Below are 72,089 nucleotides of genomic sequence, written 5' to 3' on the forward strand. Positions count from 1 at the left end.
GATAGGTAACATATGTATCACAATCGACCTTTTCACACGTAGGTGCCCCGATGTGTGCATTTATGTTCATATGTGGGGGGGCCTCAGTATTTTTTTTTTGGGGGGGGGATGTTATGTGCTTGGGTGTAACTTGATTTGCAAAAAAAAAAAAACATTTTTGTGTAACAACTTTTTTTCCTATCACATAGCGGATGATTTTTTGGTGACAGGTTCTCTTTGAGACGTGCAGGTCTCCTCTGGGCTCCATTAAATTTATGGCGATGCAAACCGCATTACAATACATCTTTCCCCGGCTATTCTAGCCAGGGAAGTGACAGCCGTGACTCGGAAGTGACATCATGGACGTCGCCTTCCAGGTCACACAAAGAAGGGGAGGAGAGCGGATGCCATGGCTCTCCTTGGGCCTGCAGATGGGCAAGTGCCGCCCGGTTACATGGCAGGAGCGCAGGATTCCCCTGCTTGAGAAAGGAGCGTGCTTCCGCCACTAGAAGCCAGCGCATACTTCGAAACGCATTGCATTGCATCTTGGTCACTGACGACATCACGCCTAAGGCGACGTTGCGGTTCGTGCATTCCAAGCGCCATCTTTAGGAGTATGTGCATGATGGCCGGCTCCACATCTGTCTCCCTCCTGAACCACGCTCCCTACCATTGAGACGCAGACGATACGGGCACCAGTGACAGCCATTCCACATGGTGTTTCTACACCACAATACCCTACATGCTTTTATTACTCTATAAACATGTGAGTGTTCCTAATTTATACTATATATTAAAGTGGTCTGCTGCACTTAGAGGCGCTTCTTGTTCTCTCCTTACATGGCGGGAGCTTGGCCACGGGAAAGGGGGCACCAGAACCGGGGGCTGTGGAAGCGATTGGCGGAAGTGGAGCCTCTTGACTGCTTCCACGAGTCTGTCAGTTTTAGACACAATCTTGGTGGCTGCAGCCACTGAATTGTGTATAAACACCCTGCTGTCAGGTCTGTACAGCATATGGACCTGGCAGCGAAAGGGTTAATGTGACCTATAAACTTTACTGTTAAAACAAAGTGAAATTTCTAACCATTTTCCACCCGTTATACAGCTAATGGGTGGCAGCTGCAGGCCAGCCGGTGCATTGGTATGTTGTGGCCTTTCTTCCGGGTTTGGGGCGCACATACGCACGCTCCCTGCTGACCTGTGCTGTGATTGGACACAGCACGCGTTTGGCAGCATATTTCAGCCAATGATTTTGGGAGAATAAACAGCCATACGGTAAAGTAAAAGCAGCACATATATCACACATTACACACTGTTAGGCACACAATTAAACTTTTGCTCCTAGATGTTAACCCCTTCCCAGCCAGTGTCATTAGTACAATGCCAGTGTACAGTATTAGCACTGACCTCTGTATTACACCCCGGTCACATCAGGTGCGACTTGGCATGCGATTTGCAAATCGTATGCCAAGTCGCACCCTATTGTCCACTTTTAGAGCGATCATATTAATGCGGTTTTGACTTGTTCGGAGCCGCACCAATTTTTAGAATAGTGGATGCACTACTTTTGTTGCGATTTGTATAAACATCTGTGTCAGATGTCTTGCAAATTGCAACTGAAATTGGCAGGTCACCCGATTTTGAAATCGTGCGACTTCACTGTAAGGCGCATGATTTAAAAATCGGCTTTGATGTGACCAGGAGCTTAGTGTCACCAAAGACACGTAGCATATATTATATAGCAGAAAATTTTTAGTCTTTTTCGTTTATGTAACAAAAAATAAAAAACCCCAGTTGTGATCAAATACCACCAAAAGAAAGCTCAATTTGTTTGAAAAAAAAAAAAAAGAACTTATTTGCGCACAGTGTTGCATGACTGCAGTTTATAGTTGTGCAATGCTGAATAGCAAAAATGCTCTGCTCATGAAGGGGGTAAAACCTTCCGGACCTCAAGTGGTTAAAGAGGGAAAAAGATAAAAATAACAAAGCTTACAAGAATGTGTTTGCACAAATATGCACACCCTTAGGCTCCGTTCACACCAGTGCGTTTGTTAGTGCTTTTTGCAGAAACGCACTACAGTCCATTTAATATGGTTTCCTATGAAACATAGCATCTATGCTATTTTGAGCTGCTGCGTTTTTGGAAAGGGTGAGGGACTTTTTTTAAAAGCAAAAAGCAGCGTTTTTGCTACAATAGAGTTCATGGAGAATCTGCTGAAATGCATGATAGTGTGTTTTTGCTGCATTTTGCATTTTTTTATTTTGTTCAGCAAAAAAAAAAATTCCACTTTAAAAAGAAAAAAAATGCTGTAAAAACGCATGTAGAAAAACACAAACCGAACTGTGAAAAGCACTGCAAATCGGACAAAAAGCAAACTGCATAGGTGTGAACAGAACCTTAAACTAATACTTTGTTGAAGTGCCTTTTGATTTTATGACAGCATTCAGTCTCTTGGGGTAGGAGTTTATCAGCATGGCACATCTTGCTTTGGGAATCTTTGTCTGCTCTTCCTAGCAAAAGTGCTCCAAATCTATCAGATTGTGAGGGCATCTCACTTCAGGTCACCCCCCAGATTTTCAGTTGGATTCAGGTCTGGGCCATTCCAAAAACTTTGATCTTCAAGTCGTTATCTTTTTTATTTGGAGGTATTCTTTGGGTAATTACCTTGCTGAAAGCTGAAATTCCTCTTCATCTTCAGCTTCTTAGCAGAGGCCTGAAGGTTTTGTGCCAAAATTGACTGATGTTTGGAACTGTTCGTAAGTTTTTCCACCTTGACTTAAACCCCAGATCCAACTGAAGAAAAATAGCCCCAAAACATAATGCTGCCACCACCATGCTTCACAAAGTGCATGGTGTTTTCTTGGTGATGTGCAGTGTTGGTTTTGTGCCAAACATTCTTTTTACAATAATTGCCAGATAATTCAACCTTGGTCTCATCAGGCCATAACACATTTTCTCACATGCTTTTGGCAGACTTGATGTAGGTTTTTGCAAAATGTATTAGACTTGGATATTTTTCTTAGTAAGAAAAGGCTTCGGTCTTACCTCACAGCCCAGACATTTGAAGAATATGGGAGATTGTCACACCCAGTACACAACCAGTATAAGCCAGAAATTCCTACAATTTTTTTTTTTTTGAGGAACATCCAGCTTTTGGTAACAGCTTCAGCACCAGAAGATTTTACCCCCTTCATGACCAGGACATTTTTTGCTATACCGCACTGCGCTACTTTAACTGGTAATTTCACGGTCATGCAATGCTGTACCCAAATTAAATTTATATCATTTTTATCACACAAACAGAGCTTTCTATTGGTGGTATTTGATCACCTCTGGGTTTGAAATTTTTTTGTGCGATATAAACCAAAAAAAGTGATATAGCAATATGCAGCGATAATAATCCAATAACAAGACATATAGTGAATGGATGCACGATAATATCCAAATATTGCACTCAAACTATATGATGAAAGAATATTGCACTATATATATATAATTATAAACATATGTGAATATAGCGCCCAAGAGTGCTCAACAAACTGTGATCCAGTAATTATGTGACTGGATGAGAATATGAATAAATAGTGAGCACAGATATTGCACAAAAAAGTAAATGTAAACATAGATGAATAAATAAATAAAGTTCATGAAGCGACAATAATTGCTCAATGATCCATAATCAAGTAAACTCGTGACTGGATGAAAATCGAAACGTTATCAAACTTCAAACACAATAGTGATTCTGGTGACAAGGATTAGGAATGAATCCAGTGCTCGTGACTTCAGGTGGTGAATAATTAGTATGTGCTTGCTCTTACCAGAAGCGCAAGTCATATGTGCATGTAGTAATGATATCCCAACAAAACCCTGGTCATCATGGATCTGGTCATGGGCAAAAAGGGGGGCTCCACTGGCACACTCATACAGCAGGGGAAAAACTCCACACGTCCAACGGACCAATCCAGCGCAAGGGTTGGGGAAGGGACTGCTCCTTATTACTTAATTCAGCCACGGCACTATTAGATGTCGATCTTCCTCCTTAAATGGCTCAGTAAAACAGGCCACCAGACAAGGATCATATAGTGTAGTAATTTATTTGAATAATGAGCCAAGTATTGCAAGTAGACAAATAAAAAAAAAATCCAGCTTACTTCATGAGATAAAGATGGCCGCCGGACCAACATGCGGCCTCGGCGGTGTGACGTCAGCATGGCAAGGCTCCTCCCTGACGCGTTTCATGTGACAGCACGTTCTCGAAGGGATCCCTAAATGTCAGAAAAAGCCTACTAGAAGAACTTAACTTTATATGGGCTTAATCAGTCACTTTCATCGATGGCAGGCGTGAACAGACTACTATTTAACATCATAATTTTGAACACAGCTCATCCCTGATTATTAGAGGTGTGTACACCTATGCAGCCACACTTTTTTTTTTTTACACTAAACAATTTCAGTTTGTTCTTAATTGAATTGCACAGATTATAGGTAACACTGAGGGCTGTTCACACCAGGAATTGGACAGAACACACTGCATTTGTGACCTGTATTTGGGGTTTCATTAACTTAACATTGATAACTGCTGCAGACCGCAACTGCGGTGCATTTTGATGCACAGAACACGGGTTTCGCGCACTGCATTGTGGTGTGAATAGGCAGAAAAGGTGGGTAAAAAAAAAAAAAAATTGAGGTTATCTTGGTGTGATATTATTATTTTTTTTTTTAAATGTCCCACAAGGGTGTGTAGACTTTTTTCTTTCCACTGTATGTTGTGACTGCATGTTCACTCTATGGTACCAGTTCTTTTGTATCCTGGCAGTGCTTTTTGCAGCATGTACTAGTAACTGTGTTGTCAGAATAACATCTCCATGGTTTTTAACCAGCAGGTATGAATTATTACGACTTTCATAGGTCTTACTTACGGCCCTGAATGCAAGTGTACAATCCAAATGCACACGTGTGTTGCAGCGACCGTTGGCTGAAACCGGACAGAATCAGACAGGGAGCAGCACACTGAGGATCACCAATATGGGTCCAAAAGTTTTAATAAATGATCACATAGTTACAGCAAGGCAACGTTTTCAAGTCTCGCAGGACCCCTTCATCAGGAACCATAGTGGTGATCCTCGGTGTGCGGGTGACATTCTCCCTTACTTACAGCCCTTTCACACTAGATTCTAGTGGCTAGAATATACTGCAGGAAAGCAGCCAGCGTTCCCATGCAACTTCCTGCATTACTGTCACAACCCTTGTGATCTTCTGCAGAGGACACTGCAAAACTCCGTGCATTTGCCTGCACTGGATCACATGGCATAAAGTTACCATGCAATCTGGTTGCTGTGCGTTTCCAAAAGTAGCGCATGCGCATGCATTTTGGTCCTAGCTGGGGCCTCTACCCACAACTCCCTCCCCAAATGAGGCAATTAGTTCTCTGCTTCAAGGAGACACCCTGCTGAGTTGCTAGAAAAGCTGTTATGCTTGGAGCAGAAAGCTAAGCTAGGCTGAGTTGATTTGAAGATTCTCCCTTGTAACATCAGAACCAACTCTGGGAGATGGCCCTTTTGCTCTGAAACATGAAAGCTGCTTAACCCAAGGCTTTTGGCAAGTACTTTATCTATCTACATTCCTTTCTGTTTTCTCTTTGCTGTGTTATTGCTCTCTCTCTCTCTATATATATATAGGCTACATCTTTTCTGTAAATATTTTTATTGCACCCTTTTGAACTTTTAGTAATAGATCTTACTTTCTGAAAGTGTTGAACTGTTTCTAAAGCTCTTTAATGCAAACTAAAAACCCCTGCCTCTGAAGAGCGCTACTGTGTGTTTAAAACTTCGTTATATCACTGCCTGCGGTGACAGTGGTATACTGAAGCTTATGCAAATATCATAGTGTTATTGCTGATATTGCTTAGTTTCCTCTTTCTCTGTACAAAAAGGAGGTGGTGGCAGTGTGAAGGGTTAATTGCGTAATTAACCTGACCCAGTAACAAATCACTCCCAGGCTGCAAGTACACAGATTGTGGTCCATTAGCTGGAAAATCTTTGTGCAGGGTACAGCCGGGCGTGGCATTGTTACGCACATGACAGCACGGTTTTAGATTGGCTAGTCCTTCGGTCACGAGTTTGGTGAGAAGGGCTGGTGTCTGACGCTGCGATCGTCACACCTATGCATACAGCCTCATAACTGCACAGCTGCCATGTGAGATCTTTGCTGCCCCAACTACTCGTTAGCTATATTCTATATAATCTGATTACAGATTTTGTTCAAAATCTCCAATGTACCAAAATAATGTAAGAGGAAGACAAATCTAAACAATCCCTTCAACTATCAAATCTCAGATTCTTGCACTACATTGTTCATGGAAGACTTAAAGGTGACTGTACACTCAGGATTATATTGTATATGGCAAGCCTTAAGAGAATAGGTGTAAGATTTGTTGATGTCACCAGTGTACTGCTCACTGTTCTCTTTGCTGGAGCCTTTGACATGAAGGCATAAAACTGCCTCTTCCAGAGGCAGATTACATACCAGGTGACAGTCATAGGGTGTGAAGGGTGGCCTGGCCAGAGACAAATGTACACAGGCATGTTCTGGCAGCAATGTGACTTTAAGGGTGCATTGACATGTGTGAATGCACCCACTCAGCAATTAGATGTGAAAACCCCAGTGGGTGGGGAACACACATCCTGCAATTAGCTGCAAGAGGCAGCCCCATCAAATGCAAAGGGAGGCTGCTGACTCCCAAAGACAATTGCACCTACTTATTTGTAATAACTGATGCAGCAATCTCACATGCAAGTGATTGGCCCTGGACACAGGCAGACTGCACCCTTTGATAGTCACAGGCATGATAAAATAGATTAGGCCAGGGCCTTGCTGGAAACAGGTGCTACCATGTTTACTCATAAGGGGGACACTGGACCCAGTTATTGAAGTAAGTGGTGGGCTGCTGGCTGAGGGCACCTATCTTGTGACTATAGATTAAGCTTTTTAATAAAGGTAAAGTTTGTTAAAGCAATAGGATAGTGCTTTACAGTTTGAGCAGCAAGCAGAGAGAAGACCTATTGGTAACCATTCAGGAGCTAGTGGTGAAGCCCTGGAAATAGGAAGGCACATTTGCCCTATTGCTTTCCACTATAAACCCACAAATTCAGCTGAGCGTCTTGTGCTGTGTATGCATGAAGTATTAATAGTATTTATTTTGCTTTGGAAAAGGCAAAATTGAAAGACATGATATAGTATTTAAAGTGACAAATATTAAGTAGAAGGTTCATTGAAAGCACCAATGGAGAATTGTTTTGAGGTTTTTTGTTTATAGTGGCATTAATTTTCTATTGGAACACTCCAAATAGCCAAGTAAGGATAATAACTTTGAGTAACAGGTATTGTGTATTTATTTTTGTACCCTCCAGTCACACTGCTGCAATTTAAACATCAGATTATCTGTGTGTAATGACTGAAGACTTTGTTACTTGTAGAGATTCAATGATATCTTGCAATGGATAGTGCAAGTTCCATTATATTCAAGGTGACATCATAACAAAACTGCAGAAAAAAGTAATACAAGAACTACTTTAGAAAACACTGCAGCAAAGCATACGTTACAACCCAGTCACCCCTGGATGACAATTGGTATGCCATGTTGCACACTATTGTCTGCAATTATAGCAGTAATATTGATGCAGCACTGATTTGGTCAGATCTGCACCAATTTCTAATAGTACAGGCACTACTTTTGGTGTGATTTGCATAGATCTGTGGTCAGCGGTCTTGTAAATCGCACCTGAAATTGGCATGTCATCCAACTTTGAAAATGTGGACTTCACTGTAAGTTGCATGATTTCAAAGCAGAGTTTGGTGTGACCAGGGTGTAAGACACTGACAACCACATTCAGTAGACAAGCCATACCTGAAGTTGCATCTAAATGTATTGCTATAGCATTATCAATCTGTGCAATTTCAAAGATGGTTGCTGCAGTACTTTTTTCCCACCCCTGATTTTAGCAGAACTTGAAGTTGCAAGCAGCAGTGAAACTGGGAGGTACAAACTGCACCGATTTGCACCTTTGAAGTTACATTCAGTGTGAACCAGGTCTTAATGTCAAAAATATGTTATTTGCTTTAGCCATGCAAGCCAAAGAATTCTAAAGGCCCAATGATGTCACACTATTGGTCTCTATAAAACTTACTGAAAAGGTTAAAAGGTGTTGGGTCTCTTCTGATGGAGGGGAAAAAACAAAACAAAAAACCCCAAACACAGTTGTACAGGGTTTAAACATGAACAGTAAAACTGAGGCAAGATTGAAAATGAAAGCAGTTCATGCTCAAGAGCCATCCTTACCCTGGTGTAAGCTCTAAATACAGCAGCTGAGCTCAGGCTTCTCACTCCTGGCAGTTAACATAGCTGTGGTAGCAAAAGAAAAGCAAGCATGCATTGCTGGGAAGGGTGGTACTAGATGAACCCATTTCAATCAGTCACAGCTCAATAAGTAAGCTGTAGAGGTGAGAAGCTTCAGATCAGAAGAGTCAATCCTCCATATGTAGTATGACCAGACTTTGTAGAACCATTTGTAGCTGAACCATTATAGTCTGGCAAGTAGAGCACCATTTCAACAGCCTATTAAGCAATCTGGCTAGAGTTATATTTCTATGGACAAGAAATAACACACATGTATCATCTTAGAGTTTATTACCGCTTCATAAAACTACATCTTGACTCTGCACATAAACCGTTAGCTAGCCTTCCAACAGGACTGCAAGACATTATGATAATGTACGAATGGACAAGGTTGAAGTGTTCAGGACCACACCACAATAGAAAAGAGGAACAAACATGCAGGCACACCAAGTGAGACAAGGAATCATCCTATTAAGCAGCAAAGCTTCTGGGACTGGAAAGTCAGAAACTGCAGGGTTGTGATTAGGCCTAGGACACCTTGATCACTGTTGGAGGGGCCTGCATTGCAAGTCAAGCCTCTACAGCAGCGAGACTTAGGCCATTGCCTGCAGACTAGGTTTATGGTGACTACATAAAGATGGATAAGTGCTCTGTGAGTAATTGCTTAGTTGCAGACTGGCTTCCTGAAGTTTCTACCAGCAAAACGTGCCTTGGCTCCAAGCTCCTCTTCAATCCTAAGAAGGAAGAGTAGAATTGCTCAGTCATTACCATATGAAAAACAGATTTCTTTTTAGGATTTACATTACATAATCTACAGTTGCAACACTGTAGACTTTCCACCTCACTGACAGCAATCTCACCCCATTTCTCAAGGTTAGGAAACTAAACTAAAATAGCCCCAACCATGGATTAACCTTACCATACTCTATCCAAGACAAAAAAAAAAAGCCACACATACACTGGTTATCAGAATTCATGTTACCTTTTTTGAACAAGTATGTAAGCAGGTTTAGCAGTTTTCCCTCTAGTTAATTAGCCATTTTACAGGGTGAGCAAGGCTCAACACAAGCCTGTTAATGCTTTTAAAGTGTTACTGAACCAGGACCCTGCATTCACTATATCCAGTCTTCCACAGTACACAACATGGAAATGAAATTTTAGTATAAACTGATAAATACTCTCAGCAGTGCATAGCACTCATGACTTAGTGTCCAGCCAAGCACTAGTAAAAAAACACAAACGTTTTTCATTCTCCCCTGACTGAATTATGAGGCTGTATGACCCCTGACCCTCTGGATAGGGCCAACTGGCCCTGTGGTGATCACATGCACCCTCCCAAAAACTATCAATACACAGCATATGCAGTGTCTCCTAGGACTACCAGCAGATGGGGAGGATCATCAGAAGACAGCATCAGCCTTTTTACACAAAGTAATAACCCATTAGGTTCCACAGCAAGTATAACAAGCATGATTTATTACATATAGGAGACTGATTTACTGTTGTGGGTTTAGTAACACTTTAAGAACATAGCCTAAAAATGGCTTGAGTCTGAAGGTAGCCCCTTAAGCAAATACATTAATTATAAAGACATGTGTAACAACTTGTACACAAGGGTCTCTGCTTAGATAAGAGGATTTTAAACGCATTACAAAACCCTGAACCAAAAACTTAGATTATGCTCTATGCTAGCCTAATCAGAAGACCCTGATGGACTTGCTCTGTTGTAGTGCCTTACAATTGACCCAAATTCCTTGTACTTAACTGTTGCAAAAACAAAGGCCATGCAATAAAAAAAACTTGCATTCTACTGGGTAGTACCATACCTGAGAATCTGGTTGTACTTTGCAAGTCTCTCAGATCTACAGGGGGCACCAGTCTTGATCTATAAGTGGGAAAAAAACCCCCATAAACAATGCATATATAAAAAGCACAAGATAATGTGAAGACAACCAAAATGATTTACCTGTCCGGTACAAAGCCCAACCACCAGGTCAGCAATGAAGGTATCTTCTGTCTCTCCTGATCGATGGCTGACCATCACTCCCCAGCCATTAGTCTGGGCCAGTTTGCATCTGTGTAAGAAAAATTGAAAATCAGAGCTTCAGAAGTAAAATTGTGTGAAAATAAATCAAAACTCCCAAATGAGCAAACTGGATGCATCCTTTTTCCATTGTAGATTCTCTTTGATATGACTTATTCTGGTTAGCACCAAAGAGCATCCCATCTACATCAATAGTTTAAAGAAAGGAGACCAACCCAAAATTCAGCCAACAAGACAAGATTTTATCCTTTTGCTACTGACCAAATTCATTTTACACATCCCTAATTGCACATTTGGCCTGACAAAAAAATAAGCCAAAAATGTAGTTTGTAAAATAAGATGTGTAAAAAAATTTAATAAATACCATAAAACCTTCAAGACTTAAGACATGGGATGAGCAGAGTAAACCAATATCAAAATGTCAGGACTTTTCACAATCTCCATTTTGTGTAAGGGTTAAAAAGGTTACATCTTTCCTAGAGAACACCTTCAGTAAAATACTTTGTCAATTCAAGTGTGCACTACTTACGCTTGTAGAGATTCTGTGACTGTGCCAATCTGGTTAACCTTCAGAAGAAGGCAGTTGCAGGCCTTCTTTGCCACAGCTTGCTCAATTCTCTTAGGGTTCGTCACAGTCAAGTCATCACCAACAACCTGGATTTTAACATCATTTGTGAACTTTGACCATGCCTCCCAGTCATCCTGATCAAATGGATCTTCAATTGACACAACTGGGGAAGAAAAGTTGATCCAGATAAAGTCACTTTTTAAATCCTGTCACAACAGAAATAGTCATCTACACCCATTTTTGAAACTCGCATTACCTGGATAATTTTTAATGAAGTCTTTGTATACATCAGCTAGCTTGTCAGGTGAGATGCATCTGGAAGGGTCATCTGGTGATTTGAAGTCCAGGTCATACTTTCCATCACGGTAGAACTCAGATGCAGCAACATCCATTCCAATCACAATCTTCTCTGGGTATCCAGCTTTGTTGATAGCGGTTTTCAAAAGCTCCAGAGCTGGAAGAAAAAAAAAAAAAAAAAAAAAAAAGGAGACAAGGTCATGTCTAACTAGGGAAGAGTACTTATTTTCTTAATGTCAAACATCTGCCAATCTGAACACTAAAGTACTATTCCTCTTAGAAGCAACCATCTTTTACCAACATCATTCTCTCCCATTTGCTGCCAAGTATATGCCTTTATAGAATGAACAGAACCTCCAGCATGGACAATTACAGGGCCTACCAGATTGGACAAAGCAGACACCAATCCTGTAAGCTGCAAAGTAAAACAAGAAGCGCACCAACCTTGTGCATTACCTCAGTAACAAAAATTTATTAAATGAAGGAAAGGTACTCACAAACAGCGAATAAAAATAGGCATGCAAGTCCACCAAGGGACTTCAAAGGTACGAGGCCAGCGCGAATCCCATCATGGGTATAGGTACTCAGTCCAGCTGACGCGTTTCGAAGGTCATTCCTTCTTCCTCAGGCATGACCTTCGAAACGCGTCAGCTGGACTGAGTACCTATACCCATGATGGGATTCGCGCTGGCCTCGTACCTTTGAAGTCCCTTGGTGGACTTACATGCCTATTTTTATTTGCTGTTTGTGAGTACCTTTCCTTCATTTAATACATTTTTGTTACGGAGGTAATGCACAAGGTTGGTGCGCTTCTTGTTGTTTTACTTTGCAGTTTGTTCGGGCTCCCCCAGCCTTGGTTTGGAGCTGCACGACCTTGGATACTCCGGTGGTTGCTTCTCTGGAGGTTTTAATTCCATCTACTCGCCACTGGCCTGGGTCCCGGAGCGCAGGAGTAATCTTTTTTGGTTTATTGTCTTGACCAATCCTGTAAGGCCATTGGGCTTGGGGGTACACAGGTGGTTCTACAAAGAATAGTGGCGTAACAACCATTAAATCTTGCATGTATGCTTTGTAACAAGCCTTATCTAGCCATTTGCAAACATATTACACATTCTTAAAAGAAGTACAGCCAAAGGTTGTTAGCAGGAGAGCTGTCAGTCTCTAGCTCTTTGCTCTCCAGCCCACTTGTACAGAACCAGGACTAAGTGATCAGCTGTGTCTGATAGCTCAGTTCTCATCTTTTGAGCTGGCAGGGGACAGATGCAACATCAGATCGATGCTGCATCCACCTAGGCAAGTAAATTTTAAAAATCCTAAACCTCTTAAGATTTAGAAAGACTAATGTAAAGGGCCCACCTATATAGCAGGTACCTGGTTGGCAGATACCCAATACCAGCTCTGAACAGAGCTGGAAGATCACCCCCCACACCACAGCCCTCTGGGACATCACAGGTCCCAGAGAACTACAGCCCATTCACAAAGTGCAGCATGCTTTGCACATGCACAGTAGGGAACTGGTGGTGAATCTGCAAGGCTTCTCTACTGTTTGCCTTAGTCAAGATGGTGGCGCCAGCAGCCAATTGAAGAATCAGCTTGGGGTGAGGACAATGCTGGATCTGTGGATAGGCAAGTGCCCTAATATTAAACATCAGCAGCTACAGTATTTGTATCGGTTGACTGCATTTTTTGGGTGGGTGGGGCAGAACTCCGCTTTAACGTTTTAAAGATTGCTAGGAATAACTTTTCCCTGCCATATGAGAAAAAGAGAAAAAAAAAAAAAAAAAAAATGTAAGAGGGTTCCTCAATACCCAGGCTATGGAGGTGTTGTGTAAAGCTACATGCAACCATACCCAAAATAGTAAAGAGCTGACAATTTGCACAGGCAGTGAGGTGTTAAGCATCTGCAAGGCTATATAATCCATTCAACTGTATGGTAAACTGCAGGCTAGTGTGGCCGCAATGCCAGTTTGATTAAACTTGCATCTCTAGTGCTTTTGATTTACTGAAATACCTTAAAATATTCCTACTAGAGGAAACTGTGGATGGTGTTAATGCCATTGAGATTTCAGACACCACTCTGGTGTTACTATCCAAGAGGCCATGAGACCTTAAAGCCTTCCTGTAGTCCAAGGATAGAGAGTTTTCAGCATGTACAGTCAATCTGTGCTATTCCAACAAGAGTGGCGCTGTTCATTCAATTAACATTCCATGACCTCCACTTTCCTGCCTAGTGGAGTAGCAGAGCTATGTTTAGACACTGGCACAGCAGATCATCCTGCCAATATACAGTTACAGTAACAGGCTGTTACATTGATTATTAAAGATTCCCTAGATGAACTCAGCAAGACATCTATGGAATAAAGAGTTTGTAAGCTCAAGCCAGTCTGAACTAAAAAAGGCATTTTAGATTAAAGTGGAAATTGAAATGCTACTGTATTCTACAAAAAAATAAAGTTTGTGGTGGGGGTTTTTTTATTTAACAGCAGTTCAGAGCTTGCAGCATGTTTGACAGCATAGAAAGTAATTTCTCACCACAGCAATAATGGTTAAAAAAGGGGTTGTAAAGTGTTTATACTTACCTGCTCTGTTCTATGGAATTGTAGAGCAGCCCCAAACCTCTTCTGGGGTACACCAGCACTCTGGGCTCCTCTTCTGTGTATGCCCCTATAGCAAGCTATGGTGGCAGAAGTGCAGGCCTGCTCCTGAGCTGGGCTGTGTGCATCTATAGACAATTGGGCTCAGGCCCCATCCCCGTTCACTGGGTGTGACTACAACAGGAGCCAATGGCTCTTGTTCCCAGTCAAGACTGAGACCAGGAAGAGGGAGAGAAGACCTGCAGCTGGGCACAGTGCTGGATTGATACAGGCGTCAAGTTAAGTGTTGAGAGAACAGATTTCTTTTTTTTACCTTAATGCAGAACAAATTAAAAAACCCTTTATACTTTACCCCTTCAACCCTAGCAGATTTCACTTCTGCAAATTCCTGTGATTAAATTAAGTTGTTCTAAAAAAGGGACCCTGGAGCATTTCATTCAGGTCTTTTGTCCAGTGTGCATAGACTAGTTTTAAATCAAGCCCATCTTGCAGGCCCTGATCCAGTATGTAGCCAGACTATGCTGAAACACGCAGGCAAAGTGTTAGCAATTATGTAAAAATGCCAGAACAGTGCAACAGCCCTAGAGCCTGACCATGAAAGACAATCGGGGGGGGTTTAGAAGGCAGAATATAAATGTTACCATTTATGTTTTGCACCACAGAAGAAAATATGCAAATGTAGTCCAAATCCCAATATGCAAGCTTACCTTTTTTTCTAAACAGTCTAAAGTTGAGATGCTTTATAGTAGGTTTGGTAGCACATTTACAATAAAGGACTGAAAAGCTGTTAAAGATTGTTGCAGGTTTTATACCCAAATTGATACATCTCATCATTGTATTCCTAGCCCAACTCATTCCAGTCTCATGGAACTTATGGTTGCCTTTTTTGCCCTCCAAGTGAGAATTGGTTTAGAATCACCTCCAGTCCATCTCTGGAGAGGTTCTTAGTCTCAGAGAGAGCACTAGTTTTGTTTTTCTTGTGTGATGTGATGGAGAGAAGTCCAACATTTTGGATGTGCCTTAATTTCCATGCAAGCCTGTATTTTTTCCTTGAGGGAAAAAAAAAAAAAAAAAAAAAAAAAAAACTCAAAGGGTGAAGATCATCGCAACCTCAGCCACCTGGATCCCTTGGTACAATTGAATTACACAAGCATGCAAAGACAACTGTACTTCCAGCAAGTCTTGCGTTCACAAGCTGCACAGCAACGCTGTTTTCAAAGCAGTTTATGGGAATCAGGCTTCACTTTCAAATGGCAAGTCTTTTGTTCAACCGCATCTCTGGTGTCCAAAATAGAACTTTATATCTGCATTCTGGGAGACCCATATCTACTCCTAGGACTAGAGTCATGTAGTCTACAGGAGTTAGATGTTGAGTGGTCCACAAATGCTGCATTGTCTGCACCCATACTGAAAAAAACAAACAAAAATATTGCACCCCTGTAAAGCAGCTGGGAGTTCTAGTCAGTCCCAGCATCTTTTTTTGTCTCTACTACACTATGCTGCAAGATCAAGAAGATGGAGCGAGACACTGTTGAGCTCTGAAGTTAAAGGGTTACCAAACCTAGGACCCTGCATTCACTATATCTGGTGTCCCACAGTACACAAATGCAATTTTAGTAAATAAACTGCTAAACACCTTTTCTCATCAGTCATTACAGCAGTGTTGTGACTTCTATCAGTGTCTAGCAAAGCACTGGTTAAAGCTTGGAGTTTGTATTCTCCCTCAATTGTCCTATGAGGCCACATAACCCCTGACCCTGTCTGGACAGCACTGATTGGCACAGGGCCAATCACATGCACTCCCAAGAAAAACCTCTAGCACACCAAAATGAGCATGTGCAGCTTGCCCCCAAGGATGTTCTATCAGCTGGATTGGGGACTGGAAGAAGGGAAGGATCAGAGAAGACAGGATTAAACATCTTTTACACAATGTGGAGGATGAACCCCTTAGGTTCCACAGTGATTATAACAATCAAGCTTTACTGCATATACAGACTGATTTTACAGTCGTGGGTTTAGCAACACTTTAAAGATTAAGTTGCCAAGTTCTCTTTACTATGGTCAGAGGGTATAGCATGTCAACTTTTTGGCTACCTGGAAATCTGAATCTTGGGGCCAAAAGCCAAGCAATCTTACCTTCCTTATTCTCAAGGATATTTGGTGCAAATCCACCTTCATCGCCCACATTTGTGGCATCCTTCCCATACTTCTCCTTGATCACGTTCTTCAGGTTGTGGTAAACTTCAGCACCAATGCGCATGGCCTCCTTGAAGCTTGATGCCCCCACTGGCAGGATCATGAATTCCTGCATAGCCAACTTGTTACCAGCATGAGATCCACCATTGATCACATTGAAGGCCTGAAATGACAATTAGAATTTCAGCACATATGTCCAGCAACAGTTTTAACATTTTGTACTGCATCCACCCCCCAGCTACAAACTTACTGTCAGCAAAATTATTAAAACCACTGATCAAACGGCAGTATCCACACATTCCTGTTTTGTGCAGTATTTCACAGCCTTATTTTTAACACGCAGTTTGACTAGGATTCGTATTTTGCAAACAGCCTGCTTAATCCTGCTGTTTGGTCTCCCCATTATGTCCATTTCTCCAGTGCAGTTGGTGAGTGCAGTAGCTGCCAACACTGCTCTGCAAAATCCCTGTTTTCAGCACGTTTCTATGCTGAGCATTTCCTCCCCATCACATCTGAACAGCCCACTCCCTCACTCCTCTATGCCCACTAACCAGCTAAACACAAGGGGGGGTAGAATATTACATGTTGACTGATTGAGGCTTCACCTCCCTGTTATTCTAAGGCACTGGCTAGAGGGGCATAACAGTTAGAAATGCACCCACACCATGTTACTGTAGAGAAAAAAAAAAAAACATTCTAAGTGTATGGAGATTTAAAGTTGTGGGTTTTTTACCACTGTATCCCAACAGTGTTTTTTATTTTGAACATGTGACCAGCAGCAGACTAGAAGCTCCTCCTGTCACATTTCCTCACAGACAGGCTGGGAAAGAGCTGGGTCATGTGAATATATAGAATATATTTTAGGAAAAAGCTACTTTTCCTATTATACATTGCCATCATCCACAGAGAAAGGAGAATGTAAATTAAATTGTTTAGAATTACATTAAAGTGTGTTTCCCCTTTAGATGCATAATTTCCCAAAATCTGATAATTGCAGCCTGCAGGTTATTCTAGTGCCTTGCCAAAATAGTCCTTACCCTCACTCACAGGTTTAAGACTTTCAAGCTTTGCTGCTTGCACCCTAGGCAGTTTAACCCTTTGAGCTCATTCACTACCCAAGCCAAGAAAAAAGCCAGTACTGGGTATGGGGCACTCCTTGGAATCAGGATGATCAAGACAGCATTGGGCTTTAGCACACTGAACCTAGCTCTTAAATTAGCACAAAGGACAGTTGATAGATTACACTGTTCAACAAATTTTTTGCCAGTTTTGGAAACAAAAGGATCCATTTCTTAATGAATTTCACATTCTGAGTTCAAATATAACAATGAAATTTGTCAATTGGCTCTAGTTTTTCTGTAAACGGAAAGTTTTCTACTATAGGCGTAATGACTACATAATGCACAATAATTATATAGATAGATGTCTTTCCACAAATATAAAGCAAGTGATATTGACTACATAACAAAGCCTAAATGGCATAATATATTGCATAGGATTACCAAGAAAAATTATAGCCATAAGCTAAGTTGAATCATTTTAATACTTAGGATTCTCACTAGTTTTGTCTTCAGTTTGTGTCGGTTTTGCTTCTCTTGGCTTTTCTCTTGTATTCGAGGAAAGGGCTCTCTCTTACAACTGCACATGACTACACGCTTCAGGTTCTTCCTCACTTGACTCAACCACTAAGGATTCTGGTGCTTTAGGAATTGGTAGCCCCTCTCCATGAGGAACTGGACGTATTGCCGATGGAATATTTGGATAGTGCACAGATAACTTTTTCTTCTTATTTAGCCCTTTTGTTGGAGGCACCATACAAAAGTAACAATTACTAACATGATCTGTTGGCTCTCTCCAAATCATTGGCACAGCGAAAGGCATAGATGCCTTTTTTCCATTCAACCATTGCTCCAGTGCCGTCCCACAAGAATTGCAGCATATATGTGGTGCCCAGCTCTTGTCCTGGTCTCCTATCTTGCAGCCAAAATACAAGTTGTAGGCTTTCTTAATCATTCCTGTTATCCTCCTTTTTTGTGAGATAAAAGTTATTTCACTGCAGATATAGCAGAAATTATCTGCTTTATTCACACAAGTTCGAGGCATTACTGAGTAGCCTATATAAGCATAAAACGAAATGTAAAGACACTGTCGAACTACAATCAGCTACAGATACTGCAGCTTTTATGCAGTGAAGTGATGCAATTAAAGGCTAATATTGCATCATCTCAGTATACATGCAATTTTCTATTGGTCACCAGTATCAATTGCGCAATATGCAGCTGAAGTTGCATCATAATTTTGAATGGCTTACGTCATTAGATGGGTGAATATAGTATGAAAACTAGAGCCAATCAACATTTTTTAGGGTCATTTTCGTTTTCAGCACCCCAAAATTATGTAAGATTAGCTAATTTTATGCCCAAAACTTTTTACCTGTTGAACAGTGTTATCAATGTTTGGCAAAACCCAGACAGACATTCTGCATTACTTTATTGAAACCTTGTAGTATAACCCCAGCTTTCATTCCTGGTTCTACGGTTTGTGCTTGAAAATAGTGCAGTTCATGCAGCACTCTGTGCCAAGTGGTGCCACCCTATGCAATGGTTTGCTTTTCTGCACTGTGGTGCATTAACATGCACTATTGATGGTCAATGCACTTCAAACCAGACCTTTAGCAATGCATGGCATGAGAAGTGTTGTATGCCATGTTGTAGTGTGTTGTCTTAGTGTGTGGGCATTTATTGGCATTGCAGTAATGCTTGTCTATGGTCACTTGTAGCACAAGTATTACTGCAATGCAAGGTTAAGCTAGTCCTAGTTTACTAAACCTACAACCACTGGTTCATTTAAGCAGCAACATGCCTGTTTCAAATACTAGAAAGCTATAATTTCCTGAGACACAATGTTTCACTATAAGGGAGAATTGTATTCACTCAACCAATATAACATGCATTGAAGGAAAAAAAAAAAAAAAAAAAAAAAAATTAAACTCACTGGAACAGGCAGGATGACCTCATTGTTCCCAGCTAGGTCAGCAATGTGGCGGTAAAGAGGAACTCCCTTCTCAGCAGCACCAGCCTTGCACACTGCTAGGGACACTCCCAGAATGGCATTGGCACCAAACTTGGCTAGAAGTCAGAAGTCAAAATGTTAGTTCATTGAATAGAATTAGAGTTTACATTAGAGCAAAACTGTTTCAATGATACTAGATTAAGGCCTCATTCACATGACATGTATTTCCTGCACAGAACACCAGTTCTTGCTGGCAGAGCTAGCAGAAGATCCTACATAACACATCTAAAGTCACAAAACAAAAGTGTTCATATGATGGTGAGGGTCTGAAACAGTGGTCAGAAAATTGTGCTGCACATGAATCTTATTGCACAGGTGGAATCAGATTATTCCATGCAACTTATCCATGCAGGGAATTGATAAAAATGCACTCTCCAGATGTGCATAGTAAAAGCGCAAGGTGTTGAATCATACTGACCAAGGATCTGCAGGAAGCCCCCTTTAAAATGGACCAAACAGCATGGGAAGAGACTCCCTCTGAATCTGAGACTGCTCTGCAATCAGCCATCTTAGTCACTTCCACTATTTTAAACTGTTTTTTGGCACCATTTCCACGTGGAAGGTGTACTACTTTAAATAATTCTGATAAATTACTACACTATGAGCACCTTTTTTGGCTCTATTGAGCTAAATGATTTCCAGGACTCCAGTTCGATAAGTTGCAGAGCAGTCTTAGATCCAGAGGAGGGAGTCTCTTCCCATGCGGTCTGTCTGGTCCATTTAAAGGGGGCTTCCTGCAGATCCTTGGTCAATATGATGCAAACACATTGTGCTTTTACTACGCACATCTGGTGAGTGCGTATTTTTTATAAATTCCTTGCATGGAAAACAGTCACATGGAATAATCTGATACCACCTGTACAATAAGATTTGTGTGCAGCACAATTTTCTGACTGTTTATCAAACCCTCACCATCATATGAACACTGTTTTGTTTTAGGATTTTCACAGCTGCACTTGTTTAATCGTACTCATTGTAGCGCTTCATTCACTTCTGTGTTATCACTTGTATTTAATAATATCTTCATATCAACAATATTTTGAGTATTGCACCTTTATATATTTTTTCAGTGCTGCACCAATTTGTTTTAGAATGTCTGAGGTCAGCAGCAAATGCACTAAAAGGAACCCTAGTCTTGAGCGCTCACTGTTCCTGTGTTCAATATTTAGTTTACACATCTAAAGTGCTCTAAGATGCATACAGTTTCATTGAAATGAATAGTTATGCAGGTACATTTGCAGATATGCATATACTCTGGATGCAAAGTTCTATTTCTTCAGTACAGCTAAATTCAGCACACATTTTCACATACAATTAGCCATTTGTATGGGCTCATTTATTACTATAGTGCTGCCTTGATGCATACAGAAAAACAAAAAAACACACAACTACTATCTGCTGCACACATCTAAACACTGCATTTTTCTGCCTGTGTGAAGGAGCCCTAACTATTCTCTCATTAAATTACACTTATTTGTTCATTTGGAGGGCTGGGTGATACAACCCCCTCCCATGGCCACCAGGGTTCTATATGAAAGCCAAACTTTTATTGTACTTTAAGTCAGTGACATCCATAGGAATCATCAGAATATAAAATATAGATCAGAATGTTGGCTCACAGCAGTGCTCCCAACTTTCAAATCAGGATTAGAGTTTGGATAGAGCCTAGCAGGGGAATTGGAGTAATGATCTAGCACATGATCAAATTAGACAACTTCTTTGCAGGCAGGAGAGTTATTTCAGAACTAGTAAATCCATTTATTGTCCTACAGTGCTACAGAAGCAGCCATCTGTTTGCAGGAGGAGAAAGCTTGCTAAATCAGTCAGGGCTAGCTCTAGTTTTAAACCAATATATGTAACAAAAAAAAAAACAAATTCCACTTACATTTATCTATTCCCCCATCTCCCTTTTACCCCCCCCCCCCACCAATTACCCCTTTATCCCATCATTTACTTCTTATTCTAATATTCTTTTAACTTCTCCATCCTCCTATCCTTTTCCTTCTCTTATCCTACTACACACTCCTTTACACTCCAACCACTTCTAAATCTTAGATTTTTTTAAAGTCATACCAACTTTAAAGAATTTAAATTTTTCTATTTTATCCTCATCCATATGTTATAGTTCTTCCTTCTTATGTATATACTCAACGCTAATTAACCGATCTTATTTTAAGGGATCCATTGCTTGCCAAAATTTAGGAATGAGACCTTCGGCCACATTTATTAAATGAAACTGTATTGTAATTTTATAATGCTTCACAGAAGTCTGATTTGTGAAAAACAAACCCACGGGTAACTGTATACTAATCCTCATCTCCTGTATATATTGAATTATCACCTGCCAGCACACCTGTATTTTAGGACAGTCCCAAACATGTGCCATTGTTCCCTTAATACCACACCCCCTCCAACACAAAAGGTAATACCTATGGTCTTTGCTTGTGTGCTACATTATGTCAGTAATAAAAGAAACAAAAAAGGGTTCAAAAATCAACTCGCCAGCCAGCTTGCCAACAACCAAATTTAACCTGTCTAACAGTATGCATTAACAGGGGTTTAGTTAGCACATATATGCAAATACATACGTAAGCCACATCATGGCACCCTGGTATTCTGTGGTCCTAACTACAAATCTGAGTCCCCATAGTAGAGGCACATGCATTTAAAGGTGCCATGTTTTACTTTGTGCTACATTATGTGTAATATACCATCTTACAAGACATTTCATCTCAACTATATTTATAATTTACCACCCCATGTGTTAATCTAAACATTGTTTTTTGTTGCTCATTCAATTTTATTCCAAGCTCCTTTTCCCACTTATCTAAGAATTGGAATCTTGTAAATCCTAGAGGTAGCATGTTTTTGTATTGTGTTTAAACTAAACATATGCTCTAAAGGATACATATATCTTACTTGTAATGGTTGTGGGAGCATTGCAACAAAATGTCTTAATTGATAGTACTGCCATTCATTTAATGTAGAATACATTTCCTTATTTTCTTTAAATCATGTAAAGAACATAATCCCCTTTATATACAATATCTTTTAAACGTGTGTTACGATCCCTAATCTATTTCCCTGAAATAATTCCAGGTGGGAAAAATTGTTCCCACCAACAGAATGGATAGTGAATTATATTTCCAATCCCATCTGCTGGTGTAGTACATCCCAAATCCTCAATACATTCCGTGTCAAAGTGCTAGTATCTTCGTCCAATGTACAAAACTTGTGGTATCCAAATAATCCTGTTATTGTGCACTTCATTTTTACCCAGCTTCTCCCCGGGGAATTATATATCCAATCCGCTATTTGTGACATTAGCGCTGAGGTATAGAATCTCTTATCTGGCATATTTAGCACCCCTTTGAATTATTACACAAAACTTTATATTTAACTCGTTTTTTTATTGGCCAATAGGTATTGGAGTCTTTTTTTGCAGTAAAGTCCAGCTGCTGGGGAAGCCATAATGAACTGTAGAGTTTGTGCTCTACATATAGTAAAGCTGTGCTCTTACTCCACTGCTACAGGACTTCCTTCTGCCAAACAATTCAGTCAACACTGATCTGAGCATGGCTTGTTGCAATCAGGTAATTTCTCATGGATGTTGGGATGACCAATACAATGCTACTGCAGTCACTGCAAGAGTCAGGTAACATTCTATAACATGTATGAACACTGTATTGCATTGTTCAGATTCTTACATTTGTTCTCTGTTCCATCCATATCCAGCATGAGTTTGTCAATCTTCTCTTGTTCCACAACACTTACATTCTGCAAGAAGAGAGATTAAAAAGCTTCTACCTTCATGCATGATTAAAGAGTCAGAGGATGCTGTTAAGCTCAAGGTGCAGTTAAAGCAATTCATTCAATGTGTTTTTACAATAAGGTGTATTATTCAGGATTTATATAGCGCCAACAGTTTGCTCAGCGCTTTACAATATAACGGGAGACAATACAGTTCAATACAAGAGGGAAAGGAGGGCCCTGCTCCTTGCAGCTTACAATCTAGGAGACATTAAAGCATTGCTGGTACTAAGCAGGTGCCAACACCCTGTAGCAGTGACATCTGATACTGTACTTAAGCATTTGTAGAATTGTAAGTGGAAGAAAGCTCATTTGGCTTGCCTTGGTTTAATTTAAACCAGTAGCAAAGTTATGAAAAACCCCACACCCAAATGAGTGGATGGAAGAAATAATGCAAATCAATGCAATCTGTATAAAGCTGCCTTACCATTTTCCTGTAGAATCATGACTTACGCCAGTCCCCCTCCCAGGAGCGATAAAAGCCAGGCACTTGACAATCTCAATTTTGCCCGCTTTGGTTCTCTAAAAGGATTAGTATGACCAAAATCTGGTCCTACATACAAATGTAGGTCATACAGCCACTCATGCTTAACCTACAGCCAGCCATTTACATGTCAACTGCAACAGAGTCAGACCACACAGGCTGACACAGCACCATCTATTCTAACTGGTAATGTCAAGGAAACACCTCTGCACATGTCCCAGGTATACAAAAAGTGTGCAAGAACCTTCAGGTTCTGTTCTGCATTGTAAGCTTGTTTTAGGCCCTCTGTGTGGCATGTTTTCCAGATAGCTGCCCAATGTAGTTAAAGCCAGCTATAAAACTGGCCACTTGTATAGCAAAAAGTCACCACAGCCCTTAATCCTTTAGTAAAGTTTTGATCAATCTTCAGATTAACCACTTGCCTACTGGGCAATTTTACCCCCTTCCTGCCCAGGCCAATTTTCAGCTTTCAGTGCTGTTGCACTTGCGACAATTGCATGGTCATGCAACACTATCCATATAAAAATTATTTCCCCCCACAGCTTTTTGGTGGCATTTAATCCCCACTGGGTGTTTTTTGCAAACAAGTAATTTTCCTCCTTCACTGATGTGAAGTTATGAGGCTGCACCGATGAGGTAGCACCGATCAGTGCCAATCTGTTCTATGACAATTGCCGGTTATAGTCAGTACTTTCCTCACGCTGTGACAGATAACCGGCAACTGTATTTACTCAGGGATCTGCTGTGTCATTGGACACAGCTGATCATGTGGTAAAAGACCACCGATTGGCCTTTTACCTAATCACATGATCAGCTGTGTCCGTAGGACAACGATCGGAGATCGCCAGGACCGCACTGCTGGGGGCATGTGTTCTGAAAGGACACCATACAACGCCCTCCCAGACCTAGACAACCACGCTGTAGCTGTCATTTGGCTATAGCATGGTTGGCTAGAGGTTACATTAAAATGTTAAATTTTGTATAGCATGCATGTTTGAGGGGAAAAAAAAAAAAAAAAAAAGTTGCTAGCATGATCACAAAGCTTACAGGCATATGCAGCTGAAGATGCATTGCCGAGTAGCTAGACACTGATGTCATCTGCAAGTTAAGCTGTGCACTCGTTAGATGAACCTGCAGATAGTCTATCAAGTGTCCATGAACACCTGTTACTGCATGTCTACATTGAAATTTGCCTTCCTTAGCATTCAGGGAGGTCTACCATTAATCAGAATGTATTTCCTTAGGCTAGGTTCATACAAGTCTGCATAGTAAAAAACATTTTACTGTGCAGGCTAGTAAAAAGTGTCAACTCCAGCAGGGAGCAGTGTGATGCATGTTTCAGCACATCACTGTTGGCTGCATAGGAATTTCATTCATGTCACTGTACAGCAGCGCTGCTTGTTTCTATGTCCTTATGACCTGCATTAACCAAGGCAGAGGAAAAACAGCATGAATGAACCCTGAAATCAAATATAGGCCAAGATCCTCTATGGTCTAGAACTTGAGAAAAAGCTATGAAGTGCTGTCCTAAAAAGCAGAGTTCAGTGTCATCTCTGATCTCTTTCAATGCCAAGACCATGGTAACAATTCTTACGTCACTTGGTGCAGTTATTGTGCAATACTAAAGAACAGTTCAGTCTGTTGCTATATACATTATACTCAACACTAATTGAGATTTGAAAGGGTGGTGTGACCCCTTACATTAAGACATACCTTGGAAATAATAAGATACCCTTCTACCATACAGCACTAACAGAAGTATTGCCATAAGTTGCCAGCAGCATCAGCCCCCTGTCACATCAAAGCAGATTTTGAAATAGTGCGACTTACAGTGCAGATGTCTATGCAAATTGCATGAATAGTACATGCACTACTTTAGAAATTTTCACAGCTCTGACCAAGTAAGAACCACACCGATATGACCGCTCTAATAGCAGACAATAAGGACTTGGCCTACGATTTGCAAGTCCCCCGGCATGCAAATCGCACCTGATGTGACTAGGGGCTTAAACCAGGAGAAGAATGTCATAGACCTGTCAGCTAACCATGCTCAGGTCGAGGGGGGGGGGTCTTTACTGCGAGTAAACATGAAATACATATGTAATAGTTCAAACTGTATATGTATAGTTTATAGTAGCCAGTAGGTGGTGCAAGTCCATTAAACAGTGAAAAGTCAAAACCAGACCAAGCTTAAATCTACTCCCACCCCTAAAGCCTATTCTCTCTAACCTGTGAAAGGAAAGATGCCTACACTTCCCTTTTCTGGTCACATGATCAGGTCCCAGCATCAGTTTGGTGTAGAAAGGACAGCCAGATGCCACATAAGCCTATGGGTAACATTGCACAGGTTCAGCAGCTGTTGTCAGCAATCTCCTGTACACTGAAGCTAGCACTGAAGAAATCATGTGGCCAGAGTGACTTCAGGAACAGGCAAGTAGACATTTCCTTTTAGAGGGCAGGTAGGACAGGCTTAGAATGGGGGGGGGGTGGGAAAGCATCACAGCAGCATTCAGACTGAATTCCCATTGTTTACCATGTTCCAATGGCCCTAGTACACTCCATTGTGGAAAGTTACAGTGCTGTCAAAATTACAACCTGCTGCTTTTTTGTTTAGTAGTGATAGCATGAGCATTATCCTGAATGACTAAGGATTTTTCTAGTGTAAAAAAAAAAACCCAAACAAAAAACTAGAATGTATTGAAGACACATCAAAAACTTACAAAAATGCATCCGGAAAGCAGAAATGTGGTGCAAAGAAGCCTTCAGGGTTTAATAATTTGATTTGCCATGTGACAGCTGGGACATCTCATCAGAAATCATTTCTGAGAAGTTTGAGAGCAAGGTGAGAAAATTATGGGCTTTGCTAGGATCCCAGTAAGCTCTGCAAACACATGTTAGCACCTGTATTAAAGCAAATCTAAACCAAAACCTGTACCGGTGACAGCTAAGAGATTACCCTCCATGTTGGCTCACCAGAGCAGAGGTGGGGAATTTCCCCTACAAAGATAGCAAAAAGGTCTGACAGGAGTGGATTCTATTCAAAACTTGTCTACAGAGGTTTAAAGCAGAATCCCAGACAAGTTTTTGTACCACACAGTGGGGCTGTGCCTGCACTGCTTGTTTTTGTCTAGGAGCGACAAGATGAAAGATACTATACTTGTGTAATACACCTATCCTCCAAGCACAAGACTGGTCCCTGCCACTTCTACCCACTGCACAATAGCAGTTTTGTGAATGGACACTGCCTGACATGAGGACAGCAAAAAGTCCACCGATTGAACCTCCTGATAATGGCTCTCCCCCACATCAAAAGATAAGGCAAGTACAGCCTTTCAAGGGCGCCATGGACAAAACAAGCAGTTAACTCATGTAGTGTGGGCACAGCCCCACTACAGGAGACACTTACCTGGAGTTCTGCTTTAAATATCTGAAAGATTAAGATTTTACAATGTTTAACCACTTCAAGTCCAGACACTTTTACCCCCTTCCTGTCTAGGCCAATTTTCAGCGCTGTCACACTGAGTGACCATTGCGTGGTCATGCAAGACCATACCCATCTGAATTTAGCATTTTTGAGACAGATAAAGCTTTTTTTGATGGTATTTATTCACCACTGGGATTTATTTTTTTGATATATAAATGAAAAGTCCAAAAAGTTTGAAAAGTGTTTTATAAAATTTTGCAAATAATGTCATCATAAATCTAGGCCAAAATTGATTGTTATCTTTAGTAAAAAAAAAAAATTAAATATTTGATTTTTTTTACATACTGTCACCCTGTCATGTATAAAGTCTGTAAAAGCAATCATTTCTCCTCTGGCTGCATTCTTGCAGCCATTAAGAAATACTGTGTGAGCTGTGATTGGTCACAGCTTGTCACATGGTACAAGGCTGTTGTGAATAGCCTTGTACCATGTGATCTGATCATTCAGAGATTTCACATGTAGTAAGCAATGTCAGAAGTAAAATCTTGCTTAATACTCTGCATGTGATCACTGATTGGTCAATCAGTGATCACATGATCAGGACCTCACACAGAGTTCCTGTACGACGATCAGTGTTCCACTATGTCCTGAGGACACACCGGGCACCGGATTGCAGTGCTGTGCGCTCCCAGGGAGCATGCACGCACAAGCAGGGGACAGGGAGGCAGTTTATAAATGGCCACCCGCCCCTGCACTGCCACCGTCCGGCCATTTATATACAACGGCTGAACGGGAGGTGGTTAAAACCTTGCAGAAAAAAAAACCCCCAGCAACAGACCAGACAGACAAAAGGTTAGCAAGGAGTTAGCAAGACAAGATCCCATACCTTTCCAACCAGTGCTGGTGCAATGCAATTATTGATGTGCTCAACGGCTTTTAAGACACCTAGAAAGGACAAGCACATTCAATCACTGCACATATCACACTTGCATGCTCCAGCAACATTACTAGACTCACAACGCCTGCTAAAAAGCCTTTATGCCATCACACCAGACTTGTTTTACACATGGTCACATCTGCAGTTCATTTGAGCCTTTGGTAGACCCAAAGAATTAAACTACAGATCAGTAGACCACAAAGCAGTAGACCAAGTCTCACTGGCACAAGTTTAGTGTGGACAGTCCATAGTCATTTTCCATGTAGTGAGTTCCTGTGCCAGAAGCACAGAAGACTTGGGTCTGTTGTACAGTTTTAGGTTATACAATTCATGCATTTCTAACTTGGCAAGCAGGAGAAGTGGGCTGTCTAGGAATGTCACTTTGGAGAAGTTAGTCAAACCCCATGCGCTGGGAGGAGTGCAGGGCACAAGCTCCCATTACCTGGGTGGTCAAAGCAGGTGCCAGAAATTCGTTTATATATTTCACAGCTCTGTTAACACCTGAGTGAAGGATAAAAAGACAGGTGAGGAAACACTGACTGACAATTTCCTTGAACCATTGTTCACCATTAGCAGCAGCTAAAGCTGCAAGGCCAAGTCACTCCCAAAAGGGCCCCGATAAAGAACCTACCATAGTGTCGGAAAAAAAAATAAAATGTATACATGTTTTGGGGCTTTAGTGCCCTCCCCCTTCTGTTTTGTAATACAAATTGAAGAAAACCCATGACAATGGTTTGGGGTCTGATGAAAAAGTACCTCTGGATATACAGGATATGGGACAACCAAACATTTGGGCTCTTCACGGGAAAATTTTAAAAAAAGCTCAGAAGAAAACCTAAAATCGGACACTCAGAAAACCTCCCAACACCAAAATAGTTTTTTTTTTTTTTTTTTTTTTTTAAACAAACAAGGTAAAGACTTTACCCTTTCCCAGGTAGCAGGTTTTATCATTGTCACGGAGCTCAAGTGCCTCATAGATACCAGTAGAGGCACCACTGGGTACAGCAGCACGGAACAACCCTGCAAAGAGAAAACAGTGGTCATCAGCGAGTATGACAATAGAGGCTTAAACATGGCCAAAAGTTTAATCTACCATGATGACCCTGCTGAGAGTTCACAGATTTCACAAGAGCCAGAATTCATCTAAATCTTTGTTTGCCCATCCTAACGTCTCAAGCCTCACTGGGCAGTCTCAATATACATCACATCAAATTAAAACATAAAAACAGTGTTGATATAGAGATCAAACACAAGTTTACCACTGACTGCCAAACATACCCTGCCTCATCTTCATCAGAATACTGTACTCTGAGCAGGAGATGTAGCCAACGGTGGCCAATAATGAGGCCATGACAGTTACCACTGTTACTTTAACTGCAATTCCCCAGATGTAGATTAGTATTTCCAATTGAGATGCTGTCAGCACATTTCCAGCTGGACTGCACAGCAGAACAAACCACTAGTACTTTGGAGAACTTTGTAATAAGGTATACTACACTTCTAGCCCCCTCTAGTAGGTGTCCATTCCTCAGAGGAAAAGCTTGTGACTAACAGGGATTCTGAATTACATTCTACATGCTGAATCAAAGCCCAACTATCTCCACCATATAGTGCACTCCATTGTCCAGTTGAGGATATTTTTCCCCTAACTTCATGTGGGTTACCACTAGTAAGCAGCCTCTTCCCACTGGACAGTATAAAAAGCACAATAGAAGATACGTCTGTATCCCACTACCCAAACTGGAACGTTTTGCATGTGTTCATGCTTTTAGAGTTCTGACTGTCATCTACAATACAGGCGTGTATTTGTTGTCTGTATCCAATAGCCAGCCATTCATAATCCTCACCCAACAGTTCATTTCCTCTGCTCTTTTTACATTTAAAGTGATTGTAAAAACATAACATGTTACGTTATACATACCTGCTCTGTGCAATAGTTTTGCACAGAGAAGCCCAGATCCCTCTTCTGGGGATCCCTTGCCAGCACTCCCATATTCTCCCCCCTGCCAAGTGTCCACATAGCAAGTCATTGGCTATGGGGGCACTTGTGTGGGCTCTGCCCTGCCCTCCACTGGCAGTGATTGACAGCAGGAGACAATAGCTACCGCTGCATTCTACAAATCCAGTGTAGAGAACGAAGAGCTGCTGCTTTTGGATAGTGCTGGATTGAGATCAAGCTCTTGTAAGGGGGCTGGGGAAGAAGAAGCTAAACTTTGTGAAGCTCAATGCAAAGAATGCATAAAAAAAAAAAAAAAAAAAAAAAAAGTGTAAAAACCTACTGTTACAATCACTAAGTTAATGGCACCCCTTGCATGAAGGCCCAACATCACTACTATAGTACAAAAACTGTACAATCTTTATTCAAAATTGAACCTAGATTTGGTTTAATGCAGAGAACTGCATGGCAGAGAGGTCTTAAGACACCCGTTTGCCATGCCTTCAGCTGTTGTACTGCTAATTTCTAGAGCAATAAAGTATAATAAATCAGGAGAATCAAGTACAGTGACTGGACACTTTGGTCAGAATAAGCAAGCCTTGACTGAATATCTGCATTCATTGTGCCTTCTTTCAGTGGCAAAACTTAGTGCCCTATTAATTTTCTATGTCCAGAAGAATAAAGATGCTACCTAAAACTAGCAAGCGGCCTTAGACTGCAAAGGTACTCTTTTTAGAACATGTCATACTTGCCTGCTGTGTGCAGTACTTTTGTACAGTGGCCCAAAACCTCTTCTGAAGTCCTCTGCTTGCGATATTGGCTCCTTCTCCACATGCCCCCCCTAGCAAGCCACTTGCTATGGGGACACTTGTGTGGGCTCAATACTGAGCTTGGCTGTGTGCCTTTAGACAGTGTGGCTTGGCCTGGCCCTCCCCTTCACCGATTTTGACAGTCAGGAGCCAGCGGCTCTGGCAAAGTCTCCTTTGACGAGAGGTTAGAAGAGCTACTGCAGGGCACGGTGCTGGATCAAGATCAGGCATAGGCATGTGTTTAAGGGGAGGCTTGGGGAGCAATCTAAATTTTTACCTTAAATGCAGAGAATGTATTAAGGTAAAAACACCCTTTTGCTTTTATAACCACTTTGAAAGCAGTGGTCCAAAAGCAGCTATTCCCTGACTTAGACAACTGCCCAATTTTGGTTTTGATCTGGACACCAAGCACATCTATATGAATGGCAAAACCTCTGCTGCACTCCATTTTAACCACTTGCCTACTGGGCACTTATACTGCCTTCCTGCTCAGACCAATTTTCAGCTTTCAGCACTGTTGCACTTTGAATGACAATTGCACAGTCATGCAATATTATACCCATATGAAATATAATTTTTTTCCACACAATAGAGCTTTTTGGTGGTATTTAATTGCCACTGGACATTTTAGCTTTTGCACTATAAACAAAATGCAAAAAGTTTGTTTCTATTATAAAATTTTGCAAACAGGTAATTTTTCTCCTTCACTGGTGTGTTGATTAGGCTGCACCAATGAAGTGGCACTGATAATCAGTGCCGATCTTTTTTCTGACAGTTGCCGGTTATCGGCAGTACTTTCCTCACACTGACAGCATGCAGAAGGTGCAGCCGATAGCCAGCAACTGTATTTACCCGGTGGTCTGCTGTGTCATTGGACACAGCTGATCACATGGTAAAAGACTGCTGTGATTGGCCTTTTACCACATCACGTGATCAGTTGTGTCCGTAGGACAGAGGGATCATGGAGATTGCAGGGTGCGCACCGCTGGGGGCGTTCTGGGAGGACGTCATGACGCCCTCCCAGAACTGGGCAATCGCACTGTAGCAGTCATTAAGCTATAGTGTGGTTGTCAAGGAGCCTGTCAAATGCTGGTCACTGACCACCTACATAAAAAGGTTAGCTGTATAGCTGCCTCTGGCTTCAGTACTCTTATGCCTGGTGCACATTGTGTGCTGCAATAACATGCATTTTGTTTTGCCATTGAACACCAATGTGCATTTTGATGAAAGTGCATTAAATATGCAGCATGTAGATTTTTTTCCCCCACAATGCACCTCAAAACAGGTGTTAACAGGGCACAACTTACCTGAGCAACTATACAACATCTGATTTGCCTGAGTGGTTCTGCACACCTCTAGATTGGTCTTTGCCAGAGACCAGCATTGCAGACAGCTACCAGAAGGCAACAAAGATGGCCGCCATACCTCAGTACTGGATCACTTTGAGACCATAGATGCAGTAATACAATTGATTAATGTTTGAAAATTGTTCATCACAAACAATCCATTTAGTGCATATTCAACAGCTGGTCCTGGCAGAAAAGCCAAGCTAATGGGAACATGTGTTTTCAAGGTCATTTTAGAGTGAAATTGCCTTAAATGTAAAAAAAGTTGAGCATTTGTTATGGCCATCTGCTGAACCTGACTGCCACCTGCCCCTTGGATTACCCAGATACCCTGTCAGCCACCACTCCAGTTCAAAAAAGGCACACTTACATTGGAGAGGGGAATATTTTGTTACAAACCTTTAGATGTAAAGAGGTCAACCTCCACAGTGGGGTTACCACGGGAGTCAAAAATTTGTCTTGCGTGAATCTTCTGGATGGACATGATGGCGTTTTACCTAAAAAACAGTAGAACAGTTAATTAATCCTTAGTTCACAAACAAGTCTATATACCCAAAAAAGCAAATTCTACAACCTATAAAGAACAAGTCTTCCCAATTTACTGGGGCCACTCAGCACCCTGACCTGACCTCTGAGCATGCCCAGATGTTGGAGATGCCACTACACTGTAAAAACAATAGGAATGATGGGATGGTTAGGTTATGGCTGCAGCAGAAGGGCATATCCAGGAAGCTGGTGGAGACAATATTCAGTCACTAATCTGTCAATTTGTTTATGTGTTCCTTAACACGTTAGATGCATGGCCATTTTAAATAATCTTTAGCTTTTAAGATGCTAGGTTCCTATAATGATTGAGAATTTAGCAGGATTGTAGGTTTAAAGTACATTTCTAGTAAAAGACCACATCCTGTGCTAGAGAAGGAGGGGTTAATCCACCATTCTTTAAAGGAGTGGCTTCACGGGGCCCAATGTTCCCTCAAGGTCAGAGCATAGTCAGGTCTTTCCCCTTCATGTGTGATGCTTTAACCCAACATACATGAACTAGCCCTTGATCAGAGTCATGACTTATGAAAGCCTATTCAGCAGTCTGTTCAATCCCCTGTTCACAACTGCTAGCATCGTCCTTGACTAGGAATCTTCCTGGGCCGCTGAGCCCTGCCTTCCCTACGTCAGAAATGCAGCATTTTGTTAACCCTTTAGGTTCAGAATGTAAATCTTCTCTTTTCACCCTACAAACTGTAGCTGCACAGGGACATTTGGAATTAAAACTGGTCTTTAAGTTAAACAATTGACACATTCCTCCTTTAAAAGGTGGCAGAGAAGCTGGGAGTCTGAACACAGCCTCCATTCATTAAGATGCCTGCTCTCACGTAGCATCTCCATAGCATCATCAGGGCATGCTCAGAGGGATCAGGTCACACCGGTTTCAAGGACACATAGGGCAAAGCATGAGCAGTGGACCATTCTACAAGGTTAGGCCAGGTAGTGCACTATATTAATGTAAAAGCATAAATACACCACTTCTGATATCTTTACAGAAGACATCTGTGCCACTATTGCTGGACAGACAGTTTCATTTACCCATTTCACAGCCCAATTAAACCATAAGTGTTACCAAACCTTCACATTATGCAGTATAACATTTAGGGCCACACAGTGGCTTAGCACTTCTACCTTGCAGCACTGGGGTCCTCAGGTCAATTCCCAGTCAGGACACCATGAACATGGAATTTCCATGTTCTGTTAGTAGGGTTCCCTCCTGATACTCTGGCTTCCTCCCACACCCCAAAACATGTTCGCTTAAGCTGGCCATAAATGGATCAAATCCGCCTGTTCAGCAGGGACCTGCCAAACTGCCAGGAACCAGCTGGCCATCCAGGAACATTGGAAAATGTGTTGATCGCTTCAGCTGCTTATCAGTATATTCTGATAAAGCATTCAAGTCGCAAAGGAACACCCCCCCCCCCCCCCAAAGCCCAAGCTTCAGAAAGAAATTGGACCAAGTCTTATAATTTTAGGTTCCTTGAAGTTTGTAGTAAGATTGCCTATAGGAATGCATTGCTAAAATCTAGTAATTAGCAGAGAAGTACCAACTGCCATTATTGTACTTCCATACACAGAATTCATTTCGCCACTTGGGAGTCACTGATGTATGGAGAACTACTATTGCATCAGGAAAGACTGGCATCATTGACACAGGGGATCATTATCTTACCTTCTTGTGTCCTGATAAAGCAGATATGAGCAGCAATAATCTGCACTTCAAATTATTGACTCATAGAAAGTTAACAGATTAGATACTATGTAGCAGATTTGCACACCTGGCAAATAGAAATGTATTATATTGTCCAACATGTGTAGCCTGACTTAGATTCCTCAGGCCAGTTACCTTTAATGACCGAGTAATGCCTCAAATTCTTTAGGCTACTTTGTTTGAGGTGACTGTAGCTGTATTAGTGCACTTGCGACAGAAACAATTGAGTACTGTCCGTGATACTTTTACTTTTTTTTTTATTTGCACAAACATACAATTTTGAAGACAAGCTTTCAGGGTATGTCCCTTTCTTCAAGGTCCAAGCAGTACTATTACAATGTTTTTGTTGTACAATGTTCTACATTGTAATAGTACTGCTCAGACCTTGAAGGGGACATACCCTGAAAGCTTGTCCTCAAAATTGTAGTTTTGTGCAAATAAAATAAAAAAAGTATCACAGACGACAGTACTCAATTGTTTCTTTAGGCTACTTTAACACTGATCTGTAGAAAACAGGCTTTTTTTTTCCCAACCAGGATATGCTACTCAAACTGCACCAAAACCCAACACGTGCGTTTTTACCATGTTTCCCATTGATTTCAATGGGGAGGTGCATTTTTTTTTTTTTTTTTTAACTACACCAAAAACACAGCAAGCAGGTTTTTTAAAAAATGCACTGGACCTGCAACAGATCAATGTTTCATAGGAATACATGGTCACATTTTTCTTCCACACAAAACCAGTAGAACAGCAGATCAGTGTGAAAGCAGCCTTGGGCAGTGGGTTTTTATTCATAGCCGCTTCCTTTGTGCATTAAAAGGCTTTTGAATCTGATGCTGAAAGGGTTAATCTCTATTGAAATGATTATTCATTCCTGTTAACACATCAAAAGGCATACGATGCACCGCCAGCGACTTCTGCAATAAATGCAGGAAAATATTTTTCAAAATGCACTGCACAACTGAGATTACTTTTTTTTTTTTTTTTTTTTTTTTTAACTATGGGAAAGCTGGACACGCGTTAGTTTTGCAATATGTGCATGAAAACCCCAATGGTGTAAATGGGCAATGTGTCAGTCTGCTGTCACTGTTCTCCCCTATGCTCTGCATAACACACCCACACCTTCCACCACACCAGAAAGCAATGTACAATGTCACAGGTTGTTATTCCCACAGACAGTACAAAGGTTAGAGGGAAAGGACAGATTGAGAACAATTCTCTGCAGTCAGATCCCAGTCTGCTCAGCAATGACCCACATCTAACGCTGCCTGGAGATCTGCAGCTCACATCCATCCTAATCCAGAATGGTGATAACATGGCTGCCTTTAACCCATTCATTACCAAGATGTGCTCAGTCAGGTGATTTCCCTTGAAAAGAAATATTTGCACCAGAACACTCAGCTATAGAGCAAGTCCTGAGAGCCTGTCCTCATTTCCGTAGGGGGGACAGGGGGGGGGGGGGGGGCGTGTTACTCATAAAATCACTTCCTTTCTTGCACAGACAGGCCCTGGCAACGGAGATGTGGAAAGCCCAATGAATCAAGCAGCAGCATTGCTCATTTAAAGGAAAAATGTCTGCTGTGTGGACGTGCAGTTTCACATGTGAAATATGAGGCCTTCGAACAAATGGAAAAAAGTCACCTGCAGCAACTTAATCCCCATAAGGAGCTACATGACCAGACTCCGAGAACAAAGTGAAGTAATTACATTTAGATTTCAATTTAAGACCAGATTAAAAAGCTGAATTCTGATTGGCTTCTGCCTTTTCCTTACAAGCGTGCCTTTCATGCCTCCCCTAGCAACCTCTGATGTCAGCGTATGCCTCCCCAGCAACCAAGCCATGTCAAAACATGCCTCCCCTAGCAACCTCTGATGTCATCATATACCTCCCCTAGCAACCAAGTCATTCTTATAAAGGGTAGTTTTATGCCAGATACAGTTTAGAGCCAGCTTCAAATCCTTGTTAGGAATCAGATTTTAATTTGGTGATATACAGTAGAATGTCAGACTCGGCGGCTGACTTATGCAGGCGTATTACGTGATTACTGATGGCTGCCAAGACATCTACTGTACTCCCCAGCCACTAATCTTTAAGCAGGCCAAAGCGTAACCGATGCCATTCATTTGGCTGCCTGCAACAAGTTATAAGAAATGAACATTGACACCGCTACTGTCAAAATGTCTTGTATCGCTGATATGTATTGATCCTTAATGGCTCATTTACACCAGGTTGCATGCTAGAACGCATGAATGCTGGTGTGCCTTGTCAATAAATTACACTTGGAGTCGATTCTGTACACCAGGTTGTGTGGTGTAAGGACGCATTCACAACAGGTATACAGTCACATGCAAAAAGCCTTCAGGTCCTTCACATTGCTGTGGCCAGTAGAATGTAACGAAAGGTCCATTCCCATAGAGTTCTACCAAAAAAGAAAAATGGTAAACCATGCAACACCTTGGGATCGGCACCATTTCTCCCATTGCACACCAAAGGCTCTGCATTCAGAATGGCTGCTGTGTGAACAAGCCCTTAAAACAAAGACGCATTTTTTTTTTTCAGCGCACCATCATGGTGTGATCAGGTTGCAGACAATGGTTTTCTAGGTGCCCTATGTGTTGATCTATGCAGATCATACATGGTGGGGATAAACCCGTAAAATTAAGACCTGTATTTTATTGCGGCGCACCATCATGGTGTGATCAGATTGCAGACAATGGTTTTCTAGGTGGCCTTTGTGTTGATCTATGCAGATCATACATTCTGGGGATAAACCCTTGAAATGAAGACCTGTATTTTATTGCAGCGCACCATCCTGGTGTGATCAGTTGGTTTTCTAGGTGGCCTTTGTGTTGATCTATGCAGCTCATCATACATGGTGGGAACAAACCCTTAAACCCACAGCAGCATCCTTAAAAAAAAAAAAAATCCCCATCCTACAGGGCAAACCTGCATTCCAGGCTATAAAACATGGCAGCCGCTAGTAGACTGTTCCACATACCACACCCACCTACCTAGTGCAGACACCCAATATCAACTAAACTGAGTGTTAGCAAAGTTAACCCTTTAAATCCCAGATTTTCTAGCATCTTCCAGTAAAGACTCAGCAACACACGCACCCAAGGGAAGGCAATGAGGCAGCGTGCAAATCCACCGAGACCACATCCATTTTCAGAGGATGACTCAGTTCCTTTACGGACACTCATCTAAGAGGCTTGTAACCTCTATTACATCTGAGGAAGCAGAAGCCATTCTAGGGTTTCATTTGAAGCAGAAAAGGGCAGCTCACGCCCCTCATTGATTTCAGTGGAGAAGAAATGAATGGGATGGTTTCTGTTGCACAATTCTGCTTGTAAAAACAGCAAGGGGTTAAAGGTAAGAAAGACGCAGTAAGGAATCAGAATCCCACCCTGTGCATGGAGACGTCTATTTCTGTCCACCAGCAGCTGAGACCTTCGCATCTGTTGAAGGCATGCTGTGCCGGCGCAGCTAGGCTCATCTTCCATCATATGGATGTACACCGTTACCAAGTAGATGGAAGGTGGGCATCCTAGTAACAGGTGGGCATCCTAGTAATAGGGGGTCATCCATCTCTTACCAGGACACCAAACTATTACCAAGCAACCATGTTTATTCTGCATGAGCAGGCCTGGATTCATCCCTGATCATACAGCAACATGGCAGAAGCCTAGCAGGACCCTTCCCCACTGAATATGCAGTTACAGAATGAATCAATAAACAAGGGTGTTGTGATCGTGTACAGACTGCACACCATCAGAAGCTGCCATCATCCTCCTCGGAGCAACAATAGAAATCTCGAGGAAACTGACAGATCCAGTACATGGCATACAAAATGCACACAATAGGGCATACGATGGGCTAGAAGAGGGCACCGCGTATTACTGCACCTGCTCTTACCTGCACCGCTTACCCTCTGCTTTGCGATTGGGAAAAGGAGAAGCGATGACCACAGCGATCGGTTTTTATACAGAACGAGCCCAGCGACGAGACACGCCCCCTCCCGGACCGTCACACCCTCCCGCAGGAGGCTCCATGGCTGAACGCTATTGGCTGGGAGGCGCTCGTGCCACTGTACTGAGACAGGCCGGAAGTGAAGTGTGCGGCGCTGTCAGTCACAGGTAGTCGGACGTGCAGAGAGCGGCGCTGAGCTGTAGGGTGTCAGTGAATGGTGACACACACATGGACAGCTCATGGATGCTGCTCTGTGTACTGCTGGAGGGAGTGTATACTGCTGTTTATACTGTTATGTGGGTGTAAAGCTGAAGGTTTATTGCCTTCTATGAATGAAAATAGAAGACATTTTGTGATCTGCTCACTACTAATACCTGAGCCCCCAATGGATCCTGCTATGTGCACGGGAAGCTTTGATGTCCAGGGTCACTTGCTCCTCATTGGCTGAGACACACTTGGCTGGCAATTACAGTAAGCTAATAAAAAGGACAAGGCCAAGCCGTAGCTCTATGTGTTTTATGGACATATAGAGCAGGGCTTAGGAGCGAGCACGCACCAGTGCCCCCATAGCAAGTGGCTTTCTATTAGCACTGGTCAAGGGGGATGAGCCAGGAGCATCAGCAGGGGACCTGAGAAGAGAATCGGGACTGCTCTGTGCAAAACTGTTGCACAGAGCAGTTAAGTATGACGTGTTTGTTATTTAACCAGTTGACCTTCATCCTATAACAGAAATACTGCTACAGGGCGGCAGGGCTGTGCAAAGTCACATGTACATATATATATATATGAGATTTGCATTTCCGGGTAGGGGGCGCCGTTGGTGGCTACAGATGTCAATCACTGGGTCCCGGCCGGAGATTCTCCGCCAACACCCGGCGACGGGAGAGACCTGTGTGTAAACAACACAGGTCTCTCTCCTGCCAGCAATAACATGCAGCTGTGTATTTCTGTGCACAGCAGAGAAATACACAGCAGCATGTTTCCCTTGTAAAACACACACAGCACACATAGTAAAACAGCGTACAGTTCACCCTTTGATCACCCCAGATGTTAACCCCTTCCTGCCCAGTGGCATTAGTACAGTGTCAGTGTTTTTTATTAGCACTGATCACTGTATTGGTGTCACTGGGGATGTCAGTGGCAGTTAAGTCAGTTCCTACCCAGTGTTAGAATGCCCGCCGCAGTCTGGCTATAAGTCACCAATCGTGTATTGAGATTTTTTTTAGCAAAGACATGTAGCAGAATACATTTTGGCCTAAATTTATGATGAAATTGGATTTTTTAATTTTTTTAACTGGATATGTTTTATAGCAAAAAGTCAAAAATTTTTTTTTTCAAAATTGTTGGTCTTTTTTTGTTTATAGAGCAAAAAAATAAAAACCGCAGAAGTGATCTGTAACAGAACTGACCCAGACTGCGCTTGAGTACTTTCGTTAGACTACTGCTTCCCCGTCTGAACACCGACAACAGACACCACAGCCAACCATGCAAGACTAGACGACACCAGTCTTAAAGTAAACCAGGACTACTACTTTATTTGAACACAGATACAAGATATATACACTCAGGGGACAATCCCCCCTCCCTGCATAATGACACAGGGCGGGGCAATCTACATTTAGTAACAAGAGACACATGGGTATTCAAACTTCACACCAGCAGACAGTCCCATCAGGATGAGGGCAGCTGGAGACACCAACCCCCACTAAGCTAATATGCATAACATTGAACAATCAACAACCCCCACCCCACCTATCTCCTAAACATGTCTACACAATCTGAAACAAAGCCTACACATTATTAGAACAGATCACCCTGTACCCATAACACAGGGTGATTTACACATAAGAGGGATGTGTGGAGCTGAGACGGGGGTCTCCCCACCTTTCCAAAGTGAGCTGGGTTCCATGGGCCCCCCACCCAAAGTGACTCCCGTCACATATCTCCCCTTTTGGCAGGGAACTAACACAGGAGGAGACCCCAGACAGGTTGACTCCAAAGGTAGTCTGTACTTCCATTTCCCCAATGCCAGCATCCACACAGTACCCCAAGCAAATTGTCCCACACAAAGCATTACTCACCCAGCCAACCTCTGCCTCTCTCGTAGAACATACCCTCTCGTAGGGAAGTACGGACTGGTCCTTCTTCCTGAAGTCCTCTCAGCCGCAGGAGAGAAGACAGGGTGGCTAGGTCACTCCATCATGCTGTTGGGGATTTGGGCCGACTGCCCAGCATCCCTGGGGTATCCAGGTGGTGACTGTAGTCTCATCCACTTTGACTTGATGGACATCCCCCAGTGTTCGCAAAGTAAGGCTGACATCCTCCTGTCCCAATGCCAGACCTTTTTCTGGGGTTGTGTCAGTGTACACCGAAGTCCTATCCACGGACATCTGCTCAAGCTGCAGTTGTGAGGTGCTGATTGCATCCTCTTCCTGTAGCTCCTGCGGTGCTGACTGTTATGGGCAGAGGTCAACAACGCCATGCCTTGATGCCAGCTCTTCTGCTGGAGGTGCACTGGCTGGTTCCTCCTCAGCAGAAAAGTAAATCAAATCCTTAGTCCCTGGAACTGGTGTCTGGGGATAGGGGTTCACCATCTCCTGTCTGTGGAACCCAGAAGATATTACCAGTGCTGGGCAGAGGCTAGCAGAGCTCTGCCCTTTTGTCAGCACTTCAGGTTTGGAGACGGCAGTCTCTGGAATTTCCACTGCCGATTCTTGGGCACGCTTCTGAACATGTTTTGCAGTTGCCTGTATGCCCTTTCCAGATGCTGTTCTTTCATCAGCAGGTATTCCAGATCTGGTTCAAACTCTGAGACCCCTGTGAGACTGAACATAGCCTTTCCGTCTTCTTGCAGGTCCTCAAGGTTAGGTTCTCCTTCATCTCCAAACAAAAAATGATCTGTAAGGCTCCCCACAGCAATCCAGGGCCCCCAAAGTCATATCCCTCTGGAGAGAATTCTGTTGTCATCCCTAAATATTTCTGCTCTGCGTGCCATTGCAGAGCCCGATATCGGTTGTCCTGCTCTATCTCCTGCTGGACCAGCCTGTCCAACTCAGTAATCCATTGCTCCTGGGGTCGCTCTTCCAGGAATGGCATCCGTAACTCCCGTTGGTCCCTGGCCCGTTCCCCTGGGGTTGGATAGCACTTGCCCTTGTACATACCAGCGACCTGGAGGGCTCCACTCCAAAGCGCCACCCGAATCCTCTGCTTGAGCTCCAGGTACTCATCAGCAGACACAGTCCTGGGGTATGTTGCAAGAATGATCCGCAGCAGCCCCAGGAACTCTGATGCCAGGTCCATATCTCCACTGGGGTGACCGACGTTTACTTTCCTGATCTTGACTCCCGATGGTGGTTTGGACGTGTTCACAGCCAGGAAGCACAATCCCACCGCTTGCCACCAATCTAATGGAACCGACTGAGACTGTGCTTGAATACTTCTGTTAGACTACCGCTTCCCCGTCCGAACACCGACAACAGACACCACAGCCAACCATACAAGACTAGACGACACCAGTCTTGAAGTAAACCAGGAGGTAGACTACTTTATTTGAACACAGATACAAGATATATACACTCAGGGGACAATCCCCCCTCCCTGCATAATGACACAGGGTGGGGCAATCTACATTTAGTAACAAGAGACACACGGGTATTCAAACTTCACACCAGCAGACAGTCCCATCAGGAGAGAGGGCTGCTGGAGACACCCCCCTCCCCACTAAGCTAATATGCATACCATTAAACAATCAACAACCCCCACCCCACCTATCTCCTAAACATGTCTACACATTCTGAGACAAAGCCCACACAATATTAGGACAGATCACCCTGTACCCCTAACAGGCACAGGGTGATTTACACATAAGAGGGATATGTGGAGCTGAGACAGGGGTCTCCCCACCTCTCCAAAGTTAGCTGGGTTCCATGGGCCCCCCACCCAAAGTAACTCCCATCACATGACCAAATACCACCGAAAGAAAGCTCTATTTGTGGGGAAAAAAAGGACATAATTTGGGTGCAGCGTTGCATGACCGAGAAAGTGTCAGTTAAAGTAATGCCGAGCCGTATTGCAAAAAATGGCCTGGTCAGGAAGGGAGGTAAATCCTTTGGAGGGCAAGTGGTTAAAAAAAAAAACTTTTAGTCAAGACTCCACAATTAGGCAGATGTTTATATGAGACACCTCTGGGTGTGCTAATTACATATCTAAGGAGCGATAGTTATGTTTTGATTCATGTGTAAAAATAAATCATAAACCAAATCTTTTATTTCAAGAGAATTTGAACCTAAGGCCCTGTCCCCTGCTCTCCATTAAGGATTGGCACCTTTGGGGAGCAGGTATCTGATTTTGACATATACCCACTTCTGCTGCAAACGCCTAGGTGTTTGGAAGCGGAAGTTCCTCCCCGTAGTCTTCTGGGACACATACAATCAACAAAATATTTGTAAGTGTCACCAGAGGGGCGGCACCCACATAAAGCAGCCTCACAAAGGAATCAAACTGTGGCTTAATATGAATTAAAAAAATATAAACTTTGTTACAAATCACTTAAAAATTCCAATTTCTCCAACAGCACTTAAAAGAAAGATTGACAACGTTATCATCTTAAAGAAAAAACCAAGAGCCCGGGCTAACATACACTCATTCACATAAAACATACCAACCAACCCAATCAGAGTATTAGACCAACAGTTACCCACAGTTCAGGAATACAAACACCAACTCCAACCGTAAAGCCAGTAAACGGGCTTTATTCATCTCAATTGAGGATACATGATGGTAGTGCTCGGTCTTCCCAAACCTGGACAGAGGGCAACCCAGTCATTGAAGTATCGGAAATAGCAACACCGGTGTCAAGATGATGGGGTTGAATTACCTAATGGGCCAATGCTGGTTCTACTAGGTAATAAGTCCGCTTAATGATGGTCAGATTGCCTTGAGAACAGACCATGCTTGTCCATTAGTGCGATGATGTAAAAAATGGCCAAGGATTTGATATAAATGATCCCAAAAAGGGAATACAGCATGAAGCACCTTAATTCAAAGACAGTCAAGTGAACAATAGTTAGTTCTCAGTTCATTCAGTTGTCCAACCGCTGTTCACAGACAGATCATGATAGTCCATGTGGAGGGTGGACGGACTACGAGTTAATGGTGATATATCACTTGAATCACATACACCCTAGTGGGGAGAACACAGCTGGGGCAATAAAAAGATATTCACATTCACATCAGCCATTAACACTTTAACATAGTGATATTAGTTCTCAAACCCACAGGAATGGCAATTCTTTAATACATGGAGGCTCTGACCCATCTGATACTTAAAGCCATGCACCCAGGGAGTGAACAGGGAGCACTAGTATATGTTGGGCTGTCATTAGATTGGGATGAATAAACAGAACCTGTACCCCCTTATATCGGAAGGAAGGGAATGAATGGAAGGAAGAAAGAAAAAGGGAGGGAGGGAATGGATGGAGGAAGAAAGGGGAGGAAAGGAAGGAGGGGTGGGAGGAAAGAATGAAGGGAAGGGATGGAGGAAGGAAGGGAAAGAAGAAAAGGGAGGGAATGGATGGAGGAAGGAATGAAGGAAAAGGAGGGAAGGGAGGAAGTTAGGGAGGGAGGGAATGGATGGAGGAAGAAAGGGAAGGAAGGAAGAAAAGGGAGGGAATAGATGAAGGAAGGAAGGAAGGAAGGAAGGAAGGAAGGAAGGAAGGAAGGAAAAAGGAGGGAAGGAATGGATGGAGAAAGGAAGGAGGGGGAGGGAAGAAAGGAAGGGAAGGAAGAAAAGGGAAGGAGGGAATGGATGTTGGAAGGAAGGAACGAAGGAAGGAAAAAATGGATGGACGAAGTAATGAAGGTAAAGGAGGGAAGGAAGGAAGGAAGAAAAGGGGGGGAATAGCTGGAGGGAGGAAAGAATGAAAGAAAGGGAGGGAAGGAAGGAGGGGAGGGAGGAAGGGAATTAAAGGAGGGGAGGGAGGAAAGAATGAAGGGAGGGGATGGAGGAAGGAATGAAGGGAGGGAGGAAGGGAGAAAGGAAGGAAAGATTGAAGGAAGGGGATGGAAGGGAGAAAGAAGGAAGGAATGATTGAAAGAGGAAGGGAAGGAAAAAATTAAAGGAGGGGATAGAGGAAGGAATGAAGGTAAGGAAGAAAAGGGAGGGAGAGAATGGAGGAAAGAAGGAAGGAAGAAAATGGATGGAGGATGGAATGAAGGGAGGGGAGGGAGGGAAGGAAGGAGGGGAGAGAGGAAGGAAGGAAGAAAAAGGAGGGATGAAATAGATGAAGGAAGGAAAGAAGCGGAGGGAGGGAGAGCGAAATGAAGGAAGGGAAAGAGGGAGGGAGGGAAGGAAGGAAATAATGAAGGGAGGGGATGGAGGAAGGAAGAAAAGGGAGGGAGAGAATGGATGGAGGAAGGGGAGGGAAGGAAGGGAGGAAGGAAGGAAGAAAGGGAGGGAATAGATGAAGGAAGGAAGGAAAGAAGGGAGGGAATAGATGAAGGAAGGAAGGAAAGAAGGGAGGGAATGAAGGAAGGAAGGAAGGAAGGAAGGAAGAAAAGGGAGGGAAGGAATGGAAGGAGAAAGGAAAAATGAAGGAAGGGAATGAAAGGAGGGGATGGAGGAAGGAAAGAAGGGGAGAGGGAGAGAGAGAGGGAGATGAGGAGAGAGAGGGCGATAGAGAAATTAAGGAAAAGGAGGGAAGGGAAGAGCTTAGGAAGGGAGGGAAAGAAGGGAGGAAGGAAGAAAAGGGAGGGAGGGAATGGATGGAGGAAGGAAGGAAGGAAGGAAGGAAGGAAGAAAGAAAGAAAGAAAGAAAGAAAGAAAGAAAGAAAGAAAGAAAGAAAGAAAGAAAGAAAGAAAGAAAGAAAGAAAGAAAGAAAGAAAGAAAGAAAGAAAGAAAGAAAGAAAATGGATGGATGGATGGATGGATGGAGTAACGAAGGTAAAGGAGGGAAGGAAGGAAGGAAGGCAGAAAGGAAGAAAGAAAGAGAAAGAAAGAAAGAAAGAAAGAAAGAAAGAAAGAAAGAAAGAAAGAAAGAAAGAAAGAAAAAGGAGGGAATAGCTGGAGGGAGGAAGGAAGGAAATGGATGAAGGAAGGAAAGGGAGGGAAGAAAGGAAAATAAAGGAGGGCAGGGAGGAAAGAATGAAGGGAAGGGATGGAGGAAGGAATTAATGAAGGGAGGGAGGAAGGGAGAAAGGAGGGAAGGATTGAAGGGGGGGGGGGGAATTAAGTAAGGAATGATTAAAGGACGCGGAGGAAGGGAATGAAAAAATGAAGGGAAGGGACAGAGGAAGGAATGAAGGTAAGAAATTAATGGGAGGGAGGGAATGGAGGAAGGAAGAAAATGGATGGAGGAAGGAATGAAGGAAGGGGAGGGAAGGAAGGAAGAAAAAGGAGGGAGGAAATGGATGAAGGAAGGGAGGCAGGGAGGAGATGGAGGAAGGAAGAAAATGGGGGGAGGGAATGGATGGAAGAAGGAAGGAAGAAGGAAGGAAGAAAAGGGAGGGAGGCATTGGATGGAGGAAGGAAGGAATAAAGGAGGGGGAGGGAAGGAAGGAAGGAAATTAAAGGAGGAGAGGGAGGGAGGAGAGAATGAAGGGAGGGGATGAAGGAAGGAATGAAGGGTGGGAGGAAGGGAGAAAGGATAGAAGGACTGAAGGAAGGGGAGGGAAGGGGGAAAGAAGGAAGGAATGATTGAAGGACGAGGAGGAAGGGAAGGAAAAAATGGAGGGAGGGGATAGAGGAAGGAATGAAGGTAAGGAAGAAAAGGGAGGAAATGGAGGAAGGAAGGAAGGAAGAAAATGGATGGAGGAGGGATGAAGGAAGGGGAGGGAAGGAAGGTGAGGAGGAAGAACACTGTCAGAGAAGATGAAGCATCAGAGACCTGCAAGGAAGGTGGTGGGGGGGTTGGGGGGCTGAGCTGCACAGAGGGGGGGGAGGGCAGGAGGGAAATCCGATGCACGGTCAGGGACCAATCTCCCTGCATGGATTTCTGCGAGGCAGCTGGAAGTCTCTCCCTCCGGCAGCTTTCAGCTGCTTCATTGAAATCCATGCAGGGAGATCAGTGCTGTCACTGTTCCTTCCACTGCACCGATCACCTCAGACTTTGTTCTTGATACATATCATCCATGGGGACAGAGTGTGTGCAGTGAACACCCCGCACCCATGGATGATATGCCTCTCACCTTCCTACTGCCAACCGGCTCCATCACCAACACAATGTCCAGACCTGTCACCCGACTCACTGCCACCACATGAAGTGACAGGTGAGCTACTTCTGGGTCAGGATCTGAGACTGTCTTCTCCTCTGCTCCCCACACTATCACTGGACAATGATCCTCTCACAGGCCCCCTACTGACCCCGGGCCCTCGGGCAATGCCTGAATGCCCGAATGGTCAGTCCGCCCCTGGTTTAGCTGCACGTTGAGTTACACACAGGGAAACGTGTATTGAGGACAGAACAAACCTCATGGCCACACATCCTCCCCCTTGACTTCAGGGTAGGCCCGAAGACCCACACCTTACATTCATGAGTGAAAAGTGACACACAAAAAGTGAATACCTGTAAATTCCTGATAATGCAGTCACAGGTTGGCTGCTAATTTTTGCACCCAACTCTTTGACAAAATCAAAGAGTGGACAGGATCAATCACAGCTCATTGTATGCCAGGATGTCCAGGAGGTGCCAGTGGAGGTCCTGTGGAGGAGGAAGAAGAAGAGGATGAGGTCAGGGTGGATGAGCCCCCTGTTTTTTTACAGCTGCAACCGGACATCCTGGGGGAGATGGGACACAGGCAACCCTCCTGAAGTGATCCTGACATCATCTGGAGGAGTCTCTGCTGGACAGGTAATAGCTTGGAGGACTTGTGCTTCCCCACTGCTGTCTCAATGCCCCCCCTGACACACTGCCCCCCACCTGTTACACTTCCCTCCCCCCATCCCATTGCCCCCCATCCATTACGCTGCCCCCCGTCACCCTGCCCCACACCTGTTCCGCTGCCCCCTCCTTTCCTGCTGCCCCACACCTGTTCCACTTACTCCCTCCTGTCCCACTGTCCCCCACCTGTCCCACTACCCCCCATCTGTCCCACCTGTCCTGTTGCACTCCTCTTGTCCTGCTGCCCCTCACCTGTCCTGCTGCACTCCTCCTGTCCCGCTACTCCCCCTCCTATCCCGTGCCCCCCATCACACTGCCCTCCACTTGTCCCCCTGCCTCCCCACCCATCATGCTTTTTTAGGGGTGATTTCTGCTGGAATATCTTGCTTATACATTTTTTTTTGGGGGGGGGGCACAGTCTGGCATCTTCACACTGGATACTAGATGACTTTGTCCGAGCACTGCAAGGTAATCAACAGCTGGGCAGTTAGGTACAGGAACATCAGGAAGAGGCAGAGTCAGGATACAAGCCAGGGTCAGTTCACAGTCAGGCAGCATAGTGCAGGAACATAAAGCAGAAGTGCAGTCAGAGTCGAGGTCACAATGATTAGGCAAGAATCCAAAGACAGGTCACAGGCAAAATGTGTCATGCAGGGAAAGTCAAATATAGGGAAAGTCCCCCCGCACCCCCATGGGTAAAACACAATGGCTCTGCAGGAGGGATTCCCTTGTCAACACTGTCTATGTTGATGGAGGAATCAAGCAAAAATCTTTCCTGCAACCCGTGGTTGCAGGAAAGAAATTTGCACCTTGTATGGACTGCCCTACTGGTCAGATCACCAGGTAAATAAAAGAACAAAAAGTCTAAAAAACTGGAAAACGAATTCAGCTACCACATTTATGAATTGGTAAGCTGCAATATGAAACATTTTTGTTTTTGGGTGTAACAATGCTTTAACTGCTGTATTGAGCTGATACAAAGTGAACAAAACAAAGTTAAAGAGGAAATCATATGAATGGCACAATTTGGTGCCATGATCAATGAGTAAAGTGAGTGATGTGCTATGATCTATGTTCTAAAATGCAAAAGAACTGTAGGCAGCTGCATCATTGCTATGTAGTGCCCTGAAAGCAGATGGCATCCTGAGAAGAGGGCATGCAGATGGGGCAACAATATGAACCACTGAAGGTGTAGGACATCTATGTAGAGTAGTCTACTGAAGATTGCGTACACCACTGTGCTGAACCAATGGGTTACCAGTGAAATTACTGTCTAAGCAGTGTTTTCCCCTGACACCAGTTTGAGTTTGATGTGAAGAGACATTGCTTAAAATCTGTAGACAGTTGGCTGGCACTCATATTCTCACTAAAATACACTCCTATTTAGGGCACATTCCTGATCTGCTGAACTCCCTTTCTTTGTAGTTACAGCTGACAGCTTTTATAAGCCTCAGAGAAATGAACCATATTGTAGAGAAGAAAAAAGGGGATGTTTATAATATTTGAGTTCATTTACTTTTTTTTCTTTTTTAATTGGTGAGGTTTTTCAGTTTAAGCACCAAAAAAGCAAATTGAGGTTAACAGATCAGAGCCTAACTGCAGCCAGAACAAGCCATGGTTTATTAATGAAAGGCATTAGAACCCAGTCTGTTGTAAAATGATGGTTGTATCAAAGAGAACCTTATAATACAGCAGATAGGTCATCATTAAATCCTTTCAACAGAATGCGTCCCGGCTTGTCATGCAAGAACTACATTCATTAGATATGGTTTCAATCATTGCAGAACAGTGGTTTAGCAACTGGGGTAGCAGACAGGACTTCCTAGCCCATGGCACCTTGGAGACCAGCTCCAATTTACACAATACTGCTAAACGCTTGTGGACACCAGACCATAACACTTATTTGAGCTTGTTGGACATTTCAAACCCAATGGTATTAATAAGGAATCCCCTTCCCCATTTTTTGCTATAACAGCCTCTACTGTTATGGAAGGGCTCTTCACAAGATTTTGGAGAGTGTCTGTAGGAATATGTGCCCATTTGGTCAAAGGAGCATTTGTGAGGTCAGGTATTGATGTTAAAAGAATAGTCCTGACTTACAATGAGCATGGAACAGTCATCTTGGAACTAAAAGGGCCTTTCCTGAACTGTTGCCACAAGGTTGGAAGTGCATAGTTGTATACATATGGAAGGGTGCCCTCATGCTTTCGGCATATAGTGTATTTCTTTCCAAATCTTACACCGATTGAAGTATCATTGTAGTCTGTATTTTGATCAGAACAATCTTTTTTTAATTTGTGTATGTCTGTAAAGGTTCTCATTTATCCCTGTTGTTGCAAATATAGCACTACCTCCTTAGGAGTTGCTGAAGATTTGGGTCTCCCTATAGTCATGCACAACCAGGCAACATGAATTCTTTGCAGACTTGCAATCTGGAGACAGTAAACAGTCCTTGAGCATGTTTTGGGGGTTTTTTATTAGGGGTATTGAACCTGGATAGGGTTGAGGGGACTGAGGGCAACTTCCTGGCAACTATGTACAAGTCCTTACACAGCAAAATTCTTCTTGGAGAGCTCTCCGCCCTCTCCTGTTGTACCATCCCAGACTCCAGATAAATCCTCTTCTTTACCCAGCTGTCTGGAGGAATCCTTAGGCAAGGGGATCCAGTAACTGACACTTTCTGATGAACAGTCCTGGGTAAGGAGCTAATCAGGTTTCCCACCAGCTCTTTTCCCCTTAGCTGGCCCAGGGGGTGTAGGATTACTCACTCAGTCTCTTTCCTATAAGCTGGTTTATGTAGGTGACTGACTTCAGGCCTTTTGCTGGGCTGGCTCCTTTCCTAGCTCCACAGGTAGTCCTCCCTCCTGGGACTGGTGAGGCTGAGTAATTCTCTTGTCGAAAACCCAGCCTGTAGGTAGGACCCTTCCTACTGCGCCTCCTCCCAGGCTTCTGCATCTCTTCCTCTCACTCCATCTTCCACCCAAGCTCTCCCACTGCTGAGCAGGCTCAGTCACTTCTTAAGGGCTGCCCTATGCCAAGCCTTCTGTCTGGGGATTTGCCAGGATCCCTCGAGTGTACAGACCAGCTCCTCTTCACCCACTTCCACTTAGTTCTAGAAACTTCTCCAAGTTTCTAGATTAGGGGGAGGTATCCATGAGCAGATCTGCAGAGCCTCTCAGCCCTGACATTTGACCCCTCTGGCTATCTAAAACAATAAATAGCTAGCTCCCCCTGGCTACCTAGGAGGGTGCTACACATATCTAGTGATGGTTAGTCACATTCAACTGAACTTGTTCTGTAATATCTACAACAGCTTCTCCAGCACTTTCTTGCAGAGCTAGAAGCGCCAGTAGTATCTTCAGAATTCAACACTTCTGGGTGTGTTGAATGTTTTGCACTCCTCCTGCTGTGTGTGATGGCTACCCAGTACACTAATTGTGTGTCCTGGACAAGCTGCCACAAGACGGTGGGACCACCACATGCAGTGGGGAGATGCAGGCATTCAACAAATCAAAGAAATGCTGGATGCTGAAGATCCTGGTGGTCCTACTAGCTCTGCAAAAGGGTTTAATTCAATGGAAACAATACTGGTACATATAATACATTCATTTTAATTTGTTATTAATTTTAAAGGAACACTGTATACATATATTGTAGGAACCGTGCCTCTTGAAGCCTAACCATCCGTAACCTGAGAAAATAAAGTGGCAGGGTCTGGATACCTTTAGACATGAATTCCCTTTGGAAGTGTTCACCAAAAATGACATTTTTTGTTGCACGGGATACCTGAAATCCGATTCGTATCTTAGGGGTTGATTTACTAAAGGTAAATAGACTGTGCACTTTGCAAAGTGCAGTTGCTCCAATGCTTAGTAAATAAAGTAAATTTTCACTTTGCAGATAATACCCAATAACATCCAAGGAAAAAAAAAACTTAATTTTTGCTTGCAGATGATTGAATCATGGAAGTCAGTAGAGCTCATTTGCTCTGGAGCAACTGCACTTTTCAAAGTGCACAGTCTATTTGCGTATAATAAATCAACCCCTTAGTGTAGACTTCTGGAAAAATCAGTGAGCGAATCACATAAGCAGGAATTGACATTTCTGGGGTGCATTCTGTACACCAACTGTGTACAGAACACCTCCAGGTAGCCTTAATGAATTTTACAGAAAATTAAAGCACTTCAGATTGAAAAGGAAAGGTAATTGTAATAACATTCATTTACAATATGATTTGCGGAGCCTATGTATATACTATATTATTTTTTTCTATTTGATACTTTTTTCCCATGAAAGTGGAGTTACTGTTTAAATTGGTTCAAAAGTCTAACTGTTTTTACTTTAACACCTTTGCACAAAAATAATAAATGCACATTTTTTTGCAGATAAATGTGTTTTTATTATTATTTCTTGCTGGAGCCTGTAAAGCATTGCACTAGCAATCAGCAGATTGCTGGTGCCACACAGGTCTCCTGAAAATCTGTCAGTATACCTGCTTGCCTGTGCTGGATGTATGCGCAAGTAGATATACTGGCCGGAAGAATCAATGAGCTATCATGGTGCTCCAAAGCGCTCTGGTAGTTCATTGAAAACTACAAGCCGACAGCCACTAAGGTTGTTGAGACTTGCAGCTCATTCATTCACGGAACTCTGTGAATGAATAAAGTGACCATGCCGCTGCTGGGCGTGCAGCACCGCAAGGTCATGCTGTTTTCAAATCTTCACAGAACTTCTTCCCATACTTCTTTCATGGGGGGGTGTTCAACGAGCTGCAGCATTGGTAACATGGGAAAACGGGTGAAACATATAACATGTTCTCAAATGTGAACTTATCCCTTCCCTGCATTTAGGTAGAAAAAAGCCCCACTAGCTGTTCATCCCCCACCCCACCACCACCATACCACCTAGACACTTACCTGGCTGCTATCACCAATCCCTGTTTGCAGAACCACTTCTCTCATTCCCTGGTCTCACAAGGAGACACTGAGAGCAGCAGTAGCCATAGACTCCTGTTGCTGTTAGTCAAACTCCTGTGATGAGGGATCGGGGGGTTTGGCTAACCTGCACTGTGCACAGGCACGGGTGCCCCTGTAGCACATGGCTATTTATGGGGGCACCCGCAGGAAGAAGGAGCAGGCAGGACTGGCGGGGAACTGCCAAAGAAGAGGTAAGGGACCACACAGTACAATATCATTATACAGAGCAGGTAAGTTTAACCTCTTTTAATTTGTTTTAAAAATTAGCTTTTAGAATCCCTTAAAGTATACCCTAACACTTAAAGAATAAGTTCACCTTTCTTAACATGTTACACCCATATTCATATTACGAAAGGACCAGCACCCACTCCCCTGTTGTGACAGCTAGCATGGGATCTTTGCCCCCCCCCCCCCCAGTGGTCACAATTTGAAAAAAAAAAAAACTGGCCCACCTGTCTGCATCCCTCATTCACACTATTCTGTGAATGAGAAAACTCATTCAATGTCATCCAATCCAGCTGCTTAGGGTGGCCAACTTGTCTGTATGTAACATCACCCCACACCTCCTAGTAGAGTTGATAGTGAAGAGCAGATACTCTTAGGGCCCTCTTTCTTCAGCATAATTTACTGCTACCTCCATAAAGATCTGTCATTTACTTTAAAACCAGGGATTTATTTTTTATCTCCTCAAACTGCTCCTTTGTGAATTCGCTTCACCTTGTTTTGCTAAGAAATACTCTTACCTAGCAGCTGCTGTGCCTTGAAAAACCAGACAACGCATGAATAAACACCTGGCCTATTTTTGGGTGCACAGCCCTTTGAACAGTTAAAATTCCAGAATGAGTAGAACTACCAGCCCCTTTGCTTTACACCCCGAGGTTACACCTGTCACTTATTCTGAGTGTGTCATTGGGCCTGTACAGAGGGCAGTGTTCAAAAGGTGACGAAACAAGCAGTACAAATGTGTGACAACAACAAAAAACCAGGTGTCTTGCTACAAACCTTATCAGAAATCTAGGCTTAAAATGCTACAGTTAAAAAAAAAAAAAGAGAACATTATTTCGTGGAACTAGTAGGATTGTAAGGAATTCAATATTTCCTTTTTTCTCTTTGTTAAACTTTAACGCAGCACCTATACTGTGATATTGTGTAGCTTTTCACTGTCCTATTTTTGTTTTTTTGTTGTTGTGACCAGGTGCTGACTGACAACTCATGGGGCCCCCGGGCAATAGGGGATCATGGGGCCCCTGTGTCCTTGCCCAAACTCAAAAAAGCCTATGAAAAAGGTACCAGGGGCATCTCATAGGGCCCCCTACTTACCTAGGGCCCTCGGGCAGTGTCCGAGTTTCCAAATGGTCAGTCCGCCCCTGGTTGTGACTATATTTGTAAAACCAAATAAAAATGTATTATGGAATAAAAAAAATTCCAATTGGTCAGTCCGCCCCTGAAACCCACCCACCCACACACAGGGTGAACTTGCAAATTCCATGCAGATAGTGTCCTGACCTGTGTTGTAAGGCAGAAGTGCTAACCACTAAGCCTCTGTGCTGCCCTATATCAGCGATCCATATATAAAACACACATCAGTAAGCACTTTAGTCATTTAAAGTCATAAAGGATTGTTTGGAAAATATTTACATACAATTATAGGAAAATGGTAGTGAACATACTCTTGCCATGGGAAGCAGGATTAATTGAGCCAGAAGGGTGTGTTTGATAATCAATGGCTTTTGGAAAGGGACATAAGCTTTAATAAAGTTGAGAAACACTGATCAACTGTAAAGTAATGAATTCCGTTATGCAAATGAGCTCTAATTTGGCAGAACATATTCAGTTCTGCTGCCAGTAGTGTCACTGTTTCAGAAGCAGAATGAGGCCAAAGATGGGCTTTTTTGCATTCACACGAGCAGGACTTTAATACCCTCTCTCAGGAAGAGAGGGACACATTGAGATACTGGGCTGCACCAAGACACTACCCTTAAAGAAAACCTGCCAAGGAAAGAAAACTTGCTGTGCTCCTCCTGAAAAGGCAAAATTCTGTGACTGTCAACCTGGCTTCAAAACTTACTGATTACTGTTCTATAAAAAGGGTACAGGTTGGGAAACATGACTTCACTGGCTGCATACTTGTGTCTATTCCCTTCAAAATTGCAAATATAAGTCTCAGATGCAAGCAGCCAGTTCTTATTACTGTATTGTCCTCTCAACAGATCTGTGATGTCATATGTACATTAGCGCAGTTATGGAGTATACCTGTTATCCATGGTGTGATGCAGACCTCCATTATACCATAAGGCTGGGCGGACACATCTGCAATATTTAATGAAGCATCCAAAAAGCTGAGTCAGCGTAAGCACTGCTAGGCCATGGACAGGTCATAGAAGAGAAGGAACCATTTTCCAGCATCTGATGTCTGTAATTATATTTAACAACTTGATGAGGAGGTCATGTGATGGGATAGATCTACTGAATTGAAAACATTATAGCATTTGCAAAATGCATTGTTTTGAAACCATCAGTGTTATGACTCCTTAGTGGTTTTGATCCTAAGTGTAAAGTTTGGCATGAGTTAACTAGTCAGAGTGCATGAAAAATGGCTTCTTGTGGCTCATACTTAGACCGATTGTCCTTGAACACATCCTATATCCAGCAGTAAGTGCAGCTAAAAAAAGCTCTAGGTTAATAGCCATTGTGATCAATGCTTATGACTGTAATATATCGTCCTTTTTCCCTGGCTGCACAGTTATATTACTGGTCTCTCTTTGCCCCCTGTGCTGAGGAGACCTATGGAGCCCTGTGTGACTCTCCACTGTCAATCATTGCTGTGAAAGAGGAGGAGAGCTCAATAAACAGGTTTACACTATATTAGTTATCTTTTGCCTTACTGGGGACGTGTATGGAGTACCACCTGTCCAACAATATCGCCTATCATTGGATGCCTACCCATTAGAGGAGAAGGGAGTCCCACCACCACTGCTGAGGAGACCCTTTATTGTCCTGGAGGAATACTGTGTTGCTTGATAGGCTCATTTGTCCTGAGGGGCCTGGGCAGGAAGGTGAGGGGGCACCCCAGACACTGAGGATTGGCACGAATTTGCTCACACCTGCATGAGGAGTGTTTTTTTTCCATTTTTATGGACATCTATTGATTATCTGGCTGCCCATGGTGTTTCCGCATATTTTATCCTGTTATAATACACCTAGTTGCATGCAATTTATTCCCAGCAAGGGATACACACACTGTATTGCACTTATTGTACCCTCAATTGAGGATCCTCTTCACAAGGGGTCAGCTCTATGCAAGTGTATGGTTTTTTTTCCAGTTGCACATTGATGTGTTATATTTATGCTTTTCATATATATTGTTTTCATTTTATTTATATTTTATAGCGCTGCACTACACTTATATAATATATACATAGAGCTGGAGAGAAGCCTAGTAGCTTTATTCTGGTTATGTTTTTTCGGTGTTGAAGGTAATCTTCATTAATAAAATTGATTATGTCATTGCAAACTGTAATCTACATGCGTGCTTACATTGTTTACCGGATACCAACAAGCAGCTCTCTTTACTGTTTTGAATTCTACAACTTAATGCAGTATTAAACCCAAAGCCGAAAATGTAATACAGTATATTGGGCTTTGACATTTCTAAATGTTTCATACAGCATAGCATTTTTTTTTATTTTTAGGTTAATTTCCTCTTTTAATGGTAAGGAGGGTCACTAGGAGACTCACATTTAGGCGAACAGTGAAATGAGCATTGCAGAGAAATATAGCATTAGCATTTAACTAAGAAAACACTTTTTAAATGCTGATAAAATTATATAGCTATCCCACAACCATAAAAATGAGCATAAGATGCTCAGATATTTCCTAGATATTTGAAGTTTAAAGCCCACCTCCTTTAAAGAAGGAGATAAATCATTCAACGTATTTGATATTATTATTATAGTAACTCCATAATGACCAAAATCAAAAAGGTATATATACCTTATGTTATAAAAAAAGATACATAAAATATCTACAAATCATGATCTAGAGTTGGGATATGACCACCAAAATTTCCCCCATTCTCTTGCAATTCCAAAGCTGAACAACAATACATACCCTCCAGATAGATTCTTCATCGCTTTTATAAAGGGGAAATATGGGAAATGAGTCAAAGGTAGCCCCATGCACATCCTTTTACATGGCAAAATTGAGTGTGATATAAGCTGCAGAGAGAATTGCATATGATACTAGAAAAATGAACCCATTCTGGCTGTACTTTATATTATATTTTCAGAACAATCCTACTCTGTAAACTGTGCTGGACATGATGAAGTCTATGCTGCCCCATTCTGTATACTGTGCTGTATATTACGTACTCTACACTGCTGCACTCTAAATGTTGAACTCTAAATGTTAAATGTTGAGTGTGTTGTGAAATATGTAGCACTACCCCCTCAGGAGTCACTGAGTTATTTTTGGGTTCCCTGTCTGGCCTGACCTTACTCTGAAAGCCCAAACCCCTGCTAACACCAACTTAACCGTTTTCCCGCTGCCCTATAGCAGAAATACTGCTACAGGGTGGCACGGCTGCACAAAATTGCGTATATATACGCGATTTTGCATTTCCAGGTAGGGGGCACATGCGCCTGCCCTACCCGCGCCGCCATTGGAGGCCTCACCTGTCGAGCACCGTGTTCCGATGGGGGAGAGACCTGTATGTAAATAATACAGATCTCTCCCCTGTCAGCTCCTGCACATTGCTTTGTATTGCTGTGCATAGCACAGCAATACAAAGCAATGTACTTACACAGTAAAGCACACAGTAAAACACAGCACAGAGTTAACCCTTTGATCACCCCTCATGTTAACCCCTTCTTACCCAGTGTCATTAGTACAGTGTCAGTGCTTTTTATTAGCACTGATCACTGTATTGGTGTCACTGGGGATGTCAGTGACAGTCAGTCCCCCCCAGTGTCAGAATGCCCGCTGAAGTTCCGCCATAAGTCTTCGCGTAAACAAATTTTTTTGCACGTATTGGGATTTTTTTTGTAGCAGAATATGTTTCGGCCTACATTTATGATGAAATTTTATTTTTTACAGGACCTGTTTAAAAGCAAAAAGTAAAAAATATAGTTTTTTTTCTCAAAATTGGCAGTCTTTTTTTTTCATAGTGCAAAAAATAAAAAAACACAGGCGATCAAATACCACCGAACGAAAGCTCCATTTTTTGGAAAAAAGAACATAAATGTAATTTGTGTGCAGCATTGCATGACCGTGCAAATGTCAGTTAAAATAACAGAACGTCGTATCGCAAAAAATGGCCTGGTCAGGAAGGGACGTTAATCCTCTGGAGGGCAAGTGGTTAAACAATACAGAAACGCTTTGGTGAATGTGGGCTGACTGCAATGGAAGCAATGATGTGGCTTAATTTGTGGAAGGTAAGACACAGCAGTGGGCTCCAGTGATTGGATTATGCTGAAAGTGTAGTAACCAGTAGGCCTGGTGAACTAGTCCTTAACATGTGTAAGTTGTGAACAGTGTCAGTTAAACTTAGGCAGAAAGCAGCAGACTTGAATAATGTCATAGCTTGAGAATGGAAATCTCTCACCGGATCTGTCTGGTAGCTGGTGGTCTCTCTTTAGAGGGGGGTCCCCAATGTTTCAGTAGCTCCTCCTTCAGAAATCCCCCCGAACAGCAGCACTCTGGACCACCAGCCTGCGGGACAGTTCACCAGACTCGTCAATGGGGTCAGCAGTGCCAGGGGTTAATAACTTCTCCCTTCTCTTTCTGTGGCCTAGCCTGGCCCGAGCCTCTGATGTCCCACACGGCCCTGTTCCTCCACACCTATTCTCCAGCTCTCACCCTTCACTTCCTGTCCACTGGTTCCTGGGATCCTGTAATTGCCCCCGCCCAATAGCTTGCTCTTCTGGAAATGTAGTTTAATAGCTTCTCAATTCTCATAAAAACTTTTCAACAAAATCTGTGCAACTGGGCTGGAGGACACTGCCATCTTGTGCCCATTTAACATCATGCAAACAGTTTTTCTGCAGGGTGTTACAAATATATACTTCACGCTGCTAACCACCAGTGTGCTGTCATATAGAAGTTGTTAACCATATCACTAGGGCTTCCAAATTGAACTTTATTCCAAGAAATGGCTTGCTTTTGATTGTCATTGTGTAAAATAACTGTGATGAGTGAGCAATGGTAAGAAGCGGGACAGACATACCAATTCTGCAAACACAGGATCAAATAGGACTCTGGCTTCTGATTTTCAAAGCTCTACTAAAACTGTCACTGGGCACGCTGATTCTGGTTCGGCAGTGCTCCAAAAAATGGTTACTCCCCTCTGAGAAAGTTGAGAATCCACATACATAAAATCTAAAAAACTTGCACTCTTTTGCTTGCACAACATTTGTTTGGCAGTCTCATTGGATTGTAAATACCATTTCTGCAGACTGTGCAACTGCATATGGGCCCTCTAGGACTGTGGGCCAGATGGGTTCTGGAACATTTCCTAGCTGTTACATAGTGAATAACTGTTTTTACTTGGCCAGCAGTTTTATAAAATGGGGGGTGGTCACAAAATTAGTCTTGCACAGGGTCCTTTGTTCTGTCTGACGTGATGAGAAGCTCCTGTTGAAAAAAATCTCTAGTAAGGGAAACATGTCAAGAGCAATATGAATTCTGTCACTGGTGACCTCAGAAAATACCAATTATTTGGCTGTCCCTAGCTTCAATTCCCCTCTCATTCATCAATCTGGAAAATGATCTGTGTACCAAATTGGTTCCCGAGATGCCACCAAAGCTATTTGATCAGCATGCAACCAAGCAATCAGCATTTTCAGAAGATGACTTAAAGTGTTACTAAACCCAGGACCCTGCATACACTCTATCCGGTCTCCCACGCTACATGAAAATACAATTATTTTAGTAAATATAAACTGCTAAATACCTTTTCCCATCAGCAGTTAGAGCAGTCTTGTGACTTCTGTCAGTGTTCAGCAGAGCACTGGTTAACGCTTGTAGACAAAGTTTTCTTTCTGCTCTAGAAGGATGCAGATCCCCTGACCTCTGTCTGGACAGTGCTGATTAGCCCTGTGCTGATCATATGCACTCTCCCAAGAAAAAAAAAACTCTCTAGCAGTACACACTAAACTGAGCATGCGAAGAGTGTCTCCACACGATATGTCTTATCAGGAGATAAGAAAAAGACACAGGAAGAAGGGGAGTATCAGAGAAGTCAGGATCTGGTTCCACAGTGAGTATAACAAGCATGCTTTACTGCATATACAGACTGATTTTACTGTTGTGGGTTTAGTAACATATTAAACAGGGGCAGTATTCAGATTTTACCAATACAGAGTCCCTCTAAAGTTGAAATAAACTATAAAGAATGAACACTTTTGAACAGTTTTTTTATAGAGCATTGTAGCTTAAAGCAGTAAAAAATACAAAACCAAAAATGTAATATTTTACAGCTTACCAGTCCTTTAATGTGGTGGTTGCATTCCAGGAGGAAGAGGCTAGCCCTCAAAACACGTCAGCCTTTTGAATGTCCAGAATTCTCATCACAGACAGATATGCAGTGCGAATTGGACAAAGCTGTTCCTTCATGATGTGCCTTTTATTTATTGAGTATTGTGAGTAAAATACCTATTTTTTAACATTCAATAAACATAGTTTTAAGGTAATGCACTAGGCCTGTGCACCCTCTGTTTGTTTTTCCCGAGTTCCGAAGATTCGAGTTACGAGCCACTCACACTTATGAATGGAGTGAGAAAAAAGAAGTGAGAGGAAATCTACCCCTAGGAAGGGAAATTCACTGCAGTAAGAGTTATCATGGGAAAAAAGTGTCTCCACTGAAGGTTTATCACCAACCCTTGTTTACACAACAACCCAAATTTTTCAAAATCCAATTGTCACAGGGACAGAAAATGAGGTGAATTCTTCTGAACAGGGGCACAGACAGAAAAACAAACATTACAGGGGTGTTAACCCTTCCCATCCTTCTTGGCTGGAACTACACTTAAAAAATGTACCTGTTCCAACTTACATACAAATTCAACTTAAGAACAAACCTACAGACCCTATTGTGTTCGTAACCCGGGGACTGCCTGTATAGGGAAAAACAGAGGACCGAAATATTGCACAGTTTTGATAAATTTGAATCATTAGATAACCAAGAACATAGATGACAAAACCCAAGAGTGCAACACAGAAAAAGAAACTCTGTAGAGATCGTGTCGGAAAGTAGCAAATGCCAAGACTAAGTGGCAACTGGCATGAATTAACTAAAAGGAGCACATACATAAAAAATGGATTATGTTTTTTTTTTAAATATACAATAATGTGTAAGCAGATTGAAATGCTAGTTAGCAGCTGCTGCCTAACTGTAAGGGAAGGGGTTAACTGTATTTCCTGGGTATCTGTTTTTTGTGGGCTTTTGCTGGGCTCTGCCCCCTCTCCCTGTGTATATGAAATCAGAAGGGAGCTCTGCCCAGATGTGTTCCAGCCACATGGGAGCAAGGAGAGGCTGACAGCTGCAGTGTAAGCTGATCCTCCAGCACACCACCAGCCTGGAGGGGCTCTGCTTGTCCCTGCTTCGGCTATCTTCTCTTCTATCTGTCGTCACTGGAGATTGCCTGCCTGAGGAGCCTGCTGACAGACCTGGGGCTGCTGAGACCAGTAATCCCACAACACACTGCCTGCTGCATGAGAAGGAAGAATAGAGACAAACCGCAAGATGTGGAAGAGCGTCTCTGTTCCTAATTCCAGCAACGCTGCAACAAACCTGTGCTCTGCAGCCTTTCACATGCTGGGAGATTGCTGGGACTTGCAGTCCTCCCAGAAGATGTTAGACATAAGAAGGTATGCCGGGGCAGTACAAAAGCCTTTAGTTAGGGACTATATATGATAGGGAAAGACAGTACTTTATGTTAAACTGTTATCTTGCATTACTCCAGTAAAGCTTTTGAAACGTTACCATGGTCTGAAGTTACTTAAAAGGGTGCATGGTGGTAATGTGGTATATAGAAGAATAGGGCTGCAGTGCACACAAGGGGTGACAGGTGTGGCTAGGGACAACAAGCTCAAGGAAAGGATGTTATGACAGCCAGACAGAGGGAGAGTGCTACCTGCAGGGGCGACAGGTCTCATGTATAGTGAGGGGAGCGGGTCAGAGCCTACTTCCTAAGCGGTCAGTGCCCCAGCAACTGGGACTGAACCCGACTGAAAGAGACCCTAGGAACCTAGCCATATGGTGTGGATGAGTTATTTGCACACTCAGTGGGACCTGCTCTGTCACTGGGAGATGGGTGGCAGAGTCTAGCTGGACAAACATTTGGTTAGCTTCTGAGAGATTTAACAATACATGAGACTATCCAGCATGCACGTGTCCACCCAATACTATAATGTACTTTTTGGAGAGACTTTTTTTTCAAGTTGTAGTTTTGAGTTTAGGACTTTTTAAACACTTTTGGACAAAGTTTTATTCTTCATGGGGAAACCCTGCCCCTCATTTGCACTATTTTAACAGCAGTCATAAAAATGAATGCTGCTATAATATGCGTTAAGTCTAAGGCTGCCCATAGATGACTCATTTTTTTTTGGATCAGTCAGTGGGCTGAACAAAAAAACCACAAATGAAATCAGCCATCCATACTAGTTAACCACCTCCCGTCCGCCATATAAGGAAATGACAGGAGCAAGGTGGTTCTCTTGTTCTGGGAGGACGTCATATGACGTCTTCCCATTCTAACTGCGCATGCGCGGCTCTGGGAGGGCTGTCACAGACGGGGGTGCAGTTTTCTGCGTGAGTGTGTTTTATGCTGGAGTGTGAAGCAGCAGTTGAACACAGCAGTTTAAGAAAAGCAGGATAACTCAAGCAGCAGGAAGATACAACAAAAAACTCTACTGCATGCTGGATGGATCGCAAGCAAGCACCCTGGGAAACATCTACAAGTCTGAGTCCCACTCCATCTACCTTTTTAATATGCCACCTCTACTCCACCTTTTCATATTACTTTCCTGCTTTCCCAAAATCTAATTTCTTTACCCATCTGCTCCACCCCAAAGCTTATACATCTCACCCTCACTGCTACCATCTCCCTACTACTGCTCTCATCACCTCCTGCTGATGCTTTACTCACCTGCTGATCCAAACACCAGGACAGGAAGGCATGTGCACTCATATACATCCCGCTCCCATCTTACTTTCCTCAACCTCCTTCTTCTTCTAACCTCTGGGGATATCTCCCCAAACCCTGGTCCTCCACTATCTCACCCCCACACCAGGCACCCTCTTTCCTCCGGAAATAGACGCAATCCGCTCAATTTAATCTCTATCCCCTTGCTCCTAAAAACCACCCTCCCTTTTTCATGTGCACTCCAGAATGCCCGCTCTGTCTGTAATAAGCTCATCTCTTTCCATGACCTTTTTGTCTCCCGCTCCCTTAACCTACTAGCAATTACAGAAACCTGGCTTCAAGCATCAGATTTTTCTTCTCCTGAAGTACTTTCCTATGGAGGCCTCCTCTGGACCTACTCACCCAGAACCAGTTGTCGGAAAGGTGGTGGAGTTGGTTTGCTTCTATCCCCACTGAGCACCTTTCAAGTCCTCCTTAACCCTCCCTCTCTATCCTTCTCTTCTTTTGAGACTCACTGCATTCGGCTGTTTTCTCCCATTTCTCTGAGGATTGCAGTAATCTATCAGCCTCCTGGACCGGTGTCTCGCTTTCTTGATGACTTCTCCTTCTGCCTGGCTACCCTACTTTCTTTCCTCTGAAATACCAACTATCATATTTGGAGACTTTAACATCCCCATTAATGTGAAAAACCCAGCTACATCCCAACTCTTCAACCTAACCTCAATTTTTGCCTTAACACAATGGACACAGTCCTCCATTCACTCTGATTGGAATACATTAGACTTTGTTTTCTCCCATCGTTGGACTCCCTACAACCTCACAAAAACCCCCTTTCCTATCTCTGATCACAATCTCATCACCTTCACAGTGTCCTCGTCTTCAAACACCTATCCATCCAAGCAGCAAACAATTACCCGCAGAAAACTTCACAACTTTAACCCTTCTCTTTTCCACTCTGCAACTGACCACCTCTATGACAAAATCTCTCCCCTGTCCTGCCCTGACCTGGCCACTTCTGTCTACAACAGTTCACTTTCATCCACATTAGACTCACTTGCTCCTGTAACTACACGAAGTATCGGGCCCCGACCAATACAACCTTGGCAGACTGACGACACCAGAAATCTTAAGTGACATAGTCGTGCTATGGAGTGATTGTGGTGTAAAACCAAATCTCAGCAAGCTTTCACCCTACATAATTCTGATTTCTTAACATACAAATCCTCCCTCCATGCTGCCAAACAAGCCTACTTTGTCACTCTCATCAATAGCTTGTCATCCAGTCCTCGTGGTCTCTTCTCTACTTTTAAGTCTCTTCTTTCTCCACCTCCACCTCCACGCAGTACCTCACTCACTGCTTTCAAAATAATTAAAAAAACAAGAGTGATGCAATTCGTAGGGGCATCTCCATGGCACAGTCATCCATCCCACTTAGCATACCTTATACTAAACCTCCCCCAACACTTTCCTCTTTTGACCTTGCTACTACCAAAGAGATCACTAAGGTTTTCTCAGAAGCCCATCTCACTACCTGCTCCCTGGATCCTATCCCCTCACAACTACTATGGTCACCCTCTTCTTCTATCCTATACTCCCTCACTCACATTCTCAATGTCTCCCTCTCTAACGGTGCCTTCCCCACCCCTCTAAAGCATGTACACATCATTCCAATACTTAAAAAGCCCTCCCTGGATCCCACCAACCTGAACAACTTAAGACATTTCCTCCTCTCCCGTTTACCTCAAAACTTTTAGAACGCTTAGTCTACAATCGCCTGAGCTCCTACCTCACTGACAACAACCTTCTTGACCCTCTAGAGCAGTGGTTCTTAACCTTTTTGGAGGTACTGAACCCCACCAGTTTCATATACGCATTCACCGAACCCTTCTTAATTGGAAAAATAAAATATGATTTTTAAAATTCAAAACATAGGTATATATTTATACATAGGTGCACAAAATGAACAAAACCATTAAGAACAAAGAACAAAACCATTAAAACATGATTTTCACACAAAAACAAAATAATGAATATTTACCGCAAATCAGTGTGACTTCTGCTGTTGTCTTTCAGAGGCCAGTTCAGAAATGCGCGGTATTACCTTGGCAAGTGCCACTCTCATGTCATTTTCGCAACAAAGTCTGTTCCTTTTCTTCGTCTTTATGTCCAGCATCCTCGAAAAGGATTGCTCGCAAAGATATGTTGTAACAAACGGTATGAAAATTCATCCCCCATAGTAATTCATCCCCCATATAGTAATTCATCCCCCATATAGTAATTCATCCCTCATAGTAATTCATTCCCCATATAGTAATTCATCCCCCCATATAGTAATTCATCCCCCCATATAGTAATTCATCCCCCCTATAGTAATTCCTTCCCCATATAGTAATTCATCCCCCATATAGTAATTCATCCCCCATAGTAATTCATCCCCCATATAGTAATACATCCCCCATATAGTAATTCATCCCCCATATAGTAATTCATCCCCCATATAGTAATTCATCCCCCCATATAGTAATTCATCCCCCCATATAGTAATTCATCCCCCCATATAGTAATTCATCCCCCCTATAGTAATTCCTTCCCCATATAGTAATTCATCCCCCATATAGTAATTCATCCCCCATATAGTAATTCATCCCCCATAGTAATTCATCCCCCATATAGTAATTCATCCCCCATAGTAATACATCCCCCATATAGTAATTCATCCCCCATATAGTAATACATCCCCCATATAGTAATACATCCCCCATATAGTAATACATCCCCCATATAGTAATTCATCCCCCATATAATAATTCATCCCCCATATAGTAATTCATCCCCCATATAGTAATTCATCCCCCCTATAGTAATTCATTCCCCATATTAATTCATCCCCCATATTAAGTCCCCAAGTCCCCCCTGTGTCAGTTCACTTACCTTTGCTCCGCGCGTTCCTCTCGCTGTATTCCCGCGCCGTTCCGGTCTTCAGGGCGGACTGTGAGAGGAGCCTAGCTCCTCTCACGTTCGTCACGCTGCCCTGCCTACACACATCGTGACAGCCAATCACTGGCTATCAGGATGTGAGTGGCAGCGAGACTGGCCAATCATTGCATTTGAGTCCCTGCCGCCCGAGAGGAGGGAGGGGAGGGAGGGGAGCGGGCGCCCGGCACACAAGAGCCGCGGCTTGCCGACCACTGGGCATGTCATCACAAATCATATGAGTCGGGTGTGGGTCACCTCCGCCGAACCCCCGAGACTGACTCACCGAACCCCTGGGGTTCGATCGAACCCAGGTTAAGAACCACTGCTCTAGAGTCTGGCTTTCGCTCACAACACTCCACTGAAACTGCCCTACTAAAACTCACTAATGATCTACTAACTGTTAAAACTAATGACCACTACTCCGTACTCTTACCACTTGACCTCTCTGCGGCTTTTAGTACTGTTGACCATCCCCTACTTCTCAAAAATCTCCACTCTCTTGGCCTCCGAGACTCTGCTCTCTCCTGGTTCTCCTCCTACCTATCGCAGCGCTCCTTCAGCATTACCTATAACTCTTTCTCCTCCTCTCCACTCCCTCTTTCTGTAGGGGTCCCTCAAGGTTCTGTCCTTGGTCACTTGATAACTCCCATGCCTTTAAGTACCATCTCTATGCTGATGACACACAAATCTATCTTTCTACTCCGCGCCTCACCCCTTCAGTCTCCTCTTGCATTACTAACCTACTAAGTGACATATCGACATGGATGTCACTCCACTTCAATTTGTCACTCCAACTCAATCTTTCCAAAACTGAGCTCATAATATTCCCTCCAGCCCGTGCCCCCTCCCCTGACTTCTCCATCAAGATCAATAACACAACCATCAGTCCCTCCCCTCATGCCAAGGTACTAGGTGTAATCCTGTCTTGGAAATTCGCTTTAACGAACTTCTCCTTACCGTGAGTACTCGCAGTTGGATGCGCAGAAATCCCCCATAAAGCTGTGCGAATCTCGCTTACCACGACTGCAGCTAAACTACACGATTCCTGCCCATCCAAATGGGTTAGCTTCTGTTGAAATGTGGGTGGTGGAGCTCCATTACCCTAGAATCATCACACGACACTCTAAGGCTAGTGTTGCAATTCACATAAGGGCCCGCTTCAGACTCAGCCCCCGGTTTTATTACAACCACACACGCCCCCCCACATGAATAAAGTCAATCCCCTCCCACCGAACAATGCATGGGGAGTGGCTATACACAGGATGTACATTCCGATTGGAGCATAGTCTTTCCTATTATCTATCACTGGTCCTCCCCCATGAGCCTTCTGAGGTCAGCAGACTTCCTCCCCTTCCCCCCCATGAGCCCTCTATGGAGAGCATATTTCCCAGCTCCTAGCAGTATGTCCATTCCCTGTACAAGCATCCCCTAGGAACATCAGTCTGTACTTGGATGGGCCCGATACGATCTTTATTAAAACACATCCATCCAAGATACAGTTCAGATTGGTAATGGGTTGTAAGATATGCATAAGCCTACACGCGGAGTTCGTACCGCTTGGCGCCTTGCAGCACGGAGTCCATGTGGTACTATGCTGCTGATATGTGGATACAGGCCCGCGGTCTACTGCCAGCGGCATTCGCATCGAATGCCGTGGTGGTATACACGCCGGTCTATAAGCGCAGATCTGCCATCTCATCCATTACCGAGCTGAGTACTGTAATACATACATTGTACATGCGCATGGCCCAATTGCAGCCTTCAGAGCTTTAATTAAGCCACACGAGAGACATATGAATAACACTCATATGACACATTTAAAGTTCGACCAACAATACAAAATTTCCATGACAATCCTAGACTCCCATCTGTCCTTTCAGCCCCAAATCCAATCGCTGTCCAAATCTTGTAGACTTCACCTCCAAAACATCTCCAAGATACTCTTAACCTCTGAATATATTAAGCAACTTATTCACTCCCTGGTTATCTCTCGCCTTGACTATTGTAACTCCCTCCTCATTGGCCTACCTCATCGCAGGCTACCCCCTCTTCAGTCTATCATGAATACTGCTGCCAGACTCATCCACCTAACTAACCGTTCCACATCTGCCACCCCTCTCTGCCAATCCATCCACTGGCTTCCCATTGCCCAACGGATCAAATTCAAAACATTAACAATAACATATAAAGCCATTTATAACTCTGCCCCAAATTACATCATCAATCTTGTCTCCAAATATCACCCAAACCATACTCTCTCCGCTCCTCGCACAACCTCCTGCTCTCTAACTCCCTTGTCTCCTCCTCCCATGATCATTTTCCAGGACTTCTCCAGAGCTTCCTTTATCCTCTGGAACGCTCTACCCCAATTTATCAGACTGTCGCCTACTCTGCTCACTTTTAGGCGATCTCTGAAAACCTATGTCTTCAGGGAAGCCTATCCTGCCCTCAGCTAATAATGGAATCTTCTATTCCTCCTACCAGTCCATCCTCCACAGGTATTACCTTTTGTACCACTAACCCCTCCCTCTTATATTGTAAGCGCCAAGGAGCAGGGCCCTCCTAACCCTCTTGTATTGAACTGTATTGTTGCTGTATTGTCTCCCGTTATATAAATCCTGTATAATAATAATAATAATAATACGTGAAATTTCCTTGCTACTAAATATTCCACAGTCAATTGTTAGTGGTATTATAACAAAGTGGAAGCAACTGAGAACAACAGCAACTCAGCCATGAAGTGGTAGGCTATGTAAAATGACAGAGCGGGGTTAGCTCCCTGAAATGCACAGTGCACAGAAGTCCAAACTTTGTGTGGCCTTCAGATTAGCACAACAACAGTGCATAGAGAGCTTCATGGAATGGGCTTCCATGGCCGAGCAGCTGCATCCGAGCCTTACATCACCAAGTGCAATGCAAAGCATTGGATGTGGTGGTGTAAAGCATGATGCCTCTCTAGAGCAGTGGAGACATGTTCTTTGGAGTGACGAAGCATGCCTTTCTGGTTGGCAATCTGATGGATGTGTTTGGGTTTGGCAGTTGCCAGGAGAATGGTACTTGCCTGACTGCATTGTGTCAAATTTGGTTGAGGGGGGGGGGGTTATGGTGTGGGGTTGTTTTTTAAGGGCTGGGCTTGGCCCCTTAGTTCCAGTGAAGGGAATTCTTAAAGCGTCTGCATGACAAGACATTTTGGACAATTTCATGCTCCCAACTTTATGGGAACAGTTTGGGGGTGGTCCCTTCCTGTTCCAACCTAACTACACACCAGTGCACAAAGCAAGGTCCATAAAGACATGGATGAGAGAGTTTGGGGTGGAGGAACTTGACTGGCCTGCACAGAGTTCTGACCTCAACCCTATAGAACACCTTTGGGCTGAATTAGAGTGGAGATTACAAGCCAGGCCTTCTCGTCTGACATCAGTGCCTGACCTCACAAATGTGCTTCTGGAAGAATGGTCAAACATTCCCATAGACACACTCCTAAACCTTGTGAACAGCCTTTACAGAAGTGTTGAAGCTGGTATAGCTGCAAATGGTGGGCCAACTCAATACGGAACCCTACAGACTAAGACTGGGGGGCCATTAAAGTTCATGTGCGTGTAAAGGCATGGGTCTAAATACTTTAGGCAAAATAGTGTATCTATGGCCACCTTTAGGCTGGTCACAAACTTTTTTTTTGTTCAGCCAAGGGTATAAATGAAAAAAAAGGTTCCTTCATACACACATCATGTTGGATAGAGGAATCCTTCCTGCAGGAACATCAATGGAAAATTTTCCAACATGTCCCTTAGACAGAAATTGATCAGTATCGAGCTGGAATGTCCACACTCTGATTAATATTTAGCAGGTTCCTGCTCGAAACGGACAAATTTCGAACACTGTATGTCCAGCTTAACCTTGGCAAACATTGATGTATTTTGTTATAAAGGAAGATGAAGCCCTACCCAATGGCCCTGAGCTATCTCAAATAACACAGCATGTTTTCTTTACATTTGTTTCTATGGAAAAAATAACAGCACCTTCTGCTTAAAAATGAAAGGTGATGACTTCAGACAGCTGTATGTGCATAGGCTTCATTAAAACGTCGCCAGGCTTAACATGCAGCCTGTTAACTGCAGGAATAAACTAAAAAACAATAGAACTTGACCTTCTATGATTGAACTGAGTTGTGTTTCTAGTGTTTTGTGTTCACTGCAGTTGAAAAAGGTATTTCTAAATATGACAATAAAGCATCCAATACATGTGAAAAATACTCATGTGCCAGTGCATGTATTGTACATCCCGTCCAGTACAAACTGCCCTTACATTCAAACAGTACAGGACATATTGAGCTTGATTTACTAAAGGCAAATAGACTGTGTGCTTTGCAAATGCAGTGGCACTAATTTCCTTAGTAAATGTAGTGTGGTAAAGCTTCACTTTGTAAAGAATAACCAATCAGGTGCAAGGAAAATTTAAAAAAAGAATTTTTGCTTGTACATGATTGGATGATGGAAATTAGCAGAGCTTTACCGCATTTACTACGCTTTGGGGCAATGAGTGCAGCTGCTTTTGCAAAGTGCACATTCTATTTGCCTTTAGTAAATCCACCCCAGTGTAAGGCTTTTTTTCACACCCCAGTGTAAGACTTTTTTTTCACACCCCAGTGTAAGGCTTTTTTTCACACCCAAGTGTAAGGATTTTTTTCACACCTAGTGTAAAGGCGGCCATAGATTTACGATTTTCTTGCCGAATTATCGGCCGATAAAAAAATTGGCCGATATTCGTACCATTAGTGGGGAAAATGTTGGCAGTTTTTCTTAATTTTAAGAGATTTTGAAAATCATCCAAGGTGGAAAATCCTGGGACGATTTGTTAGATCGGCCGATTTTCGCGGTAATTTATGGTCAAATCGGCCGTTCTTCTGGCCGATTTGACAATAAATTGACTATGAAGAAAAAGAAGAAATAAAAGAAATAGATTTTGCAGAAGAAGAAATAGAATATCAAGAAGAAGAAGAGAAGAAAAGAGGAGAAGATGAAACAGATTTTGCAGAAGAAGACGGAGTAGAAAAAAAGTTGCAACATTGTATCTATTTGTATGCATTTCGGATACAGATGTTTCTATTCAAGTGCAAATAGATACAATGTTGTTTCTCTTCTTCTTCTTCTGCATAATCTATTTCTTCTGTCAAATATAATAGTGGATCTCTATGCAGGGACACCGCTTTTATATTAATTGACGGCCATAGATGAGACTAAGACCTACTGACATTTTTTTTTTAATTAGTGGCAACATCGGCCGTCTGAACGACCGATTTACAACTTTTAAAAAAAAAAAAAAAACGCCCGATTGTCCCCACGTCTATGGCCTGCTTAAGGCTTTTTTCACACCCTAGTGTAAGGATTTTTTTCACACCCTAGTGTAAGGTTTTTTTTTCACACCCTAGTGCAGGGGTGGCGAACACACGGCTCTCGAGCTGCATGCGGCTCCCGGCCAAAATGAATGCGGCTCTTTGCTCTTCTTTGATCTTACCTGTTCCTCTATCCAGCGGCGCGCTGTCTTCCGGCTTCTGTAGTGTGGGCACTGGGCATGACAGCCGGGTGCCAAGTGCGCATGTGCAAGAAGCGGTGCTTTTTGTGAATGGTAAGGCAGTACCTGGGACACATGACAGATCCCAGAAGCTGCCGGACCAATCACAAAGCGCAAGTGCTTCTTGCTCATGCGCACTGGGCACCCGGCTGTCATGCCGAGCGCCATTACAGAAGCCGGGAAGACAGCACGCGGCTGGATCGAGGAACAGGTAGGATCAAACAAAAACTCTGCGAAAGTAAGAGAGGGTACCTGTCAAATTCAGGTACCTGCTCCCCACCTCCCCAAAGGTCAGCAGTCATCTGTACTGTCCGCAGTCTCTGGTCATCCCTGTGCTGTCCGCAGTCTCTGGTCATCCCTGTGCTGTCCGCAGTCTCTGGTCATCCCTGTGCTGTCCGCAGTCTCTGGTCATCCCTGTGCTGTCCGCAGTCTCTGGTCATCCCTGTGCTGTCCGCAGTCTCTGGTCATCCCTGTGTTTTGTAAGGGGAAGAAAGTGTTATGGTGAATAATATGGTTTTAATTATGTGTTTTTGTGTGAGTGTTTGTCTGTTTTGGCAGGTCACTGCGTGGTGTGGCTCTCTGACTTTCACAGTTTAAAATTTTGGATCTTTGTGTCTAACTTGTTCGCCACCCCTGCCCTAGTGTAAGGCTTTTTTTCACACCCCAGTGTAAGGCTTTTTTTCACACCCCAGTGTAAGGCTTTTTTCCACACTTGCTCATTTGCGACTTCGGACAGAGTCGCTGTGATTCTGCCCATGATCCCAATATGCTCTGTAAAAATGACAAATCGCACAACGCCTGTTGGGGTGCTATTCATTTTCATTATCACCAAAACGCAGTGCTGTTCTGCAGCAATTGTTGTGCATCAATTGTCACTCAGTAAATTGCACTGCAATAGCATCAAACCACTTTGTGTGAAGCTTGTCACCCAAAAGAAGGTCCTGCTCCGTTTTGAGCAACAAGTTTTGCGCAATGCAGTTTGCCGCGATTGCAGTGCGATTTATCGAGTGACATCAGAACTGCACTGTGTTGTGGTACCATTGAAAATAAATGGCACTCGAACAGGCATTGTGCAATTTGTCATTTTTGCAACACATTTTGGGATTGCAGGCAGAATCGCCCCTCCCCCATTATTGAACTGTGGACATACTATACATACTGTACATTAAAACCGAATCAGTTGAAAAAAAAAAAAGGATAAAATAACAGAGTGAAGAAGGGAATCAGTATCGTCTGTCAAATTGAGCAGCTGACTCCACAGTTAAAACCTGGAGTACAGGACGCTAGGGATGGATCCTGGATGGTACATATTTTTGTTGTTGTCCCTTGAAGGGCGAGTCCAAGAGACATTTTTAGTACTCAGGAGTTCTCACCTATGCAGAGTGAGGGTTTCCGAAGTTCTCCAGTCAGAGAGGAGAGAACTTATTTATA

At 43.1% G+C, this 72,089-nt stretch overlaps 1 protein-coding gene across 2 annotated transcripts; it reads right to left on the reverse strand.

Annotated features, from left to right (window-relative positions):
- Window positions 1-8,649: 8,649 nt before the first annotated feature.
- Window positions 8,650-38,204, reverse strand: ENO1 (enolase 1). 2 transcript variants are annotated; one of them, XM_089684321.1, is made up of 12 exons: window positions 38,063-38,204; window positions 32,292-32,389; window positions 28,726-28,821; window positions 28,244-28,302; window positions 22,854-22,923; window positions 19,069-19,202; window positions 16,015-16,237; window positions 11,244-11,441; window positions 10,949-11,150; window positions 10,342-10,450; window positions 10,202-10,260; window positions 8,650-9,109 (listed from the first exon to the last, which is right to left on the reverse strand). In XM_089684321.1, exons 2-12 carry the CDS (start codon window positions 32,374-32,376, stop codon window positions 9,040-9,042), a joined length of 1,305 nt encoding a protein of 434 aa, XP_089540447.1. In that variant the 5' UTR covers window positions 32,377-32,389; window positions 38,063-38,204; the 3' UTR covers window positions 8,650-9,039. The 2 variants fall into 2 exon arrangements, with proteins under 2 accessions (XP_089540447.1, XP_089540446.1); XM_089684320.1 differs by lacking the exon at window positions 28,244-28,302 and adding an exon at window positions 27,751-27,809 and having other exon boundaries at window positions 38,063-38,203.
- Between the last annotated feature and the right edge of the window lie 33,885 nt (window positions 38,205-72,089).

Source organism: Staurois parvus, unplaced genomic scaffold (assembly GCF_062004578.1).
Source record: "Staurois parvus isolate SC_StPar_1 unplaced genomic scaffold, SC_StPar_1.0 ptg000346l, whole genome shotgun sequence".
In the NCBI taxonomy this organism is placed as follows: domain Eukaryota; kingdom Metazoa; phylum Chordata; class Amphibia; order Anura; family Ranidae; genus Staurois; species Staurois parvus.

Excerpts from the sequence above, each read along its gene's own strand:
- ENO1 (XM_089684321.1), bottom strand. The coding sequence starts at position 32,376 with ATGTCCATCCAGAAGATTCACGCAAGACAAATTTTTGACTCCCGTGGT. Across the intron at positions 28,822-32,291 it reads TGACCTCTTTACATCTAAAG|GGTTGTTCCGTGCTGCTGTA; the intron begins GTTTGTAACAAA and ends TTCTCTTTGCAG. Across the intron at positions 10,261-10,341 it reads TTGGGCTTTGTACCGGACAG|ATCAAGACTGGTGCCCCCTG; the intron begins GTAAATCATTTT and ends TCCCACTTATAG.